Consider the following 72,089-nt stretch of genomic DNA (forward strand, 5'->3'; position numbering starts at 1 on the left):
TCACTGAGTTCCTGCACTGAAAAACGACGATGCATGAAATGGGCCGAAAGGCATTTTTTCCTTTCAATGCAAGAAAAGCAAGGACACTCCGGCAACTTGTTGCAACTGCAATAAAGCCCACACATCCAACTTCTCAGGGTGCGAGGCCCGCCCCAGCAGAAAGAGCCACCGAGGGAAGAAGACCACTCCAACGTCATCTGCTCACAGACTTGTCTCTCTAATTTAGGAATTACAAGAGCTGATAAAGAACGAAGAAAACATTCGCCTCCTTCAGTCCATCATCAAGTAAGTGCGCTTGCGTACTCATGTCACCCCCTTTCCACCCTCATTGTTTTCAACATCTTCGATGGAAACGCAGATAGCCCTACAGGCTAGGTACTTTGAAAAATTAGCTTAAATCGGTTTTTTAAATCACCCGTCCCCAAGGGGTTAAGGAAAGACTTCTCCCCTATTTGTTGATTTCATGCGTTTCAATGGATTCACAGACCTTGTCTCACTCCATCAGACTAGGTGTAGAACTCAGAAATTCTAAAATCAATAACATCTACTACAAGTTATCTGGGCCACACCTATGTTAGAATTTAAAGCACACTAAAAAAATATAAATTATTTCAATTAAACACATTACCAGTTTTGTTAAAAATAAAATATTTTTAGCATTTTTTATATTTTTCTATTGTTTTAATGTAAATGTTACTTGTTCATGTTACACAAATGATTAAAAAATTTATTATTTATAATTAATATTTTGATGCGGTAGATAAACAAATTTCGTTTTCCTTTTCTACAAACTAAAGTAAATTTCAACAAAAAATCATATAAATAAAAGAATGGTTACCGCTTCGTTATGAATATATGTATTTGAAAGTATACATGAATCAACTTTATGAGTTAACCATTAACAACATATTTGTGAGAGAATCAGCTACCACTTCTACCAATGATGGCGAAGTTAAAGCTATTATCAAAAACCTAAAATATAAGGAAAGCACATGGGGCAGATAGCATAAACGTTAAAATGATCAGAAACCTTCCTCGGTGTTTCCTAAGTCAGCTGACAAATCTGTTCATTATATATATTCATTATAACTATCCCCCCCCCCAAAAAAAGGAAGCAAGCTGCTCTGATTTTAACACCTAGCACTGTGGGCCAGAAGACCATGATCTTAGGCCAAAAGTCAAAAATTAAATTTTCAACTAAATTATGTGCAGGCTGTTTTATGTGTAGGCAGCCCAAATTCAGTATTCATAATCATTCCAAACATTATAATTCACTTTTTGGACCGACGAGAGTACAATATAATGAAAATATGTTAATTTTTTTTTAATTGTAACTTTAAAATTTTTATTTCCGAAATATATGTAGGAATTTCACCTTACTATTACATTTTTATCAGAGTAATTAGTCTGAAATTATAGTACACTTTTTCAATTTGTTGGATTAGTTAATACTCTTGACAAACTTATAGTTTATATCCTATCATTTGACGTTTTACAATGTTTGAATGACTTTTGAAACTTAGTTCCAAAAAGTTCCACGAGGTAATTAGTTAAACTTTTTTCTGTTGTCTTCTTCGATGTTTCTTCTTTCGAAAAAACCTGCCCCATTTTGCCAGTATTGCAAAGGTGGACTAAATATACCAAAAAACAAAAAGTATGTTTTTTTTTCATGTTTTCGCGTTATTTCTTAATTAATTCGCGCTATTTTGTAATATTATTTCGGAAATATAATCTGATTTTCATTTTTAATATAAAATTTCGCAGATTATTATATTTTCATTGCTATATTTAATTATTTAAACGTACTATATTATTTTTTTTATTTTTGCTCGCCATATTTCAGCTACCATTTTGTTTTTTTGAGTAATTCTCAGAAAAGGACATAAAAGCGGCGGAATTTTCTTTAAGATTTTCTTTTCGAATAACTACTACTTGGGTAAAACAGCTCTTCTTAAATTAAAGAAATTGAAAACGATCGTGCCCATCGAAATTCAATTTATTGGAGAAAAAGTTTAAGAAAATATGTGTTTGACCTTGTGTTTTGAAATCCGCAGTTTTGAGGAGAAGAAAAAAAGCCAGCAAAAAAAAAACAGGTAGCAACGTTAAGAGAATTTTTTTTTACAAGAACAAATAGTATTACTGCAATTAGAATAAAAATTAAAATTGTTTTTGAATCTTTATTGAAAAGTAAAAATTTAAATGGAACCGTCTCATTGCAAAGAAACAAGCTCAGGGTTCTCATTGATTTAACGTACTAGTAAGTTAAAATGTTAAATCCTTTTATATTTATTTTTTGGTGTAACTGTATTTTAATTTGAAGGTAGGTTTAAATACAATTAAATTAAAATTAACAATTCAAAATTATCTAAAATATAAGCAATCAACGCCCCCCCCCCCCATCGGGTCGCGATAAAATTATCAAACGTTGACAGGTCTGCGGTGATAAAAAAAGTTGGGGAACACTGTGTTAGAGCATTCAAAAAGTCTTTGATAGTTCAAAAAGTATTTTCTCCTTATAATTCTAGATCTAATCAGAAATAACTAAATCATTATGGTATCTGAGAATCAGGGCTCGAAAAACCGCCCATCCCCCCGCCCTCGGCGGTCAAAAATTCCCCGCGGACAACAAATTTCTCGAATCCAGCTTCCGCGTAAACGGCCATTTTCCCGTTAATGTTCGTGATACATTTTCAATTTTTGTTATCTTACAAGAGTCTAACTCCTTACTTCTAAAATGACCCTCTAATCTCGAAATACAGCAACATACTGCGCATGGTGGAATTGATGTTTTCTCTGTCTGGGAGTAGTGCAGCGGTTGAAAGGGGCTTTTCAGCAATGAACTTACAAAAAAACACATTACTTACTAGTCTTAAACAAGAAGCGTTAAACGCATTTATGAACATCTACATAAATGGAAAACCTCTTTCAGATTTCTGTGCAGAAACTTCTGTAAATCATTGGCATGATTGTGGAACCGGCAAAGGTCATATTTGATTCATTTAAAAAACGCAGTACCATCGGATAAATTGACATGATAATTAACAGATAACTTGACCTTTGTTATTTAAATTATTTCATCAAAGAAATAAATTATTTCATAATAGAAATATGTACTAGGTTTTACTATTAGCATACCCTCCAACTGCTACGGAATTTCCGTAGTTTCAGAAATCTTCTTTTGAGACGGTAGCAAAATTAATGTCTTAATATTTAAAAAAAATTAACTTTAGCGTAACTTGTCCACTATTACTTCTAAAAGTGCAGGCCATATGGCTAGATTCTTAAGTTCTGATAAAAGTTTTATGAGAGATCCATTTGCTTTAAAAATTTCTACTTTGGTTCGCTACCACTAGAAAGATTTATTTTCAAAATCTTCATAAGTTGGAGGGTATGTAATAGTAACTTAGTATTTCTTTTATTACTGTATAATGTAATCCTAGTAACTACTAATTCATTGTGCAATTTATATAAATGTTTGTAATAAATATGATAAAATTATATTTTTATTTATTTAGAAGCGACGGGTTTGTTTCAAAGGAGGACGGGTACATTGTTGGACAAGCCGTCCTCGGGGACAGGTAAAATTTCTGAGTTTTTTCCAGCCCTGCTGAGAATCTTTTATTTCACCCAGATAAATGAAAATACTGAAAAAAGTTTCACATCACAATGAATGTCTTTGAAAAACCGGTTAAAAAGACATTGACATTTTTAACAGTCACACCGCCATAAGTAGTTACGCCCTTTTTCGTAAGTCGAGTCAAATATCAATATTGTCCCCTAATCGTAATTCGAAAATTGTAAGAAATTAATTCAACTATTTTTTTTATCAAGAAAGATTCCACAAAAAAAAAAAATTCATAAAAAATCGGTGACTTGATCTCGAAGAGTTTTTATTGACCACGAAACGTAACGCTTACTTTCTCAGAGTGATAAATAATCATACTATGAAGCGTAACGCCTACTAATCTCTACCAAATTGCAAGGAGCATCAGTAAATAATTGCACGGTGGAAGAATTTTTTAATTCAATTGTGCATCTGTATCTTATGTTTGCATTTTCGCTTACAACGTCGGATGCCTCTCCATGCTTAGTAAGCTTTTTTTTTTAACAGGAAAACAGCTTCTGTGAATTAATATAATGATCAAGTAAGCTGAGATAAGTGAGCGGATGCTTAACTTTCGATCCGAGCTATCTAGTAAAAACTTTTTGTCGAGATGAATGCTCGCCGTCAATCTTAATAAATAAAGAATATGATAATTAAGAAACTCAATAAACACTTAATTTACTCATTCACCTTTTGCTCTCCATAAGTGAGGGATGCAAAAGGCTTTTTGAAGTTTTTTTAGTTTACCAAGGACAATTACAACAGATAATATAATCTTAGAATATAACATAAAATTGATCGTAGCTTTTTACTGGTAGATATTTTAATAATATTTCAGATATTGTTTTTTTTTTTTTCAGTGATGTATTAACTCGATACTTTCTGAGAAACTATTATCCATTGCGTCTTATCAATGACAAAGCAATAAAAACAGAGTAGTCTGCTTTGACGATATAGAATTCACTCTGATTCTCAGAATGCTAATAAAGTTACGATATTTCATAGATTCTTTTTCGTCCGAAATAAAGGATAATTCACGAAAGTTTCTGAATTTTTTAACAATTTTATCCTGTTTTTAGAGAAGAAAAGTTTATTAACAAGGTTATCACAAAAAATAATATCAAATATTACTCAGATTATGCAAAGTGGAACTTTTGGCAGATACCATCGAGCAACAATTACTCTCCCCAACGCTTTATCTATTTCAGTATTGTTCGTTAATGAGACTGAATCTGGCAATGACGATCTCAAACAGAAGTTTATGAGTGAATCAGCCACCACTCCTACCAATGATGGCGAAGTTAAAGCTTCTATCAAAAATAAAAAAATAAAGAAAGCACACGGAGCAGGTAACATAAACATTAAAATGATCAAAACCCTTCCTCAATGCTTCATAAGTCAGCTGACAAATCTGTTCATTAGATGCATTCATTATAACTATCCCCCCTCCCTAAAGGAAGCAAGCTGCTCTGATTTTAACACCTAGCACTGTGGGTCAGAAGACCATGATCTTTGGCCAAAAGTCAAAAATTAAATTTTCAACTAAATTATGTGTAGGCAGCCCAAATTTAGTATTCATAATCATTCCAAACATTATAATTCACTTTTTGGACCGACGAGAGTACAATGTAATGAAAAATATATTTAAAATTTTTTTTTTAATGTAACTTTTATATTTTTATTTCAGAAATATATGTAGGAATTTCAATTTACTGTTACATTTTTTTCAGAGTAATTTGTTTGAAATTAAAGTACAATTTTTCAATTTGTTGGATTTGTTAATGCTCTTATGTTTTGACAAATTTATAGTTTACATCTTATCATTTGACATTTTACAATGTTTGAATGACTTTCGAAACTTAGTTCCAAGAAGTTCCACGAGGTAATTAGTTAAACTTTTTTCTGTTGCCTTCTTCGATGTTTCTTCTTTCGAAAAAACCTGCCCCATTTTGCCAGTATTGCGAAGGTGGACTAAATATACCGAAAAACAAAAATTATGTTTTTTTCATGTTTTCGCTTTATTTTGTAATTAATTCGCGATATTCTGTACTATTACATCGAAATTATAATTTGCTTTTCACTTTTAATGACTATGAATTCAATTTACCTGCACATAAAAACCCCTAAATAAAAACACCCAACAAATTTTATCGAAATACTAATTTTGGCCACGAAACTTTGGATGCTGGCCCACTGTGCATAGGCCTTGGAAAAACTCAGTTCCTTTTAAGTTGGACAGATTTGTTGACCTTAGAAAGTGAAAACCTTTCCCGGAGCAACTCGATGAACAGTACACGGCAGTATGAAAAAAAAACTCTCAACTGTTAAATAGCTTATTAGATAGTTCTCATATGGCTTTTAATCAAAACAGACCTCAGCTGTATAACTACTAGAGGTTTCTAAAGCTTTTGATTACGTTTGGCATCAAGGCCTTATAGTAAAATTACATAGTTTCAATTTGCATTTAGACTTAGTTCAGCTACTAGACTCCTAACACAAATAGAACTTTACATAGCAAGTTAAATAAAGCGAACTCTACAGTCAGAAACATATATGCCGGAGTACCCCAAGGAAGTATCCTTGGGCCCTCCTTGTATATTTTGTTTACATCAGATTTCCCAAAGAAGAATGGAGATTCCAATCTTCTATGTCGATTACACGCCAGCTGTCCAAAAGTCTTAAACTCTGACTTTGTTATTTTAAGGCTTTGTGACCAAAATTGAGGAGTGGTACAAAACTCGGTGTGTAGCTATAAATTCTGATAAAAGTAATTCATTATTAAATCAAAACTCAAAATTTAGTGCAAAATTCACTGAAAGAATACAATTCTTCAACCAAACTATTCCAGTGGTGAGAAAAACTAAACACCTTGATCTGACATTCATAATAAACTTACATAGAATTAACATATAAAAGAGATTATCTCAAAAAACCTGAAAAGTGCTCAATGTTCCGATACCATTCATAGGAAAACACTTAAATATACCACTTTACTTATAGAAACTACTACTTTTACGTACCATTAGTACAAACCATTAGACCGATAGTCACTTTTCCTTCACCAGCACAGTGTCAGATCACTTGCTAAATAAACTTGATGTTGAAAAAAATAAAATATTACGTTTAATTACAAATGCTCCATACAACGTTTGGAATCAATTTTTAAGAGATGACTTAAAACTTTTAAAACTCTCACAATATATTGACTCATTAAATCAAATTTTTTTTATCAAAGCTGAAAATGCTGCAAGCAAAAATTTAAAGCTATATTGAGAAAAGAATTTGTAACTTAAATTATTACACACAATCCATTGATAGCCTTTTTCTATTCAGACGATGATATACTGTCCAAAATGTATTGTATTTAGTGTAAATATTGTACATAGCCTTCTTCATCCGTTTTATTTCCATTCCTATGTATCAGACTGGTGTAATTGGGAACTAAACAACCAAGCTCTGCAGACAACCGCGGAGAATATGAACTCATCGGTCCTGCACCTAGAATGCCATTGTTTTTCATTATTAATGTTTGTGCCGTCCATATAGTAGACTTTATGCCTTCTGCCAATCCTGAGTTAGATGAAGAGGAGTGCAGATTCCTCAAACAATACCCCAAATCGAAGAATCATGCACATTAGTTAGTTATGTCAAAATTAATGTGAAAGCAAAAACATTTCTGCTACAATAAAAGTATACATACTGAAACTACCACGTTGCTAGTTTTCTGATTATTAAATACACTTAAAAACACCACCTGCCTGCTTCGTCTACTAATGACTTCAATTTTTATTTTAATAAATCATTCACTCTAAGAGAATTGATATTTCTTTGATTATTTATTTCAGTCTTTCAAAATATTTTTCTTTCTTCAGTTGAATATTATTTAACTTCAATGTCATTGAAAACTAAAAGAGAAATAACTATTATGGTGAAGCAAATAAGCATAAATATAACGTGGTAATTGTTTTTAATCCCAATAATAATTTCAATTTATTTAAATTACACACGCACCAACGCACTGGCTACAGACCGGTAGGCAGTTGTAAAGCTACCGAGATATTTCGGCGCAGGTATTGATACGGAGATCTGCCCTATAAATTTTATTTTAACCGAAGTCACAATTTTCAAAAACGTTTTCAAATTGAACAATTAAAGTTTTGAATATTGAATTCTTAAATTTAGTGTTTTCAATGTAAATATTTATTTTTTCTCTTACAATTTTAGTTTTATCTTCAAGCTAATCTACTAGGAAGGAACAATTCAATTTCTCGAAGACCTTAAGACCCATGAAGAGCGTCTCAAATATGTTGAATTTTATACTAATGATTACACGGTGGCCAATGTCCAAGGGTTCGTGGGTTCGATCCCCACCGGCCCAAGACTCCCCGTGTAGTAAATGGGGACTGATGCACGTTAAATCTGTCGAATCGCAAAGTCCTCCATGTTCCTATAACAAATCAATACCTCTTAGGGTACTGATCCAGGAGTTTCCTTGTCATCTGGATTGGGCTCAAAATTACAAGGCTACGGAGTTGAACATTAGTAGTCGTAAACCCAAATATTGGGTCGGCTGTTCAACGACGGATCAAATAAAATAAAATGATGATTGCATGGAAAAAGACGCAATCAATAAACGGATGAGTGGTCTTGAGTTATTAGTTACTTATTCTCGTGTATAAGATAAACCATCGCTTCTTGATTAATATAAGCTTCTCTCCTTAACCCTTTCGCACCGGACGGAGCATGGGCTCACCCCAATCCATGGGTGAAAGCCCTTATATAGCAATACGGAAAAGAGAAATACCTCGTACGTAAAACATTTCATTCCAGCATTTTTTTCGAAAAAAATGAAACATCTGTAACTATCAAGATTTCTTTTATAATTCTGGCATATATATAAAACTGCTTCTTTTCCAAGATAAAGTAGATATTGTTGAAAAATTTAAAAAAAGAGTAAGTAAACTCCTCCTTAAAACTAGCTATAACTGAAATGGTTTGACTGCCAGCCTTTCCTCTTTTCCGTCTCACTTTCACCCCTGCTGATTTTTCGCCGTATTGAAGGGGATAAAGATGAAAAGGAAGGAACTGTATCCTGATGAACCTCTTGAAACGACCATCCCCATTGAAACTGAAATAACTAGTCAACCTGAAATGCCGACGGAGTCCACAGCTACAGTTCCCACCTGCGAACCATCAGTGGACCCCACTACTAAGACTAGTGAAAAAAAGGAGCCTGATTCCAAAGTCCTCTCTCCCGAAAGACCGAGGAAGAAAAGCCAGTGGAACCAAGAAGTCTATTTCAACCAGTCTTGAAACTACACCAGGAGATCATCCCTCCCAATCCTAAATCGATGGAACCATCTCCTCCGCCTCCAACCTTTTCTCGGCGGAGAAAATTTTAAATTTCTCCTGCGGGTACAGATCACTGAACTTGAAAATTTTCGGAAGGAAATTGAGGATAATGGACGACGTCCAATCATCATCGATTAACAATGAAAGAGGCGTGGCGGCGACTACAAGCTCCTCCCTCTCTTTCTAGTCATATTTCCAGACACTCCAGATTATCGGGATTTCATTTTTCAGAGAGCAACTACCGACTTTGCTAATTCAAATTGAGAAGTTTCAAGGAAGGCGTTATGCCATTCAGTGTTGCAAGTGCCATATTATCTTCCAAATTAACTTCAGAGAAAAAATATTTTTACTAGTCACTACCATTCCGTCTTCTTTCTTTCATTTTATTATTATTCATTATGTTTTAATTTATAACTAAAAATCTTGATACAGGCTAATTTTTTTTAAACAAAGGATAGAAAATTAAATGAATTTATTCAATTTAACTAGTTTTAGGCAAGACAATATTTTTCAAGACTTTGCCACTACGTTCACTTTTAAATTATAATTTGAATATTTTTTCCTTCGGTGATGTCACAAGCGACTAAAAAAAGAAGAAAAAAATGGTAGAGTCGTAAATTTTAGTCCTGATTTCCACTATGACTTATACTTCAAATTAATTATATTTAAAACACAATTCTTTACGTTTACTTTCAAAAGTAAACTATAAAAAAATATTGTATAAAAAAGTTATTATTTTAATTTCTTTTTATAGAGTTTTGACTTTTATCCTTCGCCACGTTTCGCATTCTTAGTCGCGTGTAGCAATCCTATCTCTTGCTTCAATTAATACAAAAACTAAGTGCTTCGTCAAATATATGTTAAGTCTGCCACTAATAAATATTTTTTTACAGGCAATACTGTGTTGACTATTTTTTATTTACTCAACCAATTAATTTTTAAAAAGTTTAAAATGAAATATGTTTTATACTTCGACTTCTTCTAAACAATCACTTTTCTTCTTCTTCAGCACGACAGCCCCTTACAAGGCCTTGGCTGCCTCAACCACGCGTAACCTCCAGCGCCTCCTATCCCTGACGACTTTTTTCCAGTTGTTAATCTTTATTACTTTGAGATCTTTAGTAGTGTCATCGAGCCATCTAGTAGGAGGTCTTCCACTGGCCTGAGATACAGAAGGATTTTTAAAGGTGGCTATTCGTACTGCATTGTTTTCTGGATCTCTCCAGATATGGTAAAGCCATCTTAATCTATTGCTTCGGATAACCCGCACTATCTGTGGCTGTCCATAGAGTCTATATAATTCAAAGTTGTATCTGATTCGCCAACAGCCTCTTTCCTGTACTGGGCCAAAAATATTTCTAAGTATTTTCTCTCTGACCTTCCTATGACATCGCCATATGCCTGTAATTGAACTGATCTAGGGTGCTTTTTCGGTCTAATCCACTATCTCTGATACATTTCTCCAGAACTAGATTAAAGAGTAGACACTCGAGGGAATCCCCCTGACGCAGGCCTCTCTCTATTGAAAATGGTACCGATAATTGATTAAGACTAGATTTATTGAGCTACCGTTTTTTTTTATCTAAGTCGCTGCCATTCAAAATTTTAACCATCATTGAATGAAATTCCCTTCCTTAACATTTCGCTCTCCACCATCCGCTCTTTAAAGATGCGCAGACAGCTTTAGTTTTGTGCTAACTATCTTATTGAAAGTGTTCGTTCGTTGTTGTAGAACTGGGCATCTGAGGCCTAAATGGCCCTTTTATTGAAAGTGAAGAAATAAAAATTTTTAAATATATATTGAATTTATTAGTGTTAAATACTGGTAGATATGTTATTAGTGTAATAATATAATCGCGTTTTGATACATTGGTGAAAATTCATTACGATCATATTTTTAAGAGACTGTCATTCATAAGCTTTTATCGATGAAAATTTAAGGTCAACACAAGGGCATGTAGGGGCGATATAGGACTCCATAGATAGCCAGATACTGTTACGATAGTTTATATTATCCGTTTCGTTGTTAACGCTTAAATAAGAGAAAATTCTCAAAATGTACTGAAGTTTCAAAAATATTTAACAGCTTTAATCTTGTGAACTACATTAGGTTTTTGAAAATCAAAGTTTATTCTCCGTTTTAGTTAAGATCATCACTTCCATATGCAAGTTGTTCATACAGTGGTGGAAATAGGCGTTACTATTTAATGCATGTAAACCATTTTTGGGTGATTCACTGTCGAGGAAGTGACTGTGCGTATAAAATAGTCATCGCTCTTTGGATGATTCACTGTCAAAAAGAAATAAATAAAAATATGGGGTATATCTTCCTCTTTACTCACTATTGGAGCTTTCTTTTACTGCCAGTTGTGTTTGACTTCTTCTTCCATATCTTGCAGATTGCATTAAATTCATGTGTAGCCGTCCATCGCGCTTGAAAGAAAGTCTTAATATCAAGTTGAAATATTTTTTTTAAATAAGAGAGGAATTTCTCCAAATGTTCTGAAATTTTACAAAATTTTAACAGTTTTAACCTTGTCAACTATATTACATTTTAGAATATTTAAATTTTTTTACGTCGCTCGTGGTTTAACTTACGATGATATTACCATACGCCAGGGATGGCGAACCAATGGCACGCGTGCCATTTATGGCACGCGACACAATATTTTGGGCACTCCACCGATCACAATTATTGTTGCACTAAGAATTGTTATTACACAAATGTTATTACGCTACGAAGCATACGTAACAATTAAATTAAAATTCACAAAAACAAACAAAATAATAAACAAATATTAATAGAAAAATTAATTATTAATACTAAAAAAACAATTAATAACAGTAAAAAACAAGCTAACAATAAATAACTAGCAAAAAAAATCAACAGTCCTGCTTAAACTAACATCTTACAACCTAATATAAATTTTTGGTAATCTAATCTGCAACAACAGAAGTCACACTGATGTTACTTTAAGTTGAATTACGTATATAACTGAGACATTGCAAAATGTTTTTTTTTCTCAATGTAAATAAAGAGTTTTAAGTTGATAGTATTTAGTAATATTATTTTCTCAATAATCACGAAGTCAAAATTATTTGACGGCACGTCTATGACTTTATTAAGCAATTTTTTAGAGAAAATGGCACGTTGGTGTATAAAGGTTCGCCACCCCTGCCATACGCCATCTGTTCGTACTGCAGAGTATAGCAAAGAAGAGAAAGTAGGCGTTACTGTCTAACTCTAGATCACCATTTTTGGACGATTAAGTGTGTATAAAGTTCATACATAAATATTTCTCCTAACTCAAAATTGCCGCATAAGGACTCAATCATGGCTTCCATGTCATTATTTATGTTTGACTCCATGTCTTGTAAATTGCTTTTAATTCATCTGCTACTGTCCTTCGCCAAGTTGAAATAAAATATTAATATTATCAGAGTGACCTGTGACTATATTTTGATCGCATACCTATACCTTGAAGATTTTGATTCTAAAAATTTGTTTTTCCTCCAAACAAATTTGTCTTGTAATGAATAGTATGTTTAATTTTAATAATTTTATGTCAGTATGGCATTGCTAATAGCATTCATCAGAATAAATTTACGTAAATTTTCTATTAAAAAAAATCCTAATACAATTTTGCAACTATTTAAATTTTATGTTAATAAGGGGAAAAATGAGTAAACTAGTGTCTATTATCTCCTTAATTTAACTCCAGTAAAGATTTAAATATAACTTTGCTATTTAAGAGCGAACTAAACAAAGTATGGTGCACAAAATCATGTGAGAAACTGTCGGAGCTCTCAAAACTCTGAGGCGACTCCTAAGAAAACACTCAAATATGCCACTTCACCTAAAGAAACTACTTTGCGTACAAACCACATGTTTAATAGAATCTCATACTTCACCAGTATAGTGAACAGCATCAGATCACTCGATGCATGAGCTTGACATTGTAGAGAATAAAATATTACGATCAATTACAAATGCTCAGAACTAAGTCAGGAATCAAACTTTAAGACACGACTTAATTTTTTAAATACTCTCTAAGTATATTACCTCATTGAATGCCCATTTCTTTAGTAAGGCAGAAAAATGTGACCAGGCAAGATTTCATAATATCTTCACAGATTTCTCAAAGGAAAATATTACACACAGTCCATTTGAGGGTAATGCGTATATATGTTCTACTCATATTAATTTTACTGTGCAGAACCCCCGAAGAAACGGGCTTTATAGGGGCTGAGAGTTACAGATGATTGTCATGACTTAATTACTGTCTGGATTGGTATGAAGACTAATAAAAATATTCTTACTCACAAGCTAATTTGAAAGTATATATTTTTAGCATACCGTATGAAGATTTCCAAATAATTGCACAGTAAAGTCCAAAATATTTGTTACAAAATTCAATTAGATGAGTTTGAGTTTTTAGAGGGACGGAAAATTCCCCTGAAATTGACACATTTGATTCTATGGGACTGAGCTATCATCTCAAACTGATGCTATAACACCAAAACTAGTTAAATAATGCTTCTCCCAGTAATTTGATTTTAAACTAGTTAAAAGCTTTAATAAATTGTACGCGGATTTATAAATTAAAGCAATTTTCCCCTGTAAAAAATAAAGAAGTTTCATAAAATTGCGAGTTCTCTGTATGAATAAATAGTTTTGTTTAATGTCTGCTAGACAAGACAGATTTTCTCTCGGTAAACATATAATCAGGACTTCTTTTCTGTGTTTCAAAGTGAACTGTTAGTAATCGACGATGGACTTGAAGCTGTCCTGAATGAAGGTGACCATACCAATCTTCTAATACTTACTGAGAGCCGCGGTCCCATTCAACACCTGAGCAACTGGATACAACAACTATTTCATTTATAAACAAATTAAAGATAATTTCCAATCAACATGATATCCATTTCCATTGAACCCTTTCACATATGAGCATCTATGGGAATGTAATGGTCATACTACTGTTTTGCTGACAACCTTGACAATGGCCTTGGTAACTGACCGCCTTGCAAAAGAAGGCTTAAAACATCACTCCCTTACTTTTACTCCACTGGCTCAGAGATACTATTTCGAATAAAAACACAAAACTGAAAATTTTTCACCTCCACAGAGATGCCAACTTGCTCGGACAGCAAATATATATTTTAAAGTGGTAGTTTTTCAATTGTGATTCCTGATTTAATAAATTCAATTTAGTAGGTTTTTATTCACCACTATTTCTAAATAATTCGTAGGCTTATATAATTTACCACTTATATAATTTACCACATACTCATGTCATATTGAATCTTTTAAAACGCAAGAGAAAATAATCAAATAATTCAAAATTTGTTTAGTAGTTATTTACCGTTTATTTAACTATTTTGGCGTGTCCGGAGCAGTTGGACTCTCTGCCTCCACAGCATCACTTGCATAAGGGTATGAAGCCGGGTCTTTCTCTAACACTTCCTTACAACTGGAGGTCTAACAGCAGCCTCTCACTTCTCGCCACCGGCCTCATTAACACGTTGAATGCACCGCTAATTTTACATGACTTGCCCATCAGGCCAATCGGTAAATAACTGCAAACTAAATTTGCAAATATTTGACAGACTTTGCTAGTTTTTAAAATGTTTAGCGAGACATATTAGTTAAAAAGTGGTGAATTATAGACGCCTACGAATTGTTTAGAAATAGTGGTGGGTAAAATTCTACTGAATTTAAAATATTAAACCAAGAATCACAATTAATAAACTACCACTTGAAAATGTTTATTCGCTGTCCGGAGCAAGTTGGCATATCTGTGCATATAAATAAAACTATTTTTATGTGTTCTATATTGCATTAATTTCTTCAAGCCATTTTAGCAAAGATAATAGTATTAAGAAAAATTACTCGAATTATGTGTTTCTAATAATCTTGGCTACGATGGTCACCGGTGACCACCGAGGTGCTACGATCAAATTCTCTGCCGGTCACCGGTGACCCCCATTGCATTTAACGTGTGAAGTGCCTACTATATTTCTAAAGGCAGATAGACCTAGCCACCTTGCGCTAAAAGCCATCATTACTGAACTTCACACATCTTAGACTGCACCGCACTTTTAAGGAAAGGCATCAATGCTTCCTCCCTATTTGTTGTTGATTTCATGCATTTCAATGTATTCACAGACCTGGTCACACTCCGTCAGATTAGGTCTAGAAGCAACATGTTAGTAACATCAACAACGTCTACTACAAGTTATCTGGGCAATGTTAGACTTTAAAGCTAACTGAAAAAATACATATTATTTAAATTGTATATTGTACCAGTTTCATTAAAAATATAATTTATTATATATTTTTCTCATTGAAATCTCACATCAAAACTCACACGTGAAATAAAATGTAAGCTCTCTAAGAGAAAACATTTTCTCGGAAGGGCAGGAAGAAATGGGTAGGAAATTGGTGATTGAACTCTTAGTTGTTGTTTTTGATAATTCCCATCTGAATAAATCCGTTGACATTAAGAAAATCCGAAACTAGAATGGGAGAAGCAAAGTGGACTTCATTTTTGTTTATTACTCTCAACTCATTTTCAAGTCATCTCACAGCTTTTCCTCACCACGGCAATCAGCCATTCCCCCCCCCCCCATCTCATCTTTAGCTTTATGATCCTGACCTCAGTGTTCCACCTCATCGATCCTCATCTCATGATGAAGGGGTAAAGTGCCATCTCGGCCTCTGGCACCCCGACCAACCAACAAGACAATAACTATGTCTTGCTAAACCTTTCAAAAAAGTAACAAAATCTGTCTAATAATTGAACATTTAGTTTGTAGTTATTTACCGTTTGACTAGACGAGAAAGCCATGAAAAATTAGCGTGGCATTCAACACGGTAACAAAATATATCCGTTACTTAACACATTGCTGACCGTCAACTTTTCTGAAAATTACCCCATGTGCCCTGCTATAGTTTTGAAAGCCAATGTGGAAGTAAAACAATAAAAATAAACTTCAAAATTTTTTATTTATTATTCAACTCTTAGTATTTCTTTTTTGTATGATAAAAGGTATAACATTCACCTACGTCGTGTAATGATACAAAAGTTTACCAATTCTTTTTTTTTTTCGAATGGCAGGCACTGAGCTTTATTCGTTACTCATTTCGCTTAACCCAGTGGGCACCTGTGAACCACAGTCACGGATTTAGCAATTGTATAAGGTCTCGTAAAGTTATAATAAATTTTTAGTATTAAATAGTAAAACTTGAAAAGTAAGGAAAATTACTTGTTAAAATAGTCAGCAATGTGTTAACAAATAATTACACAAACAATTTATACCCATTCATCTCTCTTAATCGTATCATCCAATTTCTTTTTTTTATTTTTTTACCAAATTTCCTTAAAGTTGCTCATAGAAATAAAGAAAGGCCAATATCTTAATCGTTCGTTTTGGATATGCGTTATTTCAAATGGGCCTTTTAACCATCCATCTGGGATTGACACATCAGGTAAAAAAAAAAATAAGTTGAGGGAAAAGTTAGAAAGCAAACAGCTTCCTGGAGATATGAAGCAGTTTGCCCCTCGTGAAGAAACTATATAAATAAAGATAACACAACATGACATATAGAAAACATATAAAATATATTTTGCTACTCTTTATAATTATAAAAACTGTCTAAAAGCAGCAAAAAAAAATACAGTTTGATTATAGGTAGTATTTTATTTGTATTAGAATATAAAATACGAAATAAGTAGTTTGAAATTTTTTCCCTCTTCTAATTCAATAAGTTTATCAGCAATTGATTTAGTAAATTAGAGAAATTTCAATGATAAATAACTATTTATTTTAGATATAAATAACTGCACATTTGCAAAATTATTGTTTCGAAGTGAACCGTGTTTTGAAGATTTTGTCTTTAACACAGAAAAAGACATCGATGTTCCACTCTGTCAATCTCAGATATATTATTTTAATGCTAAATAATTTATTATTTTATATTAATATAGCCAGCATTTATTACTAAATTATTTTGACCTAAATTAGTACAAAATAATGAAAAACATGATACATTTGCGGCAAAGGGAAGAAAACGTTTGTCAACTTGTAAGATAGTATGACAAAAAACTAAAAGTGAAACAATAAACTGTATTTTTTTTTATTTAAAAAATCAAACACAAACATTTTAAATAACTTCATTGATCACTTTTATATACATGAAATAAATCCAATTTTTTTTCCTCTGTACTGTTTATTTTTCTTTCATAAACCATCCTTTATACACAAAATAGTTTTAATACTGAAGATTATATTCATATTTACAAAAAGAAGTATGCATGCTGATATTTTTCAATTTGCTTGAATATGCCATCTTCTCACGGGTGAAAATAAAAACCAATGTGCAATCTCAATTTTACAATGTTGAATCCGCACTAGGATTAATTTTCTCTAAAGCCAAAGGTAGTTCGGTAACACTGAGGAACGCAGAGTATTTCTTGTATTCCAAAGGCACCTGGAAAAAAAAACACAAACACAATTTTGTATTTTGCTGTATTTCAAATTTTTATTTAGAAAATTTAATTTCATTCTGGCAGAATATTTTTCTTACTAAGATTTCACCATTTAACACATTGCAAGCAGGTCACGAAAAATACATTTTTAAAATTTCTGCAAACCATGCATAAGTTTAAAAAATTGCAGCAAAACTACCTCGTTTTCACTCCGTTTTTCAAAGAATTGATTCATTTGTGATTACTACAAATATAAATGATTCAGTTTTTATGTAATCAATCTCTCTTAAAAGAATAATGCTTTTAAAATTCAGCTGTAGATTCTAAAATAACTTTAATGTCATACTTTCAAATTCAGCTGGTAGCTAACGAAATAAAAGGCCTGCTTAATTTGATTCGAAATATGCAACCACTCATTTCATGAAATAACTTTCCTCATTATTGCTTTTTGCATTGTTTTATAGAGATATCATACAACTCTACTCAAGGGGATCTCCCCAATCCAAAGATGATTTTCCCTTCAAAACTAAAGATTTACTCCTTAAGGACTTGACTTGTTGTTACAACATACTACAACTTCAAAGATATATAGGACCTCCCAAAATACAACAAAACAGAATCGATGAATCGGTTAGTGGCGCTTCGCGCCAAACGCCGAGATAACCCCAATATCCAGCATCCAGCATCCAGTTTTATAGAGACAATTAAGAGCTAAAATATTGAGAATTTTTGTTTGTTTCGCAGACATCAGTTTATAAACAACGCCGAATTGTTCCCCTTCTCTCACTGCTGAGCTCTTAACACTAGGTTTACGGGACGCATCATTTTGATGCATTTCGAGTTTTGTAAGGAAAATTATATAACCCGTTGGAATTTTTATTTTATCTCTAGTAATGACTTTTAACCATTGATCGAAGTAAATATATATTGAAGGCTATTTTCTTCAAAAGCGTGGAAATATTGAAATTCTCCAGGTGGTATACCTATCTCTAAGGATATGAGTCAATTTGACTCATTTCCGTCCGTTTGATTTGAGTTCCTCAAACACACAATCGCCACAATAATATGCAATTGTCCAATATACAATCTACTTACAAAACAGATTGATGGTTTACGGATTAGAAAAAAAAGTCCGATTGTGTCGCTTTTACAACTGCTTATGTGTCCGGACCAGCTCCATTCACAGAGTTATACAATTTAAAGATAAAAATTAAAACAAACGGTAATGTACGTATTTCGACCATCGGTAGGAAGTACCTCGCTACTACTACTATAGTCGCTATACTACTGTAACTAAACCTTCTGTAGACGCTACTTTTTTCCGTAGTTTGTTGTGTATTGCTCTACTCTTAAAAAGAAGTAGTGTAGTGAGTTGTGTGATACCAAAAAACAGTAGTTTGTAGCGATTCCTGGCAACTACTTTTAACGTTAGTTAAATGAAATTCAAACTCAAAACAATTGTCGATTCTGATTGGTGCAAATCCGCAGTAGGCCCTACAACGTTAGCAATGAGAATCCCGCTGTGGACAAGCGTTAATCAGATCTGCGTCAGTTGCTTAGAAAAATCGGTCGAATGGGTTTTGAGAAATTGAACTTTAAATAACTGTCTTTTTAAAAATTTTATTTCGCAGGAACTATAAAGTATCTGAATTTTTGTGCCTGATTTGGTTAAATAAAATATCGTCTGCTGTAATCAATTAGCATATTTGCGGTGACCCTCTCAAACCATTAAGATTGGGTTCTAGAACTTGAAGATCCGATCATTGCATCAAAAGTTATACAGGGTGGTTCATTTTTCTCTTGCCTTGTGCTTTATTTCTCGTATTATATAAAAAGGCATTGATCACTTAAATCCAAATATTTAATAACTTCTCAGCATTTCTTAAATGAAATATTAAGTATCGAGAAAAGCAGAAAGTTTAAAAGAACAAATTCGTAAAAAGTGCTTTGGAATAAAACACTTTTTCATGTAAACATGAATTAAAACTATTATAACTTCGTAATATCTCCTCACATTTAACCAAGCTAATTTTATTATTCAAAGTCATTGTGAATATTGGGGATAAATAAGTTCTCTAGTTATGTTTGTTCTCTAAAAGTAACAAAAAAGTAGTGACTATATATCGAGAGCAGTTTGGCGCAAGATATTTATACTTGTGACCAGCCTGTTTAAGTTTCCGAATTATATAAAAAAATGTCTCCTAAAATATTTTATATTCTACCACACTAGATGGTGCTGCCATCTAGTGTGGTAGAAACAAGACATCCAAATTAACATGGCCAACGGTATCTCACCCATTGTGGTGGTCCTGAAAGAGTGGATACCACTTCTGGAGAACGCACTAGGTCTCCTCATGTGTGCGCACTTGTGCAGCTCATTGGAAATAAGAAAAAAATATTTTATATTAATTCCTCAATAACAGGCCACATAAAGTGACCTACACATGATAAAAAAATGAGAATACATAATGGTTAAAGCTAAGTAGCTTTTCTTCATCTGTGTTGCTTTAAACATTAAGTAAAAAACAAAACAAAAACCAATACCGAAACAAATATTATAATTTGGGTTATCTATAACATACAAATTCTTACTTTTGTTGTTGAATGAGTTTTAAATCTGTAATGATGCAATATGTTAGCCATACATAACTTGATCTCCAGCAAAGCAAATCTCATTCCCAAACAGTTCCTTGGTCCCTCGCCAAATGGTAAATATGCATATTGTGGATGTTTAACATTAGATGAATCCATGAACCTAGAAGTGAATAAATAAATTTTAAAAAAAAGAATTACAGAAAGAGTATCACCATATATAATATTTTTCAATGCTATTTCGTCTAGGAAAATAAAAATGGCACAGTTAAAGTGCCTCAAACTCGAAACAAAGCTATAATTATGAGCTAAATACGTACCATCTCGCCGTTAAGAATTATCTAGGACTTAGACCTGACAAATAGTTTATAATTTTTGTTAAAAATGTTCAATTTTGTCAAAGTTTTTTCATTTAGAAGAAAATCATTATAATCAATAAATAATTCTCAAGTTTTGTAAGTTTTTATTCGCACAAGAAAATATAAGTTTTCAAACATTAAAAAATTAGGGAAAAAACGCATTTTATTTTTGGAAAATCTTGGCTTCTCTTCAGCCTGACACTTCACGTCATTTTCATAATTAGCACATAAGAAGTGGGAAAAAAAGTTATAATAAATAAACAATTTTTATTTCTTATAATGGTCAAAATTTACTCAAAAAGTTATTAAGTTAATAAAAAATTAGTCAAAAACCGTGAGTAACTGTTGCAAAACTCACTGCTAACGACCGTTATTTCCTATGTAAGCAGAGACTTCGAAGGAGGGGATTTGCTATTTTTTAGTGTTTTGTACGATTGGGAGGGGGGAGGTATTATACAAAGTACGTACATTATAAGCATACACCAAATTTAAATTTGACTCTTTCCTACACATGTATTATGCATATGTTTGTTCTTAGCGTTGAATTACACCGCTTACTAAGGATATATTCTCGTAATGTACTCATTGCATCTACCAGCTGAAGTTTTCACTGGCTGATATATTATTTATTTTTTGAATTTTTATATAAGGCACGCAGAATCTGAAGAGATTAACACTTATATTAATTATAATTATTATTTTGGTGTGGTAGATAAAGAAATTTCGTTTCCCTTTTTAAATGTTTCAATGTGAGCGTATTGATCGAGGTACCTGACTTGGGCACTAGCCTAATTGTCTGAGATTAAATAGCCAAATTCAACGGGCGAATGCGGCCGAATGAGTAATATACAGAACAGTAAAACATGTGATGTATACACACACATAAAAAAAAAGATTTGAATAATAATTGATAAGATACAAGCGTGATTACAAGAAATCGAAATAACAGAAAAAATAAGCTATTTGCATAGTCGAAAAAATAAATATATAGAAAATTTAAAACGGAGTGAGTAAAAACAAAATCGAAAAACAAGTATATACATATTTACAGCGGAGTGAAGAATAGAAATTGTAGATCTTAATCGGAGGATAGATTACATTACCTCTCTGCCTCTCCTTCTCACATAATGGGCTTCACAGTTGCAAAGAGGAGTAATTTACTTCTAAAAGAGTGAAAAAAAATATATATACGTTCTTTTCTTTAATCTAAAGTAAATTTAAACAAAAAGCATACAGATAAAAGAATGATAACCGTTTCTTTATTAATATATTGCGTAGTGCAATATATCAATTAACTATGATTGATATATTTGAGAGAGAATAATAATATTAGTTGAAATAAACATTTTCGGAGCATGCAGGCAAACAGTAAAATTGTATGCGCTTTGCAATTTTTTTTTACAGCATCAGCGTAAAAGCATCAAAAAATGAACATTATCTTTAATATTCAAAACTATTGAATACTCCATAGCATGATTTTCTACCTTATGTAAATGTTATCGACAGCGTCTGTATTGCAAGGCATGGTGGATCAGAGGATAGAGTGCTAACCTTTCAATGGAGTTACCTGAATCCCAGTAATCGCTTGTCGATACGAATTTCGCATCCGGCTAGCCCCGACCACAGTGCTAACGTAAAATATCCTCAGTGGTAGATGGACCATGGGTTGGAGTCCCGATGCAGCAAGTTTGATTAAAAGGTCGTCCGCGAAGGCAAATATCTCCCAATACTTGATCAAGGAGTTCCCTTGTTTTCTGGATTGGGTTCAAAATTACAAGACTACGGAGTTGAACATTGATAATCACAAACTCAATAATTGTGTCTGTTGTTCAACAACGCTTATAAAATGTAATAAAATTTCTTTATTGCATACAAAACCAGAGTTCTTTTTGCCAAGTTGGAAATATGGCTACCTAGGCATTGTTTATTCTTACAAATGCACTGAAGAAATAACTAGTGTAATTGCATGTTTTTAGTTGATGCAAATAATGAGAAAGGAACAGCGTCTAATTTCTTCATGGCTTTTTCTTTTTAATTACTTAAAAATTTTCGCTGAGTTGACAGTTCAAGGAAAAAAATTAAATTTTTGTGATGTTGCTACATCACACTTGCGTTGTTTTTCTACTCCTTAATAGTTTTTTCAGTTTTCGTTCGTTTAACCGCAATAGCCTTTCCCTACATTTAATTTGATCAACCAATTTTTATTATGGATTATCCCCACCCTAACGTTAACCGTATTTCACTTTGCTCTTTTCAGCGTGCCTACTTGGCGGCAGTCGAGGAAGCCACCGTGAGAGAGGAGCATCGCTCTCGTTTTTTTTGATAGCTTCAAGGCTCTTGCCTTCCTGCTCAGCAATTGTCCCCGCACCTCAGAACTACCCAATCCCCCTCTGCAGGCTTCTCCCCCTTTTCTTAAAGAGATGTTTGAGAGAGTGATTTGAGAGAAAACCTGGAATTTCATCTAGATAGGCAAGAGAGGTATTGTTTCTGATGTATTTTGAACACTTACTCAAAATTAATACTATACAAATTCAGCCCATTGAAATTCATAGTCTGACACTTTTGAATCGTATACTAACTAATAGACAATGAATTAGCTCCGAGAACAGAGCTGCCAACAACAGCACTTTCATTTGGAGATTTTTTTAGTGGTAGCGAAACAGCCAATTTGGAAGTCTTAGACTATTATAATATTTGAAGTGACATTATTATAAGATTAAAAAGCAGTCAGAAACATTAAAAAAAATTGCCTTAGGAGTTTGACAAATGTGTTAACATTTTGCATTAAAAAAACACTGCAAAGGTACATTTCAAAATTATCTTTATTGTAGAAATCCTTGATTAATGATTTGCTACTCAAAATAAAAGATTGAAGACCTTCTAATTGGGTGTCAAGCCCTTATATTCTACACACACAAATCGAAGTAATGCTTTATTTGTATTAAAGACGCGTTCTCACAAAAAAGTGTCCACATACAATTTTAAAGAAACCTACACAATTTTTCTATTTCAGCGCAGGTAGCATTTGAATTACATGCCGACGAGTCTAACTCTATGCGTTGAATTTTACCGCTGACTAGGAATAAATTCTCATAATGCACTCATTACATCTACCAGCTGAAGTTTTCACTGGCGGATGTGTCGTTTAATTGACCGATAATGTCAAACTAATTGGAATACATGCAGTTGATTAAAATTTTTATTAAATATAATTAATATTTTGTAGTATATATATATATATTTGTAGTAGTATATATATATCATGTAGTATATATATAATATTTTGTAGTATATATATGATAATGAAATTTCGTTTCCATTTTCTAATCCTTTAATGTAAGCGTTTGATCGAGGTACCTGCCTTGCGCCACTAGCCTATTCATCTGAGATTAAATTGCCAAATTCAACGGGCGAATGTGGTCGAATGACTAACATACAGAACAGTAAAATGTGAGATATATGCAAAAGAAAAATATTGGAATAATAATTGATAAGACACAAATGCGATTACAAGAAGTCTGAGTAACATAAAAATTTGAAAGTTTAGGCTTAGGTAGTTTTTGAAGTAGCAGTATTATAGTAACATTAGAAAGTAGTCACATTTGTTAAGAATTTTACCTAAAGAGAAAAACCACAATTGTATCAGGTATCAGCAGGTCTGTAATAGTAGAACAACATTTATTATTGCAAGCATTGATGATGACAACACTCTTGGTAGAACAGGAGTGTGCCATTTAGAAATTAAATGGGCAGGGAATGTTTGTTATAATTTTTTATGTAGTGAGAGAATTGACATTTTTATGAGTCTTATTGAATAAATTATTTAAAAATTATTTTTTTACTGAGTATTATCTTTCAGTTAACGAGGTTTACATTAGAGTGCAAATTTTTTGTTGTTGCTCTTTTAAATATTTCTAGAGAAATAATAAATCCGCAAAAAGTTATGATAACAACTTCTGACTGCTCTCCCGCCTAAACTATGGGAATCATGATTTGTAGATTGCGACTGCTTCCTGTTTTTTTAGATTTAAGAATCAGAATCCAGTGAAAAAAAGTTTATTCAGTGAATGTTTGTGAAACTGATTTCGGAACTTAAAATATCACCTGCACAAATTACTCAGCATAGCCAGAACCTCGAACTACCAGTATAATAAATAAATTTATATTTAGCTTTGCACGAGCCTTGTTCTGAATTTATATAAATGAATTTCTTTTTACAAATATCTCATACTTAATGCAAAGTTGTAATATAACTTTCTTTGATATACTGATTGCTAAAAAATAAATATTTATGATAATATTTATAAAATTTATCATAAGCGGTTAACCGGTTTGTTCTTGCTTATGTCCGTGTATCATTTGGTTAACATTGTAATTCAATACGTTAAAAATAAATACAAATAGGAAGTATATACAAAATCTCCTGAATAAAAACCCATTACTTGTATGTTTAAATATAAAAGTTAAAAATACTTGTGCAAAACATGCAATTATTAAAACACTACGGAGCATCTAATAATTTGGTTTAATTATTATATACAAATATAATACTTAATAATTACTCCACATTTATATAATATATCGTCTAAATTCATCGAATTTTTATTATATATCGTCAAATTTAATCAAATGATACACGAACGCTGGTTGCAAGTGCAAACCAGAGTAAAAACAATAAAGCTGTATAGTATCACATGATAATTAAGATTTTACATGAAATCTTATAGTGCGTCTAATAATTTGTTCAGGGATTGCATTAAGGTTTATATTAAACATTAATATATACCTTAATAATTTAACAACCACCTTCGGTTCTCATATTTAGTAGAATTTCAAAACAATCTTGAACAATATATAAACTTTAATGATATCCAAGTCTAACGAAAAGCACAACTGAGGTTAATTGAATATTCTAATTCTTCAACCCGTTTTCCAATCCTAACAAGTAAATTAGTTTTAAACAATGCATTAGCCAAATATTTTCTCCGTTTAGCCGTTACCCGCGACTTTTCCCTCGCGAAAGTACTTTGATTTCAGTTTTAACAAGTTTCAAGCCATGACCGCAATATTACCGCAAGCGTTGGTGGCGCCCAACGTGTTAAACATGCAGGGATTGATCTTTAATTTTGACCATGCATCTTTGAATTAGCGATAGAGTTTGCGATAAACAATATTACATTTTATCTAATAAAATATCTGATTCTAAATCTGGTAACCAGGCCTGAAAGCGAGACGGAAAAGAGGAAATACTGGTAGTGGAAATACTATTTCAATGATAGAAAATTTTGGGAGGAGTAAATCTATTCTTAGCAATAACCTAATAATTGTTGTTAATTTTTTCACGGGGAATAAGTAATTCAATATATAAATTGTATCCGTAAAAAAAATTTAGTAACAACGGATATTTTATTATTAACGAGTTGAAAACGAAATTTATTTGCTACCAGTTTTTACTCTTTTCCTTCTTTATATATATAGGGACTTTTAGACTTGCTGGTAACATTGCTATTTTCGAAATGAATACAAAATTTATGTATTTTCATAGCTTTTGATTAAACTGAAAGTTTTGTCTCTTCGAAATGTTTGTTTTAAGTTATCGGTGAATTGTGAAAAATTTATATTAAAACATTACTTTTAAGGCCATATCACACTTAAGGAAATTCGTCCAACTCAACCTTCAACTCCGAAGACAACTCCGTCCGAAAACATAGGTGTGCTATACTTATCCGAGTTGGATCAACTGCTGTTCAACTCTTTCAGATCTCTTCGAAAGAGTTGATTCAACTTCACAATTCAACCAATCAGGTGGCAGCAACCGCATGGGATTATGGGATAGCACAAGTCAAAACAATATGGCGGCAAAGTTTATGTGAAAAAGCAGTGAATCTAATTTGTTATATATTAATTCAGGTGAGTTTTTAATTGAGTATTGATTTTAAAGTTATTTTATAAGAAGTATAAATCTGTTTCTATCCATTAACCCTTTCGCGCCGACTGTCACAAATACGTGACAGCAAAAAACCGTATCAATCAAGGTGAAAAGATAAAACTGGTAATCAAAGTATTTCTTTAGCAGTTTATTTGTGGGCGGAGTTATAATTGTTTGATTTATTTAATTCACCATTACTTTGTTCAAAATAAAACTATTTAGTTATACTTTGAATTAACATTGATTATATATATTATTAAACTAACAATAATTAAAATAAAAGCAAAGTAAGTCTGTAAAATTAGTAACGACTACATTTAAGTTACCGTTTTTTATTTAATTGCAACTTGATTCTGATTTTGTACGAATGCTTTTCTGAATCACCCGTCCCCAAGGGGTTAAAGAAGTTTATGTTATAAATGTGTTATGTTTTTAACCGTGAATTAAAAGTATGATTTTTTACGCCAAATTCGCCAATCTGAAGTAAATTTTGCAAGTACATAAAAGTAGTTTTGTTTTATATTTTGACATTACTTTAAATGATAAACAAATTTTATGAATTGCATTTAATCTTTTTCGTACGTAACTGTATATTTATTAGTATTCGCCGAATTCAAATATAGTTTTTTTTTTTTACAATTACTTTGCTCTTTCTATAGTTCCGATAAGATTATACCAGCAATTATTCTAGAGTTGGTACTGAATTCAGTGATTTTGAATATTTTTTTACAAAGGAAAAAATTGCGTTATAAAAAGTAAACTTACTCATACCTAAACAATATGCTGACAGAATTAATTTCTTTGTATTATTTTATTTTTAAACTGTATATTTGTCAGTATTCGCGGAATAAAAATGTGTTTTTTTCCAATTACTTTGCACTTTCTATTGACAAGTGGGCCCACCTTGAAAAAACCCACTTGGGACGCTAAGTGGGTTTTATTAAAAAAAAATGTTTTTATTAAAACTTATTGATTCACATTTAATCTTATGTAATTTATTGTGTAGCATAAGTTTGTCAAATAGATCTGCATGCTTTATATGATTAAGTTTTTAATATTTATAAAGTTGAAGAAACTTGTATCTGTAATTTTGTATTACTATTAAAAACTTAAAGAGGGTTTTTTCAAAAAGTAATATTTAATGAAATTAGATTAGATGGAAATTTAAATAACATAGACTGTAAGGATCAATTTTTCAAATGCATGTGCATTCTTTATATTATTAATAAGCAGGTTTTGAATAAATTATGAAGGAAGTTGAAAATATTTTTTTACCCGTTAAAGCACCTAACAGGTTTTTTCAATGTAATTTTTTTAATAAAAAAGTATTAACACACGTTTAACTTTAAATATACTAATATGTAGGTACTTTTTATATCTGCTTTTTTCATAATTTAATAGATTAATTTATTTTTTGAAATTAAAGATAAAGTTAAAATTATTTATCTAAAAAAGAAGTCTTCTTCTTAAGGTTAAATATTTGAAAAAATGGGACAAGTAACTGATACTCCTTGTAATTATACATAATTTTAATTTCACTTTCTATTAATCTTATTATAAAAACATGGAAAACCATTAAAAATTTCTTTCAGTTTTTACTGATAATAAAAAACTTACTCTTACCATAACAATATGCTGACAGAATTAATTGGTTGGTAATTTTTAATGACTGTTCCTTATTGTCTGTTGCCTTAAATACATTTGCTTCACCTTTCTTAATAATTTTTTTTACTTGTATTGCAGCAAAGATGAGTCAAAATTTTGAACAAGCTCCCGTTGGAGAAACTTTTAAATGGAGCATCGAAATGGAGAGCACATTTATTGAACTCTTGAAGAAAAAAGAGAACATTTGGAATGTAACATCCCGCCACCACAGGAAATATCATTTAAGAGCTCATAAAAAATTAATCGAAACTGCTTTTGGAATAAATTGTTCACTTTTATCAGTTCTTGTTTTTCCTAATTTTTGAATAGTTTGTGCTTATTCATGTTGAACCTTTATCAAAATAGTGCCGTTTAATAGCTTTTTTTTTTTTAAAATTCAGTTTCACATAAACTTTTAATTTTCTACAAATAGCAAATTTTTTTTCAAATTAGAGTATTTCACTAAACATATATAATAATACTTATCGAACTCTTAAAAAACTATTTTAATAATTTTTCAAGAACTTAAAGTCAACATTAAAAAAAATTAATTGCATTAATTTGGTGCAAAAAATTATAAAACTCCTAAATTTTGTTATAACTGTTTATTTTTACTCTTATATTAGATTTTGTTTTCTCCGTTGTAAAATATACATAGTAAATGTAAGTTGCAAAAAGCTATATTATGTTATTAAATATATGAAAAACTTAAAGGTAATTTATTTGAATAAATTAAAATAAGTACTATATGACTAAAGGTAAAGAATAATCTAAAAATATATTTATTAACTAAAGATAAAAATCCATTGCTACTTATGTGTTTAATTTATGATAATAAGTGAAATTAATACTGCATGCAACGAATATATTTATAACAAAATGGGAATTTTTTTTTTACTAATTTACTTTTCCAATATTAAAACTAATTATATATTTTTAACTTCTATGTCAAAGATTGCACAAATGAAAACAAACAGTTCTCTCAATAAATTTTCCTAACAGCCTAATCTCTGTCTTCGTAAGCGTCATGCTTTACTCCAAAGTGTCCTTCTCTTATCTTTTTTTTTCTTTACCAAACTGTAAATGATCAAACTTGAAATTGCTGAGGAAGGATCCATTGCCGTCGATTAAATTAAATTTAATTACCACACGCGCTGAGTCTTTCGATGAAAATTTTTATCCGTCTATGTATAAAGCGCTAAATCGCCTAAAAAGAAAGGAATCACTCGTTTATCAATGATAAACTCTTTTCAACCGCATGGCAACCATAGTTCAACTGTTTCAGGTAGTAGTTGAACAGAAAGTTGAAGTTGAGGTTGAGTTGAAGGTTGAGTTGGACGAATTTCCTTAAGTGTGATATGGCCTTAAGACTCAATTTATTTTTGTTTTATTTATTTATTTAGGTCACGTAGAATAGCAACTGCAGATTACAAATAAAGAGACACTGGGATAGTGGTGACAAAGGGGATGAATATACTTATTCCACTTTACGCAATGCGTTACGATGCTGAATATTTTCCAGATCCTGAAATATTTAATCTCGATAGGTAAAACGTGGATCATAGTTTTCTTGGTGGCGGATGCTATGCTATGAAAATGTAAATAATCGGAATTGTGGTTAGCGTTCGGAATTGTGGTTAGCAGTAAATTATTTAAGTTGCAAATTTGAGTCTGGAAGCGAACTCACACAATGTATTCTTATTGAAGAAGTAAATTCATGTAGGTGTTAAGTAGTGCTATTTACCTATGCTTTTTTCCAGTGCTCTTTTTCCTTATTTTTCTTTTCGCTTCTTTGGAGCTTTTCTAGGTGGTTCTGGCGAAAATTATTCTTTTTGGAAAACATTTCGCAAGTTCATTGTATCTGTGGCGAAAATGTGTAGTTGTTGCACCTCGTTTAAGTAAATTCCATTGAAATTTAACACTGTTCCATGAAAATTGATTTTTGTCAAATGAGAGTAGATTTCACACTCTTACGTTTCATTCCGTATGCCCCCGTACGTATAATTAGAAGAAATTGCGCCTGAAGTGCGCATGCTTCAATTCCAATAAAATACAGTTGTGTCCGGGAAAAAGTAACAAACTAACGTGAATGAAAAATAGATTTTTTAAAAATTCCTTAATTTAACAACGCTATAGTTGTGGAATATTATCTTAACTTTGACCACACATCCAAAACAAACATTTACAATGGAACGTGGATATTAAGGAAGTTAAACTTCTTCCAACTAAATCGTATAATTAAAGTAAATATATTCTCTAATTTCAAATAACCAAAAATATGTAGTTTATCAAGGACCTATTATAGTTCGACGACCAAAACTTTAAACAGAAGCATATAATTTTTTTTAAAAATTAAATCAACCGATTGTTTTAACATCAAAAGATTCCTTTCAGCATTTTGTAATAACGAATCCTTCATTTTCATTTTGTGCTCGCGTTTTTCTTGATCTATTGGTGACACGGACATTATGTTAAATTGAAGGTAGGTTTTAATAAATTTTAAAAAAAGAACGATTTTTAACAGAAGTGGGCAGAGTGCTTGCAGCTTTGTAAAACCAAGTCAACACTACGGCAAGGTTAGTAAGATTTCAAAAAAAGCGTGCTTCAAATCTTACGCATGGAAGCGTACGAAACATAACGTAAATTTCCTAAGTCTGCCTAATGTCTTCAAAATCAGTAGCAAAAGAGTAAAACGGTTTTTCCATTTGAAATCAGCATAACAAACTACTTTATAAAAGGTAAACGCCATAGCTGATATCTTAATCTTATTTATCAGTGTAAGCTTCTTAAATTGTCACTCTTTCATCCTTCATCCTTTTAAAACATGATTATCGAATTCCACTTTACTTGTTTCCATATTCATGGTTTCATCTCCGCAAAAGCATCCTCAGTACGCTTATTTTCCATTCGGCGAAGGACCAAGAAACTGTTTGGGGATGAGATTCGCTCTGATGGAGATCAAATTATGTTATGTACATATTGCATCATTATAGAATCAAAACTCATTCAACAACAAAAGTAAATAACCTTTAAATTTACTAATTTATTCTTATAGATTGTAAAAGAAGTATTCAAGGTAGTGACCTTTTTTTTCGTAGGTACAGTTAGAGTACAGGAGATTCACGCTTTTTTTCAGTGCAAAGTAATTACCTCTTGGTTTAGAAAAAAACATTAATTTACCAAAGCAAAAAATTTCTAAAAATGTATCGGAAGTTACGTGACGCAATGTTACTTGAAGTTATACAATGCAGTATTTTGAAGTGTAACGTATTTCAAAAGTTTCCTTTATTGTAGAAGTTCTTTATTTAATAATTAATTTGGGGATTTTTTTTAAAACTTATTTTGCTATGACTCCCAGCAAATAGATCACAAAATTTCCAAGAGCGTTGCAGCTTACTTTAACTCTCTCATTTGGAAAATTTTAGCAGTGGTAGCAGCCAAAATTTTGTATAGTGGAAAATTATATGTTTGCGTAGTATTTGACTTGATAGTGTCACGCATAAGAAGCCAGGGCTTGGAAATTGTTTGTTTTAAAAACAACACTGCAAAGGTATATATCAAGGATTACTTTTATTTTAGAAATTCTTTTTACGGAAAAAAATATTTCAATTTTTTGGAAACGTATTTTGTATTCTTTTGAATTATATACTAAATAATAGATCATAAATTAGTGCCGAGAACACAGCTGTCAACAACAGCACTTTCATTTGGAGATTTTTTTATTTGCAGCGAAACAGCCAATTTGGCAGTCTTTGACTATTATAATATTTAGACTGACAGTATTATGAGATAAAAAAGCAGTCAAAAACATAAAAAATTTTGCCTAAAAGTTTGCCAAGTCCGTTAAACATTTTGCATTTAAAAAAAATGCTACAAAAGAACAGTTCAAAATTACCTTTATTCTAGATATTTTAGACGTATGATTCGCAACATATTGAAACTCAAAATAAAAGAGATAATGCATTCTAGCTTGGGATTAATCCATGATATTCTACACACACAAATCAAAGTAATGCTTTATTTGTATTAACCCTTTCGCGCCGACTGTCACAAATACGTGACAGCATGAAACCGTATCAACCAGGGAAAAAAGATAAAGCTGGTAATCAAAGTAATTCTTTAGCACAGTTTATTCGTGGGCGGAGTTATAATTGTTTGATTTATTTCATTCACCGTTACTTTGTTCAAAATAAAACTATTTAGTTATACTTTGAATTAACATTGATTATATGTATGATTAAACTAACAATAATTAAGATAAAAGCAAAGTAAGTCTGTCAAATTAGAAACGACTACATTTAAGTTACCGTTTTTTATTTAATTACATCCTGATTTTGTACGAATGCTTTTCTGAATCACCCGTCCCCGAGGGGTTAACCCCTTGGGGACGGGTGATTCAGAAAAGCATTCGTACAAAATCAGAATCAAGTTGTAATTAAATAAAAAACGGTAACTTAAATGTAGTCGTTGCTGATTTGACAGACTTACTTTGCTGTTACTTTAATTATTGTTAGTTTAATCATATATAAAATCAATGTTAGTTCAAAGTATAACTAAATAGTTTTATTTTGAACAAAGTAATGGTGAATTAAATAAATCAAAGAATTATAACTCCGCCCACAAATGAACTGCTAAAGAACTACTTTGATTACCAGTTTTATATTTTTACCCTGATTGAAACGGTTTTATGCTGTCACATATTTGTGACAGTCGGCGCGAAAGGGTTAAAGAAGCGTTCTCTCAAAAACGTGTCCACATTCGATTTCATGCCGACGAGTCAAATTCTATGCGTCGAATTTCCCCGCTGATTAAGAATAAATTCTCTTAATGTACTCATTACGTCTACCAGCTGAAGTTTTTCACTGGCAGATGTATTATTTAGATTTGGCATCACTTAATTGAGTTGCATGGTTTCAAAAGATTAAAAAATATAATAATTATTATTAATATTTTGTTGTGGTAGATAAGTAAAGTCGTTTCTCTTTTTTAATGCTTTAATGTGAGCGTATTGATCGAGGCACCTGACTTGTGACACTAGCCTATTCATCTGAGATTAAATTGCCAAATTCAACGCGCGAATGCTGTTGAATAACTTATATACGGAATAACTTTGTTTTGAAATTTAAAGATAATTTCGTTCTTTTTTCAGAAAGTACGAAATGCCACCTTGTATTTTTTTTCAAACTTATTTATTATAATAGTTTTTAACTTATCTAAATTTGTGCTAATTTTACCATGTTTTATTTTTAAATTTAAATAAAATTTCTGTGTTTTTTTTTTATAAAAGTAATAAATGTCACATAGCTTTTGAATTATAGTTCAAACTTATATATTATTAGAGTTTTAAACTTATCTAAATTTGTGCTCATTTTACCATGTTTTTTTTTTAAAATTTAAAGATAAGTTCGCTGTTTTGTATAAAAGTATGAAATGCCAACTTGCTTTTGAATTATAGTCTAAAAGCAAAGTGGCATTTCATAATCTCATATTCAAACTCTTTTCATTCAACTATTCATACTCTTGTGGAAGAAACGAGAATCAACATTTCTTCTATAACTTATGCAGTATTTTGCGGCAATTATTAGGTCAGCAATAAGGTTATATTCACGAAAACAAGAGCCTCAAAATAGAACAGAATGTTGTAGAGAATTTAACTCAATGGTAATGTTGTAGCTTAATGAGACAGAGCATATATATCGGAAAAAAGCATATGCATATAAAGAAACTATCCAACAAAGCTAAGCAGCACATCTGATACCTACATATTGAATGGCACTTTTTGCTTCCTTGTAAAATTGGGTGCATTCCTTCACGGCCAGAATTTTCCGTTGAACCAATCAATTTCATACTTTTCAATTTAACACGACCATAATAATAACATTGGGAAACAAATTTATTGATGCATTTATATACAAGTATCTTACCTAATTCGGGGTTCCATTTCACTAGGAATTGTACTTCCCGCGTTTGCCTGTTTGTCATTAGACTTTCCATTAAATGCTTGGTAGTAGTACATGAAATATCATTTGGAACTAATATCATAATAATAATTTGGAAGCTTGTCGGTCAATTTTAGGCATTCTATATAAAGCTATAAAGAAACTAATCATAAAAAAAAGAAGCATTCCTGCGAAAATATCAAGACATGAAGTTTGAGGTTCCGCAATGTCACCTTTGTGGTCAACTGTCATTGTGAAAAGCCGCCAGTTAGAATTGAATTTCATTTCTTCGAAATGTCCGCAAACCACTGATCCCTCACGGTTTCATATATTTTTGCATTATATATGGTACTCAAAAGATTTAAGGCAATCAAACTGTGGCTTATCTATGATATTCTACACACATAAATCAAATTAATACTTTATTTGAACAAAAAACGCAATATCACTAAAAAGTGTCCTCATACCTAAACAATTAACCTAAGTAAAGAAATCTAAACAATTATACGAATTCGGAGCAACGAGCATTTAGATTATATACCGAGTCAAGTTCTATGCCTTATGTCACGTGCATTATTGCTTTTGAAATATATCCACCAATGTAACAGCAACAAAACAATTTATTAATCTTTAAAACAAATAAACAAAACAATTATGAGCATATTATAAGAGCCCTCAGCTGCCGAAATACAGAATTATAGAAATATTCTCTTATCGAGGAAAGACCACCCTACGCGCCGGCTCCTCTTTTCTTAATTCTTTAATTGGGTTAGTGATTAACTTGCCGTCTAGCGGCGAGCCAATCAGTACACCCTCCAACCAAGATTGAAATATAACTTTTTCAATGTCATGTGCATTATTGCTTTTGAAATATATCCACCAATGTAACAGCAACAAATCAATTTATTAATCCTTAAAACAAATAAACAAAGCAATTATGAGCATATTATAAGGGCTCTCAGCGGACAAAATACAGAATCATAGAAATATTCTCTTATCGAGGAAAGACCCGCCTACGTTCCGGCTTTTCTTCTCTTAATTCTTTAATTGGGTTAGTGATTAACTCGCCCTCTAGCGGTGAGCCAATCACTATACCTTAAATTTTTGCAACTGATTAAGAATAAACTCTAATACCGTACTCAGTACATCTACCAGCTGCAGTTACCGCTGGTGGATGTTTTAAAAAAATCAAAAATAGTAATAAGAAACGTATCACAGCTGTGAAGATGAAAATGTATATTAATTATAATTTATATTTCGTTGCGGTAGATAAACAAATTTCGTTTTCCTTTTCCATAATCTAAAGTAAATTTCTACAAAAAAACATATAAATAAATGTAACCATAAATGTAAAAAAGAATTGTTACCATTTTCTTATCAATATGGTCTAAGTATATATCAATAAACTTTATCAGCTAACAGTTATCAATACATTTGTGAGAGAACAGAGATGCCAACTTGCTCCGGACAACAAATATATATTTTAAAGTTGTAGTTTATCAATTGTGATTCTTGGTCTAATAAATTCAATTTAGTAGCTTTTTATCCTCCACTATTTCTGAACAATTCGTAGACTTATATAATTCACCATTTTATAGCACTTACGTCATACTATACCTTTTAAAAAGCAGGAAAAATAGTCAAATATTTGCAAAATTTCTTTTGTAGTTATTTACCGCTTTTTTAATTATTCTGGCGTGTCCGGAGCAGTTGGCATCTCTGAGAGAATAATAATATCAATGAAAACAAAAATTTTCCAGAGCATACTAAGCACTTATAGCTAAAACAATAAAACTTTATGTGCTTTAAAATTTTTTTACAGTGATAATTCAGAAACCAAGCAAAAACATCAAAATTTCAGCACTTTTATGAGTAAAACTTCAATGAGCTGAAATAATGACCTATAATTCAATTTCATAGATAGTTATAAATTATTTAAGAATTGTGCCGTTTCTCTTATTCACAAGACTTAAATATGAGCGCGCTGTTAATCTACATTTTAGGGAAAATTAGGAAATGATGCTATTCGAGAAATGAAGATTATGGACGCCGTTGTGTCAGAAACTTTGAGAATGCATCCTCCTGCTTCAATGTAAGTGGTTTCATTAACCTTTTCGGGACGGGCAAATCATACATGTATTTCATACTTGCCAACTCTTCCGGATTTTCCGGAAGATTTTATTTTCATATTTAAAGTGGTAGTAATTATATGCTATTTTTTCCTTTACAATCTTAATTTTTAAATGATATTGATCACCACTATTCTTACAAAAATTAAGCACATATATTAATATGCCTTACTGTCATGGTTGTCAACTTAAGTTTTCTCAAATACAACGTATTTGTTTGCTTAAAATTGAAGTTTGAATTCCATTTTAATACCACTGGGAAAAATAATAATGGAAGGGATTAAAAGTTGGCGGGTATGGTATTTGTACGGAATCTCAGAATCAGTATAGTTAAAAATAGGAAACGGTTGCTTAAGTTTGGGCATGGCTAATTTGACAGATTTATTTTTGATTTGATTTTAAATTTAACACATACAATATTTGAGCTTTAAAAGTGGAACTATGAATTTTTATTTCGAACTAAGAAGTAACCAGTTTGGCTACCAGTTCTATCATAATTTTACCCTGATTATCCACACCCTGAGAATGCATGCAAGACTCCAGTATAAGATTATTCCATCGTGACTTTTGGGCACAGAACAAACCTGTATAAGATGAAGTGGTTGGTGGCGCTTACCGATGTACCCTACATTTCCAGCATGCAAGACTCGCCCGTCTGAAAGAGGTTAAATAATATCATAACTGCCAACTTTTACACATTTGGAGTAAAATGCTATTTCTATTTTTAACGTGGCAGTAAATTGCATGCTTTCTATATATTCCTTGTATTTCTAAACTTAATTTATGATCTTTTTGACAACCAATACTTTTTTTAAAAAAAAATTAATATATATATTAATATATGAATCAGTTCGTAGTACTCCGCATAAGATTTTTCAAAATGCAAAGCATGTTATCTGCTTAAAATTGTAAATTAATTTCCATTTTTCTACCACTGGGGTAAATCCTCCTCGAAAGGTTCAAACGTTGGCAGGTAATAAGCTTTCTGCAAAATATTTTATAGAGAGGCAGACATTTAAAAACCAATGCTTTCAGTGTGTTGGGTGATTTTACCAACATTTTGAAATATTCGACACGGAGAAGTAGAATAGATGTGGCGTTGTATATGAACTTTTAGATCATTTATATGCAGTGGTGTGAACGATAAATTCACATGATTAAAAAGTAGTATATTAAAACTTAAACTTAGGAACCAATAGAATAAATTTTTACAAAAAAGCGTAGAATTTTGGAAGCCCTGCATCACACTGTTACAACAACGACTTACCTGACGCAACTCAACAATTTTGTATCACGCGCAAATCTTTTACGATTTGATATGCAAAGGCTTAAAAATTTGCCTTAAAACCTTATTACAATAAGGTTTAATATACTCTTTAATATATTAAACCTTAATATATTACCTTAATATATTTCACCTAAATATATTACCAACGGTATATATTAATCCTTTAACGGGCCCTTTATTTCTAGTAAAGGTAAATTAAAGTATTTTTGAAATTGAAATTGCTTTAAGAACAGTAATTGATATATAAAAAAAACTCATTTAGTTTATAAAAAGGCCATTTTTTTGGTGGTAAATATATTTAACATGACCTATTAGGAACTTACTGGCTTTTAGTTTTCTTTATTTATAAAATAAATTCCTTAAATGCTACAAACTTCAAAAGGAATTATGTATTTTATAACTTTTATACGTTTTTTAAAAGTGACAAATGGTTACCAATTTTATTCAAACTCACTTCAAGAAAGCTGAAGTTACTGAAAAATGGAAACCTAAATTAAAAGTGGTAAAACATGGTGGTAAGTATACTTACCACGGCCTTCAAAAAGGTTAAACCGCGTTAGGTAAAGGTGAATACTGTCCCTGGCTGGATTATTAGACGCACTATAAGTAAATAATGTAAATTCTTAATTATCAAATGATACAATACAGAATTATTGTTTTTACGCGACTGAAACCGGTTTGCACTTACTTTGCATCAATTGGTTAATAATGTAATGTAATACGTCAAAAATAAATACAAATAAGAAGTAAACACAAAATCTCCTGTATAAAAATCAATTACTTGTATGTTTAAATATAAAAGTATTGCATATAAACTCGTGCAAAACACGCAATTATTAAAAAACTACAGTGCGTCTAATAATTTGGTCTAATTAATATAATAAACAAATATAATATTTAATGTAAAAATTATTCCATATGTATATAATATATTGTCTAAATTTATGCATTCATCTAATTTATATTATATATCGTCTAATTTAATCAATTGATACACGAACGTAAGCAAGCGAAAACCGGCTTCTGTTGCGTAAAAACAATAAAGCTGAATAGTATCTCCTGATAAATAAGATTTTACACAAAATCTTATAGTGCGTCTTATAATTTGGCCAGGGATTGTATTTAGGTTTAGATTAAGCCATGATATATACCTTAATATATTAGCAACCACCTTTGGTGCCCATCTTGGTCGAATTTGAAAACAATCTTTAACAATATATAAACTTTAATAGCAACCAAGCCTAACATACAACACAACTGAGGTTAATTGAATATTCTAATTTTTCAACCCGTTTTCCAATTCTAACTCTTAAATTAGTTTTAAACAATGCATTAGCCGAATATTTTCTCGTTTAGCTGTTGCCCGTGACATTTCTCTCGTGAAAGTACTTTGACTTCAGTTTTAACAATTTTCAAGCCATGCCTGCAATATTATCAATATTGCGGTAAAGTAGAGTATTAATAGATTAAAATATTGCTCACAAACGGCGAGCTCCGACAAAAACAATATGCGTCACCCTATCACCGTTTATGTTAAAAATTTCTTCAGCCATTTTAGAAAAGGTCTGAAATAAATCTATTTACATGTTTCCGAAAGAAGTTTATATTTCCGTAATATTTATTTCTATAAATATTCAACAATATTTAAATTATTACTTCACCCTTTCGCACCGGACGGGACATGTGCTGTCCCAGTCTGGTAAATTTTTGATATTACTGTTGGGACAACATATGTCCCAGTTACTGAAAAATATCCAGGACCGAAAATAACGCCCACTTTGGTCTCCAAACCGATTTTAAGGCCGTCTCATCGCTCTTTGTCCACAAATTTCACACGTCAATCACAACTTGCTCCGGACAGCGAATAAATATTTTCGAGTGGTAGTTTATTAACTGCGACGGAAAAGAGAAAGTACTGGTGGTAGAACTATTTCAATATTATATAATATTTGGAAGGAGTAAATCTATTCTTAGCAATAAACAAATCATGGTTGTTAATTTTTTCTCAGGGAAGAAGTAATTCAATATATAAATTGTATCCGTAAAAAATTTGGTAGCTAAGAATATTTTTTTATTCCCGAAAAAAAAGTTGAAAAGGAAATTTATTTGTTACCAGTTTTTACTCTTTCCCGTCTTCATATATGGGGACTTTCTGGCGTGCTGGTAACAGCATTATTTTAAATTAAAAACTAAATTTATATACTTTGTTAACTTTTGATTAAACTGAAAGTTTTGTATCTTCGCAAATGTTGTTTTAGTTTATCTGTGAATCGTGAAAAAATTATTGTTGACAAGTTGAAATGTGAAAAATTTATTTTTAAACATTCCATTTAGACTTAATTTACTTTTTTAAAATTTATTTATTTAGGTTATGTAGAGTAGCAACACTGGGATAGTGGTGACAAAGGGGATGAATATACTTATTCCACTTTACGCAATATATAATGATGCTGAATACTTTCCAGATCATGAAATATTTAATCCCGAAAGGTAAAAATGCATAATAATTTTCTTGGCGGAGAATGCTATGTATAAAGATGCTATGAAAATGTTAATGAACTGAATGGTGGTTACCGTTTGTGTTGCGTAATTGTTTCACCTCGTTTAAGTAAATTCAAGGGAAATTGAACACTGGTGCATGAAACTTGATTTCTTTCAATTTCTTGATTTTTTAAAAGGGAGTAGATTTCGGACTCTTACGTTTCATTCCGTATGCTCCCGTACGTATGATTTGACGCATGCGTCAATTCCATCAAAATGCACTTTCTCTTGGAAAAAAGTATAAAACTTATATGAATGAAAAAGAGGTTTTTAAAGATTCCTTAATTTAAACAGCGCTAACGTTGAGAAGTAAATAATGTAAATTCATAATTTTCAAACGAAATTATACAACATTATTGTTCTTACGTGACTGAAACCGGTTTGCTCTTGCTTACGCTCGCGCATCAAATGGTTAATATTGTAATGCAATACGTTAAAGATAAATGTAAATAGGAAGTATATACAAAATCTCTTGAATTTTAATGGTTAACCAAGCACAAATGAGGTTAATTGAATATTCTAATTCTTCAAGCCGTTTTCGAATACTATCACTTAAATTAGTTTTAAACAATGCACTGGCCAAATATTTTCTCCTTTTTAGCTGTTGCCTGCGACCATTCCCTCGAGAAAGTACTTGGATTTCAGTTTTAACAATTTTCAAGCCATGCCCGCAATATTATCAATATTGCGGTAAATTATAGTATTAATAGATGCATGCCATTGCTCGTAAAAGGCGAGCTCCGTCACTAAAAATATGCGTCACTCTATCGCCGTTTATGTTCAAAATTTCTTCAGCCATTTCAGAAAAGATCAATAATAAATCTACATACTTGCTCCGTAACGAAGTTTATTGAGTATTGAGTACAGTAAAGTGCGGCGAGCTCTCTGCTTATCGCTTATAGCTCTGCGTTTAGAAGTTTATATTTCGATAAATATTCAACATTATTTAAATTATTACTTAAGACAACCTAACATAATAAATGATAACAGTAGCGTTGCCCATAGATAGAGAAATACGTGAGTTTATGGTGCCACCTGAATACGTGAGTTTATGGTGACCAATTTTTTATCTTATTTTATGAGTTCTATATACTTGCAGCTTATGCGCAGTTAATAAAACTTATTAATTATTTTCGTTTTTCTCTTTGTTTTTATTGTGCTATATATATATATATATATATTATACAGCTTAAGATAGAAATACAATACTTATGAAAATCGAAGATTTCAAGTTGCGACAACGCCACGCTGCTAATGTCACAACTAAACGAATATTGGGAGAAAAATGTTTTAAGATGAAATTAAAAAAAATATTACCCTTCATGAGCGAACTAAAAGGATCAACAAAGAAGGAAAAAAAACATAAACATAAAATAACGTATTAAATATCCCCTTGTGAAAGCACTGGGAAGAAAATTGCAATCAAGCCACCTAAAACGGGGAAATCTTTAAAAGAAATTAAAACGTTCTAGCACATCCACTTAAATTTACTTTGAAATGTTCGCTTGATTCAATCCCTGCTATTTCAAACATGCAAGGATAGATCTTTAATTTTGATAATATATCTTTGAATTAGTGATTGAGTTCATGATGAATAATGTTACATTTTATCGAATAATATTTAATTCTAAATCTGGTAACACTGTTATTTTTGAAAATAAATATAGAATGTGTATATTTTGTTAACTTCTGATTAAACCGAAAGTTTTGTCTCTATGGAAATGTTGTTATAAGTTATCTGTGAATTGGGAAAAATTTAGTGCTGTTGAGTTCTATTTTATAAATCTATTTTAAAGCATTCCATTTAGACTTAATTTCTTTTTTCTTTCTTTCCTTATTTAGGCCCGGTAGAGTAGCTACTGCAGACTACAAATTTGGAGACACTGGGATAGTGGCGACAAAGGGGATGAATCCCACTTTACGCAATGCATTATGATGCTGAACATTTTCCACATCCTGAAATATTTAATAACGAAGGGAAAGACATGGCTAAAAATATATTCGGTTGAGTACGCTATGCATAAAGAATGCTATGTCTTGCTACGAAAACCATAATAATCGGAATTGTGGTTACCGTTCGTGGAACAGTAAATTTTGGCTGCGAATTTGAGTCTGGCAACGATGACGTCAGTCAGTGTTTTCTTATTGAAGAAGTAAGTTCATGTAGGTGTTCAAGTAGTACTGATTACCTATGCTTTTTTCCAGTGCTCTTATTCCTTGCTTTTCATTTCGCTCTTTTGGAGCTTTTTTAGGTGCTTCTGGCGAAAATCATAAATTTTTGAAAACATTTCGCAAGTTTCTTGTATCTGTGACGAAATTGTGTAGCTGTTACACCTCGCTTAAATAAATTCCATGGAAATTGGACACTGTTTTATTAAAATTATGTTTTGTCAAAAGGGAGTAGATTTCACACTCCTACGTTTCATTCCATGGAAAAAGTAACAAACTTACGTGAATGAAAAAGGGTATTTTAAAAATCCCTTAATTTAATCAGGCTATCGTTGTGGAATATTATCTTAACTTCGTCCACAAATCTAAAGCAAACATTTACAATGGAACGGGGATATTATGGAAGTTAAACTTCCTCCAACTACATTGTATAATTGAAGTAAATATGTTCTCTAATTTCAAATAACCAAAAACATTTAGTTTCTAAAGGATCAATTATAATTCGACTACCAAAATTTTAAACTAAAGCATATAATTTTTTTTAAAAATTAAATCAACCGATTGTTGTTACATCATAAGATTCATTTTAACATTTTGTAATAACGAATCCTGCATTTTTATTTTGTGTTGGTGTTTTTCTTGTTCTATTTGAGCACAGCTATTATGTTAATTTGAAGGTAGGTTTAAATAAATAAAAAAAAAACAATTTTTAACAGAAATGGGAAAAGTGCTCGTAGCTTTGTAAGACCAAGCCAACACTACGACTTGTAGGAACGGCTTGAAAGATTTCAAAAAAAGCTTACTCCAAATCTTACGGAAGGAAGCTTACAGAATACAACGTAAATTTCCAAAGTCTGCCGAATGTCTTCAAAACCTGTAGCAAAAGAGCAGAACGGTTTTTCCATTTGAAATTAGCATAACAAACTACTTTATAAAAGGTAAACGCCATAGCTGATATCTTAATCTTATTTATCAGTGTAAGATTCTTATAATGTCACTTGCATCCTTCATCCTTCTAGAACATGATTATCGAATTCCATTTTACTTGTTTCCATATTCATGGTTTCATCTCCACTAAAGCATCCTCAGTACGCTTATTTACCATTCGGCAGAGGACCAAGAAACTGTTTGGGGATGAGATTCGCATTGATGGAGATCAAATTATGCAGGCAAACATATTGCATCATTACAGAATCAAAACTCAATCAACAACAAAAGTACAAAATCTTTGATTTTACTAATTGATATTTATAGATTGTAAAAGTAGTATTAAGTTCAGTGACATTTTTTTACAGGTACCATTGGAGTACTGGAAATTCACATCTTTTCTCAGTGCAAAGTAAAAAACAAACCCCTTGGTTTAGAAAAAAACAATAATTCTCCACAGCAAAAAAATTACTAAAAATGTATTTTGAAGTTACGTGACGCAATGTTTCTTTACGTTATACAATGCAGTGTTTTGAAAGGTAACGCATTTCAAAAGTTCCGCTTTTTGTAAAAGTTCTTTATTTAATAATTAATTTGGGGATTTTTTTTAAAACTTATTTTGCTATGACTCCCAGGAAATAGATCACAAAATTTCCAAAAACGTCGCAGATTACTTTAGATCTTTCATTTGGAAAATTTCAGCAGTGGTAACAGCTAAAATTCAGTATAGAGGAAAATTTTATGTTTGCATAGTATTTGACGTGATAGTGGCACACATAAGAAGCCAGGGTTTGGAAATTGTTTGTTTTAAAAACAACACTGCAAAGGTATATATCAAGGATTACTTTTATTGTAGAAATTCTTTATATGGAAATAAATATTTCATCTTTTTGGAAATGTATTTCATATTCTTTTGAATGGTATACTAACAAATATATCATAAATTAGAGCCGAGAAAAGAGCTGCTAACAACAGTACTTTCATTTGGAGATTTTTTTAGTGGTAGCGAAACAGCCAATTTGGAAATCTTAGACAATTATAATATTTGAAGTAACAGTATTATAAGATTATGAAGTAGTCAGAAACATAAAAGAAATTGTCTTAAGAGTTTGCCAAGAGCGTTAAACATTTAGCATTTAAAAAAAAGGCTGCAAAGGCACATTTCAAAATTACCTTTTTTTCTAGAAATTCTTGATGCATGATTTGCAACATATGTAACCCAAAATAAAAGATATTAAGCATTCTAACTGGGGGTTAATCTATGATATTCTACACACACAAATCAAAGTAATGCTTTATTTGTCTCAAAGACGCGTTCTCACAAAAAAGTGTACACATACAATTTTAAAGAAACCTGAACAATTATAAAATTTCAGAGCATGTAGCATATTGATTACATGCCGACTATTCAAGTTCTATACGTTGATTTTCATCGCTAACAAAGAAGATATTCTCGTAATTGACTCATTACATCTACCAGCTGCAGTTTGTCACAGGTGGATGTAATATAATTATTTTTTCCAAAAGTCAATGACTCGCAGAAACTTTAAAGATTTAAAATTATAATAATTATTATTAATGTATTATTGTGGTAGATAAGATTTTTCTTTTTTTAATGTGAGCGTATTGAACGATGTACCTGACTTGTGGCACTAGTCTATTCATCTGAGATTAAATTGCCAAATTCAACGGGCGAATGCAGTCGATTAACTTATATACAGAACAGTAAAATGTGTGATATATACAAAAAAATGATTTGAATAATAATTGGTAAGATACAAGTGCGAGTACAAGAAATCTGATTAACAGAAAAATTAAGCTATTTGGATAGTCGAAAAAATAGATACATACAAATTTACAACGGCATGAGTAAAAACAAACCGAAAAATTAGTATACAGAACAGAATGTTGTACCTTAAAGATACAGAGCATATATATCGGAGAAAAGCATGTGCCATACCTGCCAACTCTTCCGAAAGATTTTATTTTCATATTTGAAGTGGTAGCAATACTCATGTTATTCCAATTAACTATTTGAATTATTATGATAATTATAAATGAGTTTGACCACCACTACATATAAATAATTACAATAAATATATATAAACATAATAATTCCTGCACTAGCGAATTTCTACAGAATCAAAATATAAATATATTTTTGAATCAAATTGTTTTTCGTTTATTGTTTTACAACCACTCTGAAAATCCATTTTCGGGAAGAGTGAAAGTTGGCAGGTATGATGTGCTTACATATTTACACTTATAAAGAAACTGTTCAACAAACCTAAATGTTACATCTCATTCATAGTTATTGATTTGAACAAATTCTTTCTCACTTATTATGCTCGTTAAATTGGGCGCATTCCTTCGTTTCCAGAATTTTCCGTTGAAACTAATACTTTTCAATTTTACTGAACCATAATAATTACATTGGGAAACAAATTTATTGCTGCATTTACATACAAGTACTTTATCTTACCTAATTCGGGGTTCCATTTCACTAGGAATTGTACTTTCCGCGTTTGTCGGTTTGTCATTCGGCATTCCATTGAATGCTTGGTAGTAGTACATAAAATATCATTTTGAACAAATATCATAATAATCATTTTGAACTTTGTCGGTCAATTTTAGGCATTCTATATAAAGCTATAAAAATCCAGATTTCATACACTGGTAAAAAAAAGCATTCCTGTAAAAATATCAGGACATGGAGGTTGAGGATATGCTTTCTTTGTACTAAAAACGCGTTCTCACAAATGAGAGTGTCCTCATGCAATTGTAAAGAAACCTAAACAAATATACGATTTCTAAGCAGCTAGCATTGGGATTATATGCCGATTCATGTTTCAAGCTTTGAATTCTGCCGCTGACTAAAAATAAACTCTCATTATGTACTCATTACATCTACCAGCTGAAAGTTTCACTGGCGGATGTAATATTTAATTTCAGAAGAGAGTCGAAATAAAAATATATACAGTTTTAAGAAGATAAAAAATATATTAATTAAAATTAATATTTTTCTGTGGTAGACAAACAAATTTCGTTTTCAATATATTTGTAAGTACACATCAATCTACTTTAATAGCTAACCATTATCAATACATTTGTAAAAGAATAATAAGATTGGTGAAAACAAAAATTTTCCAGAGCATACTAAGCACTTATAGGTTAAAAGATAAAATTTTATGTCTTTTGCAATTATTTTGCAAAAGGCAAAAAATTTTACGCGTCGAATTAAATAAAGGCAGTGATAAATCAGATACAGCGCAAAAGCATCAAAAAATGTTTATTATCCTTAATATTAAAAACTATTGATAACTTAACTCCATAGCTTGAATTTCTATCTTGTGTAAGTGTTGTCAACAATGCCGGTATTGCAAGCCATGGTGGCTCAGGGGATAGAGCGCTAACCTTTAAATGAAGTGACCAGAATCCGAGTAATGGCTAGTCGATCCGGCTCGCACAAACCACAGTGCTGACGCTATATATCCTCAGTGGTAGTGGCATACTGGAATGGAGTCCCTTTACCACTAGACTATCCGTGGGTTGTTTTCCTCTTCATGTAACGTAAATGCGTGTTAGTTTGATCCACAATTTCTCCCAATACTTCATTAATGCATATTTGTTTAAACTTATAAAGAAACTATCCAACAAGACTAAACGGTACATCAGATGCATACATATTGAAAGGTATAAATTCTCTTTCACTTATTATACTTGTAAAATGGGGTGCATTTCTTCGCTGCCAGAATTTTCCGTTGATCCAAATAATTTTCAATTTAACGGAACCATAATAATTACATTGGTAAATAAATTTATTGGTGCATTCATATACAAGTACTTACTCTTACCTAATTCTAGGTTCCATTTCACTAGGAATTGTATTTCCCGCGTTTGCCGGTTTGTCATTAGGCATTCCATTGAATGCTTGGTAGTAGTACATGAAATATCATTTAGAAGTAATATCATGATAATCATTTGGAACTTTGTCGGTCAATTTTAGGCATTCTATATAAATCCAGTTTTCATATATTGGTAAAAAAGTATTCTTGTAAAAATATCTAGACATGGAGGTTAAGGCATCACCTTCTACATCAAGAAGCCTCCACACGGTCTTTTATAAGTAGTCCGCGCAGACCGTTAAAAAAGTGACCCAGTTGTGCGCATGAACCCAAAACCTTTTATAAAAGTAATTGAGAGAATTTTATTTTATATATTTGAGAATTGAATCTGTAGTGGTTGAGAAGTGAAGAAGGCAAACCAGTAAATAAAATAAATTTTTAGTCATATATTTACTACCACTTTCTTATTTTAACTATATTCTGCATTAAATGACTCGTTCAGTAAGTGGATATATTTCACAGTGGTCTGATCGGACCACTTATGAAAAACCGTGTGGAGGCTTTCAGTTATAGGAGGCGTTGGTTGAGGGTCCAAAATGTTTCTTTGTGATCAACTGTCATTGTGAAAAGCCGCCGATGAGAATTGAACAGCATATCTTCGCAATGTCAGCACACCACTGATCCCTCATGGCTTCATATATATTTGCAACATATTTAACTCAAAATAAAATATTTAAGGCCTTCTAACGGGGGTTAATCCATCATATTCTACACACACAAATAAAAGTACTGCTTTATTTGTATTAAAAGCGCGTTTCCCACGAAAAAATGTCCACCTACAATTTTAAAGAAACCTAAACATATATATGATCTCAGAGCAGGTAGCTTTTGGATTATATTAGCTATTTGGACGAGTCAAGTTCTATGCGTTGAATTTCACCGCTGATTAAGAATAAATTCTCATAATGTACTCGTTACATCCACCAGCTGAAGTTTTCACTGGCGGATGCACTATTTAATTTCTGAGGATACTGACTTTCAATATAAATGATCATCATCATCATCAGCAACATTTATCTGGGCGCCTGAGGCCGTTACCGGCCTTTTCTGTGAGAGTAGTGGTGGAGGTACCTTTGTAGTGGCACTAGCCCAGCGTTTCTCAACGTTTCAGTATTCGTGGCCCAGTTTTCTATCATAATTTTTATCGCACCCCCCACTTACAGTAAAATTTATACAACAATAATATTTATTGAGTATTTTGAATTTTGTCTTTAAATTATTTTTAACTAACTGCCAAAACAAAAGTAAAGTAAAAGCCAGCAGCAATTGAGATTGTAGAAACTATGTTAGATGATAATTTTTCAAAACAATTGCAGTCCATACCTCTTTCAAAAGATGCTGTTGCTCGTCGAATTGGTGATATAGCTTAAAATGTACAATGTCAGCTTTTCTCGATGTTGCGTGACAAATTATTTTCAATACAGCTCGATGAAGCAGCCGATATTAATAAAGATGCTCATTTACTTGCTTATGTTCGATTTTGTGATAATATGTCAGTAGTAGATCTACTTTTCTGCAAATCGATAGAACTCAAAACGACAGCTCTAGCATTATTTGCTATTTTAAATGATGTTATGAATGCGGCAAACATGGAATGCAAATATTGCATCGGAATATGCAACCATGGAGATCGTTCGATATCCGGAAGGTTCGAAAGTAAGAAATTAAATAACTTGAATCTTCAACTCCTAGGAGTAAATACACATATGTTGGATACGAGAGATAAAGTTAATGCCTTTTGTAGAAAATTGGAATTGCGGAGCAGAAATTTAAAAAATTTAAAGCAACAATGCCTAACAATGTTTGCAAATGTGGATGGTTGTACTAAAATTTACAAGGCTGAGGAAGAACATAAAAAATTTGTTTTTGTAACCATTGAAAATCATTTAGCCATGCTGGTAAAGAATTTTAAAAAGTATTTTCCTGCTGACGACAAACTGATAACAAGTTACGAGTGGGTTAGGAATCCATTTCATAAGACTCCCAAAGGATTCTCAATTGATCAGGAAAAAACTTTCAGAGACTTCACGACAAGTGGAGAAACCAAAATACAATTTAGTAATAAATCACTATTTGAATTTTAGGCAGGAGGATGATTTTTCTGCACTGAAAACAAGAGCATTTCGCATTCTATTACCATTTTCAATATCCTACCTTTGTGAAACTGGAATTTCTGCTGTGGCTTCTTTGAAGACAAAATATAGATCACGGCTAAAAATAGAAATAGAACTGAGAGTGGCTATTTCTAATATTAAGCCTCACCTCAAAAAACTTTGCTCTACAAGACAGGTACAAGGAAGTCACTAAAAATTATTATTATTATTATTTTTTAAATTTATTATATTTTGATTAAGTAAGGTGGGTAAGCCAAAGGTGGCCAGTGGTAGCGTAGCCCTCCCCCAAAGTAAAATTAAATTTATTTTGAATCATAAGATGTTCCTGCTGTTTGGTAAATCTTGTATCTGAGGTGCACGAGGCTGAATTGGAAGATATTTCCTTGAATGGCCTCCATTGTATGACGTGATTTAATTTTTTGCAGTTGTTCTAATTTCCGGGTAAGAAGATATTGTAATTTATATGTGTTTAAATTCCTAGAACTTTGAGTTATGATATGTTTTCTGAAAGTTTATTTCTTTTTCTTTAACCACATTACTTTAATTCGAATTAATCTATCAGATTAATACTTTTAAGTCGTGCAAGTGGCGAGAGAGACCAAATGCATGTTCCCAAGGTGGCCCGACACCGGTGCAACTTTGGGGACACGTGGGCCACCTTCGGAAACAAACGTGAAATCTATAAAAGAGATAATTATAAATCATTACGTAGCAGATTATTTCTCAAAAAGGAATGATTGACTTGAATGTCAATTGATTTATTTCATTTTAAGCAAATGTGGAACTTTAGTATTTTTTTAAATTTTCATTATATTTTGACGTTCTCTGCACTTTAGTAGAGTTTGGCAATATGATGTGGTAGATGGATCATGGGTTGGAGTCCCGATGCAGGAAGTTTGATCAAAAAGTCGTCCACGAAGGCAAGTTTCTCCCAATACTTGATGAAGGAGTTCCCCTGTCTTCTGGATCGGGTTCAAAATTACAAGGCTTCGGAGTTGAACATTGATAATCACAAACTCAATAATTTTGCTTGCTGTTCAACAATGTTTATCACATGTAATAAAATTTCTTTATTGCATACAAAACCTGAATTTTAGGTGCCATTTTTTAGCAAAGTAGGAAATATGACTACCTCGGCATTGTTTATGATCACAAATGCACTGAAGAAATAACTAGTGTGTTTGCATGGTTTTAGCTGATATAAGTAATGAGAAAGGAACAGTGTCTAATTTCTTCATTGCTTTTTCTTTTTAATTACTTAAAAATTTTCACTGAGTTGACAGTTCAAGGAAAAACACATAATTCTCTTTACTCCATCAGTAAATTTTTCATATATTGGTAAAAAAGTATTTCTGTTCAAATATCAGGACATGCAGGTTGAGGGCTCACGATGTCTCCTTTGTGGTCAACTGTCATTGAGAAAAGCCGCCGCTGAGAATTGAACCGCATATCTTCGCAATATCAGCAAACCACTCATCCCTCACGGCTTCATATATATTTGCAATATACATATGTAACTCAAAATAAAATATTTAAAGCATTCAAGTGGTTTATCTATGATATTCTACCCGCACAAATCAAATTAATGCTTTATTTGTACTAAAAACCTGTTCTCACTAAAAAGTGTCCTTATACAATTGTAAAGAAATCTAAACAATTACATACCTGCCAACTTTTAATCCCTTCCATTATCATTTTTCCCAGTGATATTAAAATGGAATTAAAACTTCAATTTTAAGCAAACAAATACGTTGTATTTGAGAAAACTTAAGTTGACAACCATGATGCTTGATGCTTGGTATAAGTGGGATCTCAGTATTTGGCCCGAAGGGCCACCAACTGATTCGTCATATTCTGTTAGGTCGTAAAACTAGTAGTCTTGCTCCTATAAGAAATGAGATAAAGAAAGTAATTCACGGCGGTGAGCCGTGACGTCAGGATAAGTAAAAATCCTGGTAGGAGTGGATCCAAAATTAATTTTGGGTCTCTGGGAGTATAGAACGAAGAAGCTTAATAAGCTCCTCATCCTTCAGCAGTTCTTTCATCTCCTTGAAGAGCTCTATAAATCTGGTGGCGTTGTCGGCAGCTTTCACGGGATGAGATTTCTTCTCTTTCGGCGCTTTTCTGGGTCTTGCTCCGCAGTTGCTCACCGTTGCAGTTGACGCAGATGGCTGGGGTCGTCCTGGGTTTAGTACACTCGTACGAGAAATGTGCTCCGGCGCATTTCATGCTGGCTGGGTTGGATGCTGGGCAGTTTCGTTGCGTGTGTCCGAACTTCTGACAGCGGTAGCACTGAATCTGGTATCTGCCTCCTCTGAAGCGTTCTACTCTCACTGGTTTTCCTAAGACTGAGCTGATGTTTCTGGCGGTGCTGTTCTCTGATTGGATGACCAAAAAAAGTGGAAGGGGCCTAAGCTCCTGATCACTCCTCCTTTTGAGTTGAACTATCTTTTCTGGAAAAAGTCCAAAATCTTTAAGATATTTTTCCAATTCCTGAGAATCGGTATCGATATCCAATCCTCTGATGAGGGTCTTGAGCTTTTTACTCGATGAAGAGTCACTTGATGTTGTAATTGGAGTGGGAGGGTCCACCGCCGCCGGGGCTTTGGTTTCTTTCTCTGCCGGTACTGGGGCCGCTGAGGTAGCGGGAGCTAACACTGGAATCTGGCTGATGGTTTCGCAGTCCGATTCTGGGTCTACTTGCATCGCCGAGTTGACACAAGTTTTGCTTTTCTTTCTCCTCTTTTTCTTTTCGGTGTTGGCCGGAGTTTCTGAAATTTCCATTTCGGCTGAGCTAAGATGTTGTTCCTCAGTCTGGGTGACAACCATGATAGTCACACATATTATTATATGTGCTTAATTTTTGTAAGAATAGTGGTGATTAATATCATTTGAAAATTAAGATTATAAAAGAAAAAAATAGTATATAATTACTACCACTTCTTCCGGAAAATCCGGAAGAGTTAGCAGGTATGCAATTATGGGATTTCAGAATGTTTGTTTGCATTTAGTTTATTTTTAAGTAGTGCTCTTTTCTGGATTTCATATTTAATACTCTACCTATTTGTTAAAACTCTAATTTAAAATTTTTGAATATGTTTGCTGATGTAATTGAACTGTTACGCCCACTTCGAACTTTCGAAGTGCCCCCGGATGCCCCCTTACGGGGGCGGGAAGGGCTTAAGCTTGTTATTGATAATCACAAACTCAATAATTGTGTTTGCTGTTCAACAACGTTTATCAAATGTAATAAAATTTCTTTATTGCATACAAAACCTGAATTTCGGGTGTCATTTTTAGCAAAGTAAGAAATATGGCCACCTAGGCATTGTTTATGATTACAAATGCACTGAAGAAATAACTAGTGTGTTTGCATGGTTTTAGCTGATGTAAGTAATGAGAAAGGAACAGTGTCTAATTTCTTCATTGCTTTTTCTTTTTAATTACTTAAAAATTTTCACTGAGTTGACAGTTCAAGGAAAAACATATCATTTTCTTTACTCAATCAATAATTTGTTTTCAGTGGTATGCATTGATTTGGTTTATTCGATTATTAATAATAATAGCAGTTTAGAGAAAGTGTTAGTAGTCGAAATTTTTATGTTTACATAGTATTTGATGTGATAGTGGCACACATAAGACGCCAGACCTTATAAATTGTTATAAACTTTTAATTTAAGTTTCCATTTTTCAATAACTTCAACTTTCTTGAAGTGGATTTGAATAAAATTGGTAACCATTTGTCACTTTTAAAAAACGTATAAAAGTTATAAAATACATAATTCCTTTTGAAGTTTGTAGCATTTAAGGAATTTATTTTATAAATAAAGAAAAATAAAAATCAGTAAGTTCCTAATAGGTCATGTTAAATATATTTACCACCAAAAAAATGGCGTTTTTGTAAACTAAATGAGTTTTTTTTTTATATCAATTACTGTTATTAAAACAATTTCAATTCCAAAAATACTTTAATTTACCGTTACTAGAAATAAAGGGCCCATTAAAGGGTTAACGTTAAGGCATTTATTTAAAAAAAATTTATTTGGTTTATTTGATTATTAATAATAATAGCAGTTTAAAAAAAGTGTCAGTTTATAGGAATCCCGGAAAACAGAGTAAAGAATACAGTGTATTAGTAGTCGAAAATTTCATGTTTATATAGTTTTTGGCGCGATAGTGGCACATATAAAAAGCCAGGCCTTGTAAATTGATTGTTTTAAAAGCAACATTGCAAAGGTATATATAAAGGATTATTTTTATTGTAGAAATTCTTTATATGGAAATAAATATTTAAATTTTTTGGAATCGTATTTTGTATTCTTTTGAATCGTATACTGAATAACAGATCGTAGAATCATAATTTTTCTGTTTTGTATTAAAGTATGAAATGGCAACTTGCTTTTGAATTATAGTTTCAAAGCAAAAAGGCATTTCATACTCTCATATTCAAACACTTTTCATTCAACTATTCATACTATTGTGGAAGAAACGAGACTTAACGTTTCTTCTGCAACTTATGCAGTATCGAGGCAATTATTAGGTCTACAATAAGGTTTTATTCACGAAAGCACGAGCCTCGTTTTACAGAATGTTGTAGAGTATTTAACTGAATGATAATGTCGCGCGCAGCTTAAAGAGACAGAGCATATATCGTAAAAAGTAACCTGTATTCATATATTTACACTTATAAAGAAACTTCCCAATAAAACTAAACGGTGCATCTGATACATACATATTGAAGGGTATAAATTCTATTTCATTTATTATCCATGTAAAGTTGGGCGCATTTCTTCACTGCCAGAATTTTCCGTTGAACTTTTCAATTTAGCAAAATCATAAGAATTACATTAGGAAACAAATTTATTATAGCAATTTTATACAAGTACTCTATCTTATCTAATTCGGGATTCCATTTCACTAGGAATAGTACTTCCAGCGTTTGCCGGTTTGTCATCAGGCATTCCATTGAATGCTTGGTAGTAGTGCATGAAATACCATTTGGAACTAGTATCATAATAATAATTTGGAATTCTCACGGTCAATTTTAGGCATTCTATATAAAGCTATTAAAATCCAGATTTCATATATTGGTAAAAAAAAGCATTCCTGCAAAAATATCAAGACATGGAGGTTGAGGGTCCACAATGTCTCCCTTGTGGACAACTGTCAGTGTGAAAAGCCGCCACTGAGAATTGAACGGCATATCTTCGCAATATCAGCAAACCACAGATCCCTCACGGCTTCATATATATTTGCAATATATATGTAACTCAGCAATATATATGTAACTCAAAATAAAATATTTAAAGCATTCAAGTGGTCTATGATATTCTACGCGCACAAATCAAATTAATGCTTTATTTGTACGAAAAACCTGTTCTCACTAAGAAGTGTACTTATACAATTGTAAAGAAACCTAAACAATTATGAGGTATCAGAGCAGCTAGCAGTCTGATAATATGCCGAATCAAGTTCTATGCGATGAATTTTGCCGCTGATTAAGAATAACTATCATAATGTGCTTATTACATCTACCAGCTGAAGTTTTCATTGGCGAATGTATTATTTACACCTGTGGTTCCCAACCTTTTGTGGACCATCGCCCCCCTCTTGGGGATGGCTGACACATATCGCCCCTTTCTCTTTTTACTCAAAAAACCATTCTCTGTTGTTTGTGAGCAACCAAACACTGAAAATATGCTAAGTTACTTGATATTAATTTAAATTGTAATGCAAATAAGGAGGCACATTTATCCTGTCATTTTTATTAATTAAAAAAAAATTGTCCATCTTTTTTTTCAAAAAGAAATGATATTTAAAACGGAATAATCAAAACAAAAGTAAATTTTTTTAGAATTCATATTTTAATGTAATCAAGAGAAAGTTAAAACGTTAACAACTAAAATTTGAGAAAAAAAAGAGTGAGAAAGTACATTTTTACCACTTCAATGACTGCCCTGTGCTTGGTGTATTTCAAGTTAAAGCTTGAATGTCAGGTTTCCTGCTCGTCAGATTCAAACGTCAGATTTCCCCTTTGAAGCAAATGTCCAACCTATCTCTTTGCTTTGTGAGCAGCTGGAAGACAGAACTAAACCATCTCTGCACCAAATATGTTGACGGGAACGAGATGAGAAGTGGCTCAGTTTGTTTCCACAATTGTGGATAAGTGGCCATAAGCTTTATCCAAACTAACTCGTAACGGTATTTTTTAAAGATGACTTTAGCCTCACAGTCATACTTCAAAACTAAAAACTCAGTCTACAAAGAGGAAGTGAGCTTATCCACAACTTCAAAAGAGAAAGGACCGAAAATTCAATGTATGGAATTTCTTATTTCATCAAATCTTTAAATCTTGATTCCATAACTGATCAAGGTAATTAGTAAAAATTAAGATTTTATTTTCGAGAATCTCGATATCTGCCATTGAACACTTTTTAAGAGTTGGAAATTGCATTAGCTCTTTGCGACCAATGTTTGGCTTGTAGATATCAAACTTGGTGATGAATGAAGATATGATTCCCTTAGCCTTGATAATGTTCATTTTATTTCCTTGAAGTTTCACGCTGATTTCCTTCATTTTTTCAAAACTATCAGTGAGGTACGCAGCTCCCAACTTGCGTTGCTTCAAACTCTCACTTAAAACAGGATAAGTGGTGTCGAGAAACTCAGTAACCGAATCCAGCAATTCGAAGAAACTGCTCAGTTTCCTTTTGAAAGCCATCTCACAGCTGTATGTAGGAGCAGGAATTCGAAATCTTCATTATTTTCATGGCAAAGTTCTCGGAACAAACGGTTATTAGGAGAATTAGCTTTTATTTTACTGATGCCAGAAATAACCAATTTTTCGCAGCCAAAAGTTAACGATAAATGGCATAATGAATGGGGAGATAACTTCCGGTACTTCTTTTTTACTGTGACCCAGAAACTCGAGTATGACAACCAGACAAGGTTGGAGCACCATCTGGTTGCACAAGCACTTACGTTTGTGAGGGGAATTTCTTTTTCCTCAAAATAATCCTTGACCAATTTAAAAATCGACGATCCCTTTGAATCTGTGTTCAAAGTTCTTGTAAACAACATTTCCTCGTTAATCTCCTCACTCTCATTTATATATCTCATGTAAGCTAAAACAGCTTTGTTATCTATCACAGTTGATTGATCAATCTGCAACGCAAATTTACCTTCTTTCAAAAATTTGATGAGTTTTGATTCAACGTCGGCGGCCATCTCATCAATACGCCTGGAAACAGTATTATTGCTCAGAGGAACAGAGTGGCTTATCAGATTTCCGCCTGCGATACCACAACGTATGACGAAAACGATCCTGCACTTAATTTTTTTTTTAATTTTTAACTATCATAATTCTTTGTCTACACCAGAACCATAAGTTTCATATATATTTTCAATTTCAATCTTAAATAGCTTTTGTTATTAATATTATTAGAATTTTTATCTTTTGAATACTCGTCGCCCCCCTAAGGATTATCGCCCCCTTTGGGGCGATCGCCCCCAGGTTGGGAACCACTGATTTACACCAAAAAAGTTTATTTATCTAATTCGTTGGGCAATTCGTTTATTTAGCAATTCGTAATAGCTCAGATGATTAAAAATTTTATTATTTATAATTAACATTTTAGTGCGGTAGATAAACGATTTTCGTTTTCATCTCTACAAAATAAAGTAAATTTCAACAACAAATCATATAAATTAAAGAATGGTAACTGTTTCGTTATCAATATATTTGAAAGTATACATGAAGCAATTTTATGAGTTAACATTTAACAACATATTTGTGAGAGAAAAAAAATATTAGTGGAAACAAAAATTTTCCGGAGCATGCTAAGCACTTATAGGTAAAACAATAAAATTTTATGTGTTATGCAATTTTTTTACTGTGATAATTCAGAAACAGCGCTGAAGCTTCAAAAATGGACATTATACTTATTATAAAAACTCCAGAGCATGATTTTCTATCTTATGTAAGTGTTAACGACAATGTCGGTACTGCAAGCCATGGTGGCTCATGGGATAGCTCTCTAACTTTTCAATGAAGTGACTTAACACGTTCACGCCTTGTGTTGCGCCTGAAAGCGAGACGGAAAAGAGAAAATACTGGTAGAAGAACTATTTCAATATTAGATAATATTCGGGAGGGGTTAATCTATTCTCAACAATAACAATTCACTGTAAGGAAATTTATCACGGTGAAAAAGCAATTCAATATAAAAATTGTATCTGTAAAAACAATTGGTAGTTATGGATTTTTATTATTCTCGGAAAAAAACTAAAAAATTAAATTTATTTGTTACCAGTTTTTACTCCGGTGCGCTGCCAAGATGAGACAATCTAGCGTGACCCATCGGTGGGTCAACCTGGCGTGAACGTTGTAAACAATTTTACGATTTCAGAGCAGCTACCATTTTGATTATATGCAGGTGAGTCAAGTTCTATGCTTTGAATTTAAATTCAAGACAAAGTAGAAATTCTCATAGTGTGCTCATTGCATCTACCAGCTAAAGTTTTCACTGGCGGATGCAATATTAAGTTTATTGTTGAATTGTAACAACCTTAAGAAGTTAATAGATTAAAATATTTAATAACCATTATTAATATTTTGTTGTGGTAGATAAGAAATTTCATTTCCCATTTTTAATGCTTTATCCAATTAACGCCCAGCGTCATATATTTAGGACAGATCCTTTTTTCAGAGTCATTCGTTGTGGGGAAAACTTTTGTTTGCATTTTCATTTACCTGGGTGAATTAAAAGATTCTCAGATACAAGAATGATTTAGTTATTTCTGATTAGATCTAGAATTATAAGGAGCAAGTTCCTTTTGATCTATCAAAGACTTTTTGAATGCTCTAACAGTAGAAAAACCATTTAATTTCGATAATATATTATACCACTTTTTCTATAAAAACCACTTCTTGTATCATTTCAATATATAAATTCGGGACGAAATGGGTTAATGTGAGCGTATTGATCGAGGCACCTGACTTGTGGCACTAGCCTTTTTATCTGAGATTAAATTGCCAAATTCAACGGGCGAATGCGGTCGAATAACTTATATACAGAACAGTAAAATGTGCGATAGATACAAAAGAAAAAGGATTTGAATAATAATTGATAAGATTCAAGTGCGATTACAAGAAGTCTGAATAACAGAAAAAATAAGCTATTTGGATAGACGAAAAAATAAATATATACAAATTTTCACCGGCATGAGTAAAAACAAAACTGAAGAACTAGTATATACATATTTATAGCGGAGTGAAAAATAGATGATGTAGATCTTAATCAGAGAAGAGAGTAAAAGTTAGGATAGATTACTTTACCTCTCTTCATCCCCTCCCCCCATAATTGGCTTCACAGGTGCACAGAGGAGTAATTTCATCTAGAGGAATAAAAATCTATATATATATATATATATATATATATATATATATATATATATATATATATATATATATATATATATATATATATATATATATATATATATATATATATGTAGTATCTAAAATACTAGCTTTATAAAATTAAAAGAATCTTTTGAGACTAAACTCAAAAAGAATTATATCTATCTGCAAATAAGCTTATCTGGTCTCTAAGAACATTAAATTTCTCTTTCACATACTTAACTTGGCTCTTCGCGTATACATTTAGTCCCGTTGAATAGCGATGAAATCTTTATTTATAAAATGAATCCACCCCGCGCAATAAAAAATCGTAACGAAGCCGAATTCCCATAAAAATCAAGACGTGTTGAGATATTAGTTCATCTCCATCTGGTCTGAAGATGTTCCAGACGCCGGTTCTAACATCTGGGTTATATAGATCACATGACATGAACATATGTTACGTTAAAGAAAGTACACTTATCTTTTAGAAATGAGACTGTAAGCATCTATCCAGGAGCTCTGCTCCGTGTATATATAATTTGTAAATAGATCCTTTATTCTTTTCTCAATAAAAGCATAGAAACTTCATTTGTTGTCATCCTTATAGAAAAGGATATTAAAAATAATTAAAACATGACTGCGAAAATTGGAAACAGCAATATAATGATGAATGAAAAGCCGGCACGATTCTCTCAGCCCGGAACCCCTATGAAATAGCATGTGAATTTAAAGATTATTGCAAGTAATTTTGCTTTGAAGAAATTAACTGGAATTGAGAGATGCAATAAGAAAAGTTTGATGAACTCCCGTATCGGCCCCTTCTCTGCTTGGGACGGAAAGTCGGAGGTTCATTTTGCAAACCCTGAAGCCCGATGGAGATCCGTGGGTGAACTTCGTCGAAGGAGGGATGACCTTATTTACGCCCTGTGTCTTCGCGGAGGTGATAATTTTCGCCGCCTCTGTTCTAAATGCGCCCTAGGAAAAAGACTGACTCTCGCAGGAGAAAATATTGAAGAGTGAAGGAGGAAAGGGACTGACTATTGTGTTTTTTTTTATACTGTGCGCTCGCGTTGTTGAACAGATGAAGATCGGTAAGTTTTGAAAATAATTTTGTTGAACTAAAAATGATAGTTTTATTACAATACTGAAGATAGTTATAAATAGAAATTATATTTTATTATGGAGTGTGTTGCAATTTTAAAAAGTATATAGAGTGTGTTGGTATTTTAAAAATGTAATACTTTGATTTTATTTTCATTTGATTTTGATTTTCATTTCTCTTATTGCAAAAATAAGTATCTTATTTTAAGTTATTGACATAATTATTGTTGTGAAAAATGGCATATCTATGGAAACTAGTTAAATCGGAACTGGTAATTTTAGCGAACGAATTAGAATTAGATGTAAATGAAAATAACACAGTTCCAGAGATAAGAAATAAAACTGTAACGCAAGATAATTATGACGAATCTATAACTAAAGAAATAGTTAATAGAATTTTAGAAGAAAAACGGGAAAAATCAGAATTACAACTTTTAAGAGAAAAGATTTTAAGTCTAGAAAATAATGACAAAGATGTATCCTATTTAGGTAAACTAGTAAAAGCTGATTTAATTGTTTTGGCAGATGAGTTAGGAATATTAGTAAGTGATACCGAACCAGTTTCCGAAATCAGGAAAAAAATAATATCAGATGAGAATTACAATGAGGGGTTAACCAAAGAAATTGTAAGTCGTATAGTAGAAGAAAAGAAAGAAATGCAAGAATTACAAATTTTAAAGGCTAAAAATCAAGAACTTGAACTTTATAAATTAACTTTTCAAAGTAATGATAAGGAAACACGTTCAAGTGTAAATTCATCTAATGTAAACATTTCCTTAATGAGATTGTCACAACCGTTTGACCCTCATAAAGATGAGATATTTTTGTATTTAAAAAATTTCGAAACTAAGGCCAAATTGGCTAACATTCCCGAAACCGAATATGTTGTTTATTTATTGAATATGTTACCCCATGATATTGTTAACCAACTAACACGGGAACCGGGTGAATTGGCTCATGATTATTCACATATAAAAACCTTATTATTAAAAAGGTATAAACTTAATCCAGAGCAATTAAAATTTAAATTCTTTTCAACTCATAAAAAATCTCAAGACTCTTGGCGCGATTTTTGCAACGAAATATCTGCTTACTTTAATGATTGGCTAGCTGAGCTTAAGATAGAATCATTTGAAGAATTGAAGGAATTAATTATTGCTAACCAAATCAAAACTAGAGTACCAAATGAAGTAAAGCAGCATTTTCTTGATACATGGAATTCTATGAATAGTTCTTTAAATTTGGCAGAAAAACTAGATGAATTTGAATCTTTAAGAATCGGTATAAATAAACAGACAGGTACGAAACCAAAACAATTTTCTCCTACTTTGCAGAGACGCGCTACATATAATGCACCACAAGTAAAAAGAAATTTTTTAAATAATTATCAGAGTGGTCCCGGACAGTTCAGATACCAGACTGATCAACAGCATTATATGGGACGAAATTTTAATTACCCATATAGGGCTGGTTTCAATCAGTATAGTAATCAGTCTAAATATAATAGTAATGAAATGAAACGATCAACTGAAAAAACTCACCACGGAACTGTTTCTGATAAATCTTCCCGAAACAAATATGACAAAAAGAGTGAAAATTATAATGATAAGTCTTCTCAAAACAAATGTAACAAAAATGTTGGAAATGGTGTTGAAAATGGTATTAATGATCAATGACAATTAAATTCTTTATATTTTTGTGATATGATTATGTCGAGAAGTGATGGCACAAAAATTGAAATTCCGGCCCTTTGTGATACTGGAGGAACAATATCAATTGTTCCCTCAAAATTATTAAAAAATATTAACTATAGAAAAATTGAAGAAAGAGATAAGGTGCCATTGCAACAAACACAAGGCACAATTAATGATTTTGATTTAATTGAAATAGATGTTTGTATCGGTAAATTGACAAATAAAATTAAAATGTATAGTATTAATACGAATTTGAATTATTGTTTGCTATCACTACCTGACATGTACGTATTTAATATTAAATTAGATTTTGATAAAAGAATTGTTATTCAAGGTGAAAATGAACTAAAATGCTCTAAAAATATTGTAACTCATTCAATGTGTTGTCTCAGTGTAGTTAAGGATAGTCATTGCTCATCACCAACGAGTAAATATTCTAAATCTAAATCACTTGAATCTGTGGATTGTAATTCACCACAGGAAATAGTAGATAAGAGACTATCCTTATTAAGAGAAAAATATAATGATATTTTTAGTGAGGATAGGTATGATGTTGGACTCATAAGATTAGAGCCTCAGAAGGTTATTCTTACTTCTGAATTGCCAATATCTTTACGTCCATATCGTTGCTCTCCTCAAGATAATATAGAGATTGAGACACAAATTAAAAAGTTGTTAGAAAATGATATTATTAAACCTTCACATAGTCCCTATTCAGCCCCTGTAACGATGGTTACTAGAAAAGATGAGGGAAAAAGAAATAGACTTTGCATAGATTTTAGACGATTAAATTTAGTAACAAAATCAGATGCTGAACCAATTCCTCGAATTGATGATGTTCTTGATGACTTAACGAATGCAAAATATTATTCTAAAGTGGATTTATGTTCAGGTTTTTGGCATTTAAAAATTAGAGATTGTGACACTGAAAAATTTGCGATGACCACTAATTTTGGCTTATATGAGTGGGTAAGACTCCCTTTTGGTTGGAAGAACAGCCCAAGTATATTTCAGCGAGCTATTCGCCAAATACTACAAAAACATAATATTAAATTTGTTAAAAATTTCTTTGATGATATTATAAATTATAGTAGTTCTCTTGAAGAGCATTTAGCTCATTTAGAAAAAATTTTCGAAATTTGTAGGTTCTTCTTCTTCTTCTTCTTCTTGCTTGAGCTTGTCAGATATGTGGCACCTCTGCACATGTTGCATTTTGTACCATACTCCAAGCCCAATTTTTCCTAGTTCCATTGTCTCGGGTCGCCTACTTTATTAATATAGTCTGACAGTCCCTTAATGGAATTAAGGTGAAGCTCTTTAGGATATGGATTGCCTAAGGTAGTGAGGCGCGTAAGGGCGAGGGCATCACATTCGTATAGGATGTGATGTGCTGATTCTACCTCTTCACGGCATTTCCGACATATTGGTTCTTGTTCGAAAAGTCCCAATCTATGTAGATGTTTCCTGAAATGATAATGCCCAGTGATGAAGCCTACAATTGTTTGAATCTTCAATCTTGGGAGCCTAAGAATTTCAGAAGCAATTTTTGCAGAAGGGCTGCTGATCATGCTTTTAGCATGTTTTTGTCCAGGAGAATTGCGCCAAACTTTGTTCATCTCCTGTTTTTCCCATTTTAGGACAGCCTTCTTTGTAGTCTTCATATTGATTCCACAGAAGGGTTCCGTTCCTATTGGATTGAAAGAGGATCCCTGTTTTGCGAGTTCATCAGCTCTTTCATTACCATCAATTCCCATATGCCCTGGTACCCAAATAAGAAGGATTTTATTCCTTTTTGCCAGTTCTATTAGGAGATTCTTGCATTCCAGAACAATTTTTGATTTTACTTGAAATGAGTAAAGAGCCATCAAGGCTGCTTGACTGTCGCTGAAAATAAGAATCCGCTTACAATGGTAGCCTTTCTTAATATTTATCTGCAGACAGTTTACAATAGCAAGTACCTCCGCCTGAAAGATAGTAGCATACTCCCCAAGACCTTCAAAAAGGTTGAATCTTGGTGACAAGCCACAGACACCCAGTCCTGAGAGGTTACCTTTCTTTGATCCATCGGTATACCAGATTAGATCATCATTTTTTGTATCGATCGTGTTGTTATCCCATTCTTCTCTGGTAGGAAAAACTACTTCAAATGGTCTTTCAAACACGTACTTTCTCTCCATGCAGTCAGAAGGCATAAGGAGAGTTGGATGGTAAATTTTCTTAGTAATACTGGTATGACCTCCAGAAGAGGGCTTGTCATACCATTGATATTGCAATTTCATTCTATATGCAGTCATTCTGGCAGAGCTGCACATGAAGATATCTAAAGGAGTCAGGTCCAGAATTGCCTCAAGTGCTCTGGTAGGGGCCGTGGACATTGCACCTGTGATACACAAGCAGGCTAGTCTTTGCAGACTTCCCAGCTTATCCTTCACAGTTTTCTGTTCCACTTTACACCACCATATCACTGAAGCATATGTGAAAGCAGGCCTGACAATTGCTGTGTACATCCAAAACATCATTTTTAGTTGTAATCCCCAGTTTTTACCAAGCATGCGTCTGCACATCATTATGCATTTTTTTGCTTGATTGATTTTGTAATCAACATGTTTATTCCAGGTGAGTTTTTGGTCAAGAATTAAGCCTAAAAATTTCACCTCAGAGGCAATATTGATTTCAACGTTAAAAAGTTTTGGGATAAAAAAGCCTTCCCTTTTTATTTTACGAGTGAATGGTACTAGATTGGTCTTCTGTGGATTTATGTCCAGATTCCTCTCCCTGCACCATTTGCTTACATAACTTAGAGCGTTTTGCATAAGTTGGCAAGTTATGTGAAAATCTTTGCCAAGGATGAGTATGACAATGTCATCCGCATATCCCTGGGTATAGTAGCCTGTATTATTTAGATGTTTGATTAGGCTATTTACAACCAGATTCCAAAGTAATGGTGATAGTACACCTCCTTGTGGACAGCCTCTGGTTGTTTTCTTTTCTAATGTCTCGTTGAAGATATTCATTTGAATGGCTCTATCCATAAGTAGGGACTTAATCCATAAACATAAAGTTTGGTCTATCCCTGTTTCCCTTAAGGCATTAAGGATGGATGGGTGAGAGGTATTATCAAAAGCACCCTGAATATCTAGGAAGGTGGCCAATGCAATTTCCTTTCTTTCCAGGGTGTCTTCAATCTTAGATACTAGCTTGTGTAAGGCTGTCTCTGTAGATTTACCAGGTTGGTAGGCAAACTGTAGATTATGCAAGGGGTTATTGCTACCCAGGTAATCCCTAATATGCCTATCAATAATTTTCTCCATAATTTTAAGAAAGAATGAAGATAAGCTAATTGGTCTGAAAGACTTAGCCTGGTCATAGTTACTTTTGCCAGGTTTAGGAATGTAAACAATCCTGGTCTTTTGCCATAGCTTTGGAATATGTCCCAGTGCCAGACTGGCTCTGTAAATTCTGGTTAACACAGGGATGATAGGGTCTCCTGCCTTTTGGATCATTACAGGAATTATTCCATCAGGTCCAGGGCTTTTAAGTGGTTTGAAGGTGGAGATAGCCCACCTGACATTGTTTTGATTGATAACGTTCTTAGCATAGGTCCATTGATTTCTTTGTATTCTTTTTACAGATCCAATGAAATGCTGTCCTTCATTGCTATCCATATCAATGGCTCCTGGAAAGTGAGTTTTGGCCATAACTTCCATTATCTCTTTTCCAGTGGTAGCAAAGTTGCCATCCTCATCCTTTAAGGTGCCAACCATTATGGGTTCATCCCTTCTAAGGATTCTCTGGAGTCTAGCTCCTTCAGAGGTAGAATTTACCTCTTCACAGAACTTTCTCCAGGATTCTTGTTTGCTTTTCCTGACATTTTTGTTATAGTTGGTGAGGGCTCTTTTATAATTGTCCCACTCACCATGTTTCTTTGCTTTATTAAAGAGTTTTCTAACATTTGCCCTTTCAGTTTCCTAGGAGTTGTTCCACCAAGGACATTGGGGCTTTGCTCTTTTGGTACGTATTGGGCAATTTTTATTGTATGAACCTAGAATTTCGTTCTGCAGAGTTTCTGCTGCAATTTCTAGATCATAATTATCTCTAATATAATTTTCTCCCATTTGAGTCAGCCCCATGATATCATCTTGGAATTTCTTCCAATTTGTTCTCATGGGGTCTCTGAAGCAGCGATCAATATTTATATTGGAGTTTATTTCAAAATGGATATTTTGATGGTCGGAACCTGATGGTCTCCCATCTACTTTCCATTTCGTGATATTTTTACTAATAGCCGGTGTTGCTATAGTAATGTCAATTACTTCAGAACGATTAGAAGTTATAAAGGTAGGGTCATTGCCTTTATTCAAAATATCTAAATTGTAATTAAGAATAAATTCTAAAAGACACTCACCTCTTTTATTTGTGTCTGTGCTGCCCCATACAGTATGGTGAGCATTGCAGTCCAGCCCTAAGACTACCTGCAAGCTGTTTTCTGCACAAAACTGCAGGAGTTTGTGCAGTGTTTGGTCAGGTGGAGCCTTCTCTTCATAGGGTAGGTAGACTGAGCAAAAAACAATTTCTCGGTCTCTTCCCTCTATGTTGAGTCTGACTTTCACTGCTGTTAAATCCCTATGAATAAAATCTGTTAGAGGTAGAACCTTAATATCTTTATCTATTAGGATACATGTTCTAGCTTCACTATTAAGATTATAAATGAGCTTACCTTTTGTTCCTTTGAGGCCACTGATTTTTCCCCTGACAAGCCAAGGTTCTTGGATCAGGGCCAGGTGAAAATCCTCATCAAGAAATTTCTTGGTGAGGTTTGTGGTGCCACTTCTACTGTGGTGGATGTTGGCTTGAAGAACCTTCACCCCCATCGTTTTTGGAAGGTTTGTCTAGGACTTTGGCTTGAACTTGGTGAAGTCCGATATAAAATTTATATCCCCTTTTGCCAAGTGTAGCCGCGTCCAGTTCAGGCACGCTAAGGACGATGGTCTGTCCTGATGGTTCATTCTTCCGATGAAGTATGTTCCATTCGGTTGGAGTAAGCCCACCATTTTGTGCCTCAATCTTTCTCAGAACCTCTTTGGATTCCAGTTTACTACAGACTTTCGGCAGTTTAGCAATGATCTTAGTAGTTCTGACAAGTTTCCTTGCCTCTCCTACCAAGAGAGTTTGCTCCTGCCATGGGTTTATCTCAACTACAATCTGTTCCAGCCACTTAGAGCTCCCCAGATCTGCACAATTGATGATAAGTGCCCCATTTTCTAGTCTGCAAGAAAGAAAAGTGGGGACAAAACCCTCTTCATTTCTAGAAATTTTTTCAGTTATCAAGAACTCAAGGTCTAGGGCCTGTTCTTCGGATAAGCGCTCAAGAGGATGTCCTTCAAGAATCACAGCCATTTTAACTGCGGTTAGAGCTTCCTTAAAGGTTATACCTTCAGGTCCTTCTTTCCTGGCAGCCTTTGGGGCTACATCTTGTTCCATCCTTTGGCTTTGTCTTTTCTCGCCTCTCTGCTTTCGTTTGGGTTTTTCTACCCAGGTACCCTCAGCCATCTTCTTTTCTCGGGCAAGTTTCTTTTTCTGTGCACCAGATAGTCTTTTTTTAAGTTTGATCCCATCCATGGAGGCAGTCATGCTATTAATAGCTTCCTGCCCCACTTGAGATGTTGATTGGGTAGAGGTCATTTCTACCTCTTTTGATGAAGGGTTCATTTTATCTCCTTCAGTTGGTTTTTCCCTAGTTTCCTTTTCTTTTGCAGAAAGGTCTACTTTGGGATTTTCACCTGCAAATGCAGTAATTTGAGTTGTATTTTTGTCATTTTAAGCCATAAATTACCTCAAATAAAAAGCTCAGGTAAAGAAAGTCAGCCCAGCATTGCCTGAGTTACTGGGTAAGGCAATTACTCTAGATGTTCGCCAGTCAAACTAGAGGCTCCGTTAAGACACTATAACCGCAGTGCCATTCACCCAAGGCACGGGTCGCGTAACACCTGGGTTACGGGAGTTGGTTCGCGACCTCCTATTTGTTATTCAGAGGCTATCCTGTCAGTGCTACAGGACATTCGGCTATCCACCACCTGCCGTCGCGCCTGGTAGCCGCTCAAGCCTCAGGAATTTGTAGGTTAGAAAATATCAAGTTAAAAGGTTCTAAGTGTGATTTTTGTAAAACAAGTATTAAGTTTTTGGGTTATGAAATTTCCGAAGGTAAATGTTCTCCTAATGATGCAAATATAGAAACAATTAAAAAACTTCTGCCTCCTCATAACGTCAAGTCATTACAAAGGTTCTTAGGTTCGATTAATGTTTATCATCGTTTTATTCAAAATTACGCAAAGTTAAGATTGCCGTTAAATAAATTACTTAAAAAAGATGCTAAGTTCGTTTGGTCTGAAGACTGTCAAAAATCATTCGAAGAGTTAAAAAACGCGTTAATTTCCAAACCAGTTTTATGTCTTTTCAACCCACAAAGAAAATGTCATTTGTATGTAGATGCTTCTGGTGAGGCTATAGGTGCAGTCCTTAACCCTTTCGCGCCGACTGTCACAAATACGTGACAGCAAAAAACCGTATCAATCAGGGTAAGAAGATAAAACTGGTAATCAAAGTATTTCTTTAGCAGTTTATTTGTGGGCGGAGTTATAATTTTTTGATTTATTTAATTCACCATTACTTTGTTCAAAATAAAACTATTTAGTTATACTTTGAATTATCATTGATTATATATATGATTAAACTAACAATAATAAAGATAAAAGCAAAGTAAGTCTGTAAAATTAGTAACGACTACATTTAAGTTACCATTTTTTATTTAATTGCAACTTGTTTCTGATTTTGTACGAATGGTTTTCTGAATCACCCGTCCCCAAGAGGTTAAACAAGAGCACCCGGATGGAACACAACATCCAATATCATTCCATTCGAGGCAATTAAGAACTTATGAGAAAAATTATTCAATTACTGAGTTAGAATATTTAGCAATAGTAGATGCTCTTGATAAATATCAACATTATCTTCATGGAACACCTTTCACCATACATACAGATCACGCAGCTCTAGTTTGGTTGAGAAATGTGAAACATCTGACCGGTAGATTATTTAGATGGTCTTTAAAGTTATCAATGTATGAATATGAGATAAAATATAAAAAAGGAAGTACTAATTATGAGGCAGATATGCTCTCTAGAAATAAAATTTCTCACCATAATTGCTATTCAACACATTTAATTCAAAAAGAAAAATTAATTGAACATCAAAGGCTTGATAATGTAAATAATCCTAATTTTAAGAAAATTAATGATGTTTTAACTGTTAGTAAAAAGGGTTTAATTAAAATTGTAGTTCCCTTTTCCTTAAGAGAAGAATTAATTTCAAAAGTACATGAAGAATATGGTCACCCAGGTGTAAAGAAAATGTTAAGCATTATTTCCCCATACTATTATTGGTCAGATATTATTAAGGACATTAGTAATTATGTTAAGCACTGTGAAACTTGTCAGTTTAATAAGATCTCACACTTGAAAAAATACGGTTTGTTACAGTCAATGCCACCCTGCAAAGAACCTTTTGAGTTAATATCACTGGATTCTGTAGGTGGTTTTAACTATTATAACTCTTCTAAAAAATATTTGAACATTGTAATTGAACATTGTACCAGATATATCTGGGCTTTTTGTAGCAAAAATATTACATCAGAAGTGTACTCGAATTTGTTGAAGCCTTTATTTACATCCTATGCCCCAAAGGCTTTATTAACTGATAGGAACCCAGCCTTTACTTCTAGTCGATTTAAGAAATTTTTGAGAAATCATAATGTAAAACAGTTGCTGACAACTAGTCACCATCCACAATGTAATGGAAAATCAGAAAGGGTAGGACAATCAATAGTTACTAGATTAAAATGTAAAGTAAATAACTTTTCTAAAAAGATTCCTTGGACTAAATTTCTTGAACAAGTTGTGTCTGAATATAATAATACTCCTCATGCTGTTACAACTTTTCCACCTGCTTATTTATTGTTTGGCTCCTTGCCTTTTGATTCCCCTATTGATCAACCTTTATACCCCCCAGTCGAAAAAGCCAGAGAAATAGCTTTCGAAAAAACCAAGGAACGTCATTTGAAAAATAAACTTAGATATGATTTAAAATTTAAAAATGCAGATTTTAAAGAAGGAGATTTGGTAATAATGGAAGAATATAAATACCCTAACACTAGAAAATTAACTTCTCCTTATTCAGGCCCTTACACTATATTAAGGAAACTTTCTAATGTAAACTTTGAGATAGATAAATATAATAATCAAACTGAAATCGTTCACTCTTCCAAATTAAGATATTTTTATCCAGTTGAAGAATTTCATTTAACACCAGAAGGTGAAAATTAAGAGTACATTTTATGTAAATTTTAGTCAATTTCTGTTATGATATTTTTGTAATTTTCCTATAAGGAAAATTCGAATTTTGTAATTTATTAAAAATGATACTGAACTGTTATCAATAATATTAATAAGAAGAATTATTCAAGGAAAAATTGTGAATTTGTTATACATTAAGACTAAGTTTGAACTGTCATATATATTGCTGATGATGAGAAGAAATATTACCCCTTTTCTGGAAGATCCGACCCTTAATTAGTGAAAACCAGCGTAGTGTTTACCCATACCTGAGATAACAGATTATGTGGACGAAGCTTTATCTTTTCTTTTGTCTTTGTGGAAATATTAAACCACAAATGCATATAATTGATGATGACACACTTAAGGTTGCCAGGATCATCCATAACTGGAAATTTCGTTTGGAATTGTATTTTTCTTTATTTTATATTTTGATGTTTGTATTTTATGAAGGTGTTTATACTTTATACAGTGACATGCAGTCACAAAGAATGAGAAGTGGCAACGATGCCAAAAATGTTTAAGAAATTTAGTTTTTAAATTTTAGGCCTAAAAAATGAATGTTGTTAGTGAAAATGAGTACTAAAAAATGAATGTTTTTAGTGAAAATGAGTACTAAAAAATGAATGTTTTTAGTGAAAATGAGTACTAAAAAATGAATATTGTTTGTGGAAATGAGTACTAAAAAATGAATATTGGATGTGGAATGAGTACTAAGTTGTTGTAAGAAAAGTTGTTGTAAGGTATGTACTAGAAAGAATAGTGATTACTGAGATTAAGTAGTGCATTTGAGATTTATAGAAATGAAGAGGAAAGTTAGTTTTTTTACTTGAAGTATTTTAAGGAGTTAGTTAAAGAGAATATTTTGAATAACTATTTCAAAGTGTAACAGAAGAGAGAAAATTCATGAGTATTTCAAAGCTCTGTGAGATGAATATTTAAGAGATTTTTGTAAGAGATTTAGGATAATGATGAAGTTTTATAAGCATGCTAATAGGTCCTCAATCAAGTGACTAATGTCACAAGGACTTAAACGTACGTAGCAAATTTTAAGGCCTATTGTTTAGTTGCAACTACATTTTTATATTTATATTTTTCGATATCGATAATTTTTCTTTGTTTTATTCTTCATTTTGAACAAATATATATAGATATATATATATATATATATATATATATATATATATATATATATATATATATATATATATATATATATATATATATATATATATATATATATATATATATATATATATATATATATATATATATACACACATATATATATAGATTTACACTGCTGGCCAACGAAAATGCAACACCAAGAAAGACAAGAAATATCACAACAAAATTTATTTTGTAGATAACATGTTGATCAAGTAATTTTTTTATTGCTTTTTCTTATTAATTACTTAAAAATGTTCACTGAGTTGACGGTTCAAGGAAAAAAAATCTAGTTCTTTACTCAATCAATACTTATTTTTTTCTTTTAACCTCATGCATATATTTTCAAAAAAAAATTATTTGGTTCATTTGATTTTTAATAATAATACCAGTTTAGAAAAAGCGTCTGTTTATAGGAATCCCGGAAATCAGTGCAAAGAATAACGCGCATATGTAGTCGAAAATTTTATGTTTTCATAGTATTTGACGTTATAATTTGTAAATTGTTTGTTTTAAAAGCAACACTGTAAAGATTTGGAAGTTTCAGACTATTATAATATTTGAAGAGACAGTATTGTAGCATTAAAAAGTATTCAGGCAAATTACAAATTTTGCCAGAAGAGTTTGCTAGGTGTGTGAAGCAATTTACTTAAAAAAAAGAAGAAAAAAAAACTGTAGAGGCACATTTTGAGGATGATCTCATATTTTGTATTCTTATGAAACGTATTTTGTATACTTTTGAGACTTATTTTGTATTCCTTTGAAACATATCCCAACTAATAGATTATAAATTATTGTGAAGTGTAGAGCTGCCAACAATAACACTTTCAATTGGAGATTTTTTTATTACATTTTTTGCATGACTGTCATTTTGAAGGTTTAGATTTAGGTAGTTTTTGAGGTAGTAATTTTATAATATTAGGAAGTAGTCATACTTGTTAAAAGCTTTGCCTAAAAAGGAAAACTGCAGAAGTATCAGGTATTAGCAGGTCTGTAATAGTAAAATAACAGTTATTATAATCTCAGTTATTATATTATCTTGATAAAACAGGATTGTGCTATTTATTAATTAAATGGGCAGGGAATGTTTGTCATGATTTGTCATCTAGTGAGAGAATTGACACTGTTCTAAATCTTATTAAATAAATTACTGAAAAAGAAATTCTTTTACAAATTATTATCTTTGAGTTAACGAGTTTTACATTAGAGTGTAAATGTTTTTTTGTTTTTTTAAATATTTCTAGAGATATAATAAATACGAGATATAATTCTAGATTTCTAGAGATATAATAAATACATTTTATTTGTATCTTTTAATTTTTGTTAATATATTGTGTTGGACAAAATCTTTTT

General features: G+C 32.2%; 2 protein-coding genes and 1 long non-coding RNA gene across 3 annotated transcripts; 1 reads left to right on the plus strand and 2 right to left on the minus strand.

Annotated features, from left to right (window-relative positions):
* Positions 1 to 17,169: 17,169 nt before the first annotated feature.
* LOC147808572 (cytochrome P450 3A19-like) lies at positions 17,170 to 20,353 on the minus strand. Its single transcript, XM_087165212.1, has 2 exons — positions 20,041 to 20,353; positions 17,170 to 17,450 (listed from the first exon to the last, which is right to left on the minus strand). The coding sequence occupies exons 1-2, from the start codon at positions 20,197 to 20,199 to the stop codon at positions 17,352 to 17,354; spliced, it is 258 nt and encodes an 85-aa protein (XP_087021338.1). The 5' UTR covers positions 20,200 to 20,353; the 3' UTR covers positions 17,170 to 17,351.
* Positions 20,354 to 26,060: 5,707 nt separating this feature from the next.
* On the plus strand, positions 26,061 to 28,277 carry LOC147808573 (uncharacterized). The gene is made up of 2 exons (XR_015433615.1): positions 26,061 to 26,309; positions 28,072 to 28,277. It is a non-coding gene; the product is annotated as an uncharacterized LOC147808573 (long non-coding RNA).
* Positions 28,278 to 65,573: 37,296 nt separating this feature from the next.
* On the minus strand, positions 65,574 to 66,690 carry LOC147808574 (uncharacterized). Its single transcript, XM_087163420.1, has 2 exons — positions 65,900 to 66,690; positions 65,574 to 65,805 (listed from the first exon to the last, which is right to left on the minus strand). The coding sequence occupies exon 1, from the start codon at positions 66,661 to 66,663 to the stop codon at positions 66,013 to 66,015; it is 651 nt and encodes a 216-aa protein (XP_087019546.1). The 5' UTR covers positions 66,664 to 66,690; the 3' UTR covers positions 65,574 to 65,805; positions 65,900 to 66,012.
* Between the last annotated feature and the right edge of the window lie 5,399 nt (positions 66,691 to 72,089).

Source organism: Parasteatoda tepidariorum, chromosome 5 (genome assembly GCF_982258835.1).
Source record: "Parasteatoda tepidariorum strain Cologne lab strain chromosome 5, Ptep-v5.0, whole genome shotgun sequence".
In the NCBI taxonomy this organism is placed as follows: Eukaryota; Metazoa; Arthropoda; class Arachnida; order Araneae; family Theridiidae; genus Parasteatoda; species Parasteatoda tepidariorum.

Excerpts from the sequence above, each read along its gene's own strand:
- LOC147808572 (XM_087165212.1), bottom strand. The coding sequence starts at position 20,199 with ATGGATTCATCTAATGTTAAACATCCACAATATGCATATTTACCATTT. Across the intron at positions 17,451-20,040 it reads AAACTCATTCAACAACAAAA|GTGCCTTTGGAATACAAGAA; the intron begins GTAAGAATTTGT and ends TTTTTTTTCCAG.
- LOC147808574 (XM_087163420.1), bottom strand. The coding sequence starts at position 66,663 with ATGGAACAAGATGTAGCCCCAAAGGCTGCCAGGAAAGAAGGACCTGAA.